The sequence below is a fragment of the Gorilla gorilla genome, chromosome 13 (assembly GCF_029281585.2).
Source record: "Gorilla gorilla gorilla isolate KB3781 chromosome 13, NHGRI_mGorGor1-v2.1_pri, whole genome shotgun sequence".
Taxonomy (NCBI): Eukaryota; Metazoa; Chordata; class Mammalia; order Primates; family Hominidae; genus Gorilla; species Gorilla gorilla.
The window spans coordinates 133007230-133066886 of record NC_073237.2 but is presented as its reverse complement, the minus strand read 5'-3'; the positions used below and the strand labels follow the sequence as shown (position 1 = coordinate 133066886).

Here is a 59657-nt window from a genome sequence, read left to right as displayed (position 1 = left end):
ACGGTGGATTTTACAGGGACCGGCCCCCGCGACGGTGGAGTTTACGGGGACCGGCTCCCGCGACGGTGGAGTTTACACACCGGATCCCGCGACAGTAGAGTTTACGGGGACTGGCCCCCCTGACAGTGGAGTTTACGGGGACTGGCACCCCCGATGGTGGAGTTTACGGGGACCGGCCCCCGTGACGGTGGAGTTTACGGGGACCGGCCCCCGCCACGGTGGAGTTTACGGGGACCGGCTCCCGCGACGGTGGAGTTTACGGGGACCGGCTCCCACGACGGTGGAGTTTAAGGGGACCGGCTCCCGTGACGGTGGAGTTTACACACTGGCCCCCATGACGGTGGAGTTTACGGGGACCGGCTCCCGTGACGGTGGAGTTTACACACTGGCTCCCGCGACGGTGGAGTTTATGGGGACCGGCTCCCACGACGGTGGAGCTTACGGGGACCGGCTCCCGCGACAGTGGAGTTTACGGGGACCGGCTCCCACGACGGTGGAGTTTACCGACACGGGCCCCCGCGACGGTGGAGTTCACGGGGACCGCCCCTGCGACGGTGGAGTTCACGGGGACCGGCCCCCGCGACGGTGGAGTTCACGGGGACCGGACCCCGCGACGGTGGAGTTTACGGGGACCGGCTCCCGCGACGGTGGAGTTTACACACTGGCCCCCGCGACGGTGGAGTTTACGGGGACCGGCCCCCGCGACGGTGGAGTTTACGGGGACCGGCCCCCGCGACGGTGGAGTTTACGGGGACCGGCCCCCGCGACGGTGGAGTTTACGGGGACCGGCTCCCGCGAAGGTGGAGTTTACGGGGACCGGCTCCCGCGACGGTGGAGTTTACACACTGGCCCCCACGACGGTGGAGTTTACGGGGACCGGCTCCAGCGACGGTGGAGTATACCGACACTGGCCCCCGTGACGGTGGAGTTTACGGGGACCGGCCCCCCCGACGGTGGAGTTTACGGGGACCGGCCCCCGCGACGGTGGAGTTTACGGGGACCGGCCCCCGCGACGGTGGACTTTACAGGGACCGGCCCCCGCGAAGTTGGAGTTTACGGGGACCGGCTCCCGCGACGGTGGAGTTTACACACTGACCCCCGCGACGGTGGAGTTTACACACTGGCCCCCGCGACGGTGGATTTTACGGGGACCGGTCCCCGCGACGGTGGAGTTTACGGGGACCGGCCCCCGCGACGGTGGAGTTTACGGGGACCGGCCCCCGCGACGGTGGAGTTTACGGGGACCGGCCCCCGCGACGGTGGAGTTTACGGGGACCGGCCCCCGCGACGGTGGACTTTACGGGGACCGGCCCCCCGCGAAGTTGGAGTTTACGGGGACCGGCTCCCGCGACGGTGGAGTTTACACACTGGCCCCCGTGACGGTGGAGTTTACACACTGGCCCCCGCGACGGTGGATTTTACGGGGACCGGTCCCCGCGACGGTGGAGTTTACGGGGACCAGCCCCCGCGACGGTGGAGTTTACGGGGACCGGCCCCTGCGAAGGTGGAGTTTACGGGGACCGGCCCCCACGATGGTGGACTTTACAGGGACCGGCCCCCGCGAAGTTGGAGTTTACGGGGACCGGCCCCCGCGACGGTGGAGTTTACGGGGACCGGCCCCCGCGATGGTGGAGTTTACCGACACAGGCCCCTGCGACGGTGGAGTTTATGGGGACCAGCCCCCGCAACGGTGGAGTTTACGGGGACCGTCCCCGCGACGGTGGAGTTTACGGCGACCGGCCCCCGCGACGGTGGAGTTTACGGGGACCGGCTCCCGTGACGGTGGAGTTTACACACTGGCGCCCGCGACGGTGGAGTTTACGGGGACCAGCGCCCGTGACGGTGGAGTTTACGGGGACCGACCCCCGTGACGGTGGAGTTTACGGGGACCGGCTCCCGCGACGGTGGAGTTTACACACTGGCCCCCGCGACGGTGGAGTTTACGGGGACCGGCCCCCGCGACGGCGGGGTTCACGGGGACCGGCTACCGTGACGGTGGAGTTTACTCACTGGCCCCCGGAACAGTGGAGTTTACAGGGACCAGCTCCCGCGACGGTGGAGTTTACCGACACTGGTCCCCGTGACGGTGGAGTTTACGGGGACCGGCGCCCGTGACGGTGGAGTTTACGGGGACCGGCCCCAGCGACGGTGGAGTTTACGGGGACCGGCTCCCGCGACGGTGGAGTTTACACACGGGCCCCCGCGACGGTGGAGTTTACGGGGACCGGCCCCCACGACGGTGGATTTTACGGGGAGCGGCCCCCGCGACGTTGCAGTTTACGGGGACCGGCTCCCGCGACGGTGGAGTTTACCGACACCGGCCCCCGCGACGGTGGAGTTTACGGGGACCGGCCAACGCGACGGTGGATTTTACGGGGACCGGCCCCCACGACGTTGGAGTTTACGGGGACCGGCTCCCGCGACGGTGGAGTTTATGGGGTCCGGCCCCCGCGACGGTGGAGTTTACGGGGACCGGCCCCCGTGACGGTGGAGTTTACACACCGGCCCCCGCGACGGTTGGGTTTACGGGGACCGGCTCCCGCGACGGTGGAGTTTACCGACACTGGTCCCCGTGACAGTGGAGATTACGGGGACCGGCCCCCGCGACGGTGGAGTTTACACACGGGCCCCCGCGACGGTGGAGTTTACGGGGACCGGCCCCCACGACGGTGGATTTTACGGGGAGCGGCCCCCGCGACGTTGCAGTTTACGGGGACCGGCTCCCGCGACGGTGGAGTTTACACACGGGCCCCCGCGACGGTGGAGTTTACGGGGACCGGCCCCCACGACGGTGGATTTTACGGGGAGCGGCCCCCGCGACGTTGCAGTTTACGGGGACCGGCTCCCGCGACGGTGGAGTTTACCGACACCGGCCCCCGCGACGGTGGAGTTTACGGGGACCGGCCCCCACGACGTTGGAGTTTACGGGGACCGGCTCCCGCGACGGTGGAGTTTATGGGGTCCGGCCCCCGCGACGGTGGAGTTTACGGGGACCGGCCCCCGTGACGGTGGAGTTTACACACCGGCCCCCGCGACGGTTGGGTTTACGGGGACCGGCTCCCGCGACGGTGGAGTTTACCGACACTGGTCCCCGTGACAGTGGAGATTACGGGGACCGGCCCCCGCGACGGTGGAGTTTACGGGGACCGGCCCCCGCGACGGTGGAGTTTACGGGGACCGGCCCCCGCGACGGTGGAGTTTACGGGGACCGGCTCCCGCGACGGTGGACTTTACGGGGACCGGGTCCCGCGACGGTGGAGTTTACACACTGGCCCCCGTGACGGTGGAGTTTACGGGGACCGGCTCCCGCGACGGTGGAGCTTACGGGGACCGGCTCCCACGACAGTGGAGTTTACGGGGACCGGCTCCCGTGACGGTGGAGTTTACCGACACGGGCCCCCGCGACGGTGGAGTTCACGGGGACCGCCCCCGCGACGGTGGAGTTCACGGGTACCGGCCCCCGCGACGGTGGAGTTCACGGGAACCGGACCCCGCGACGGTGGAGTTTACGGGGACCGGCTCCCGCGACGGTGGAGTTTACACACCGGCCCCCGCGACGGTGGATTTTACAGGGACCGGCCCCCGCGACGGTGGAGTTTACGGGGACCGGCCCCCGCGACGGTGGAGTTTACGGGGACCGGCTCCCGCGACGGTGGAGTTTACACACCGGATCCCGCGACAGTAGAGTTTACGGGGACTGGCCCCCCTGACAGTGGAGTTTACGGGGACTGGCACCCCCGATGGTGGAGTTTACGGGGACCGGCCCCCGTGACGGTGGAGTTTACGGGGACCGGCTCACGTGACGGTGGAGTTTACACACTGGCCCCCGTGACGGTGGAGTTTACGGGGACCGGCTCCCGTGACGGTGGGGTTTACACACTGGCTCCCGCGACGGTGGAGTTTACGGGGACCGGCTCCCACGACGGTCGAGCTTATGGGGACCGGCTCCCGCGACAGTGGAGTTTACGGGGACCGGATCCCACGACGGTGGAGTTTATCGACACGGGCCCCCGCGATGGTGGAGTTCACGGGGACCGCCCCCGCGACGGTGGAGTTTACGGGGACCGGCCTCCGCGACGGTGGAGTTTACGGGGACCGGCCCCCGCGACGGTGGAGTTTACGGGGACCGGCCCCCGCGACGGTGGAGTTTACACACTGGCCCCCGCGACGGTGGAGTTTACACACTGGCCCCCGCGACGGTGGATTTTACGGGGACCGGCCCCCGCGACGGTGGAGTTTACGGGGACCGGCCCCCGCGACGGTGGAGTTTACGGGGACCGGCCCCCGCGACGGTGGAGTTTACGGGGACCGGCCCCCGCGACGGTGGAGTTTACGGGGACCGGCCCCCGCGACGGTGGAGTTTACGGGGACCGGCCCCCGCGACGGTGGAGTTTACGGGGACCGGCCCCCGCGACGGTGGAGTTTACACACTGGCCCCCACGACGGTGGATTTTACGGGGACCGGTCCCCGCGACGGTGGAGTTTACGGGGACCGGCCTCCGCGACGGTGGAGTTTACGGGGACCGGCCCCCGCGACGGTGGAGTTTACGGGGACCGGCCCCCACGACGGTGGACTTTACCGGGACCGGCTCCCGCGACGCTGGAGTTTGCACACTCGCCCCCGCAACGGTGGAGTTTACACACTGGCCCCCGCGACGGTGGATTTTACGGGGACCGGTCCCCGCGACGGTGGACTTTACGGGGACCGGCCCCCGCGAAGTTGGAGTTTACGGGGACCGGCCCCCGCGACGGTGGAGTTTACGGGGACCGGCCCCCGCGACGGTGGAGTTTACCGACACAGGCCCCCGCGACGGTGGAGTTTACGGGGACCAGCCCCCGCAACGGTGGAGTTTACGGGGACCGGCCCCCGCGATGGTGGAGTTTACGGCGACAGGCACCCGCGACGGTTGAGTTTACGGGGACCGGCTCCCGCGACGGTGGAGTTTACGGGGACCGGCTCACGCGACGGTGGACTTTACGGGGACCGGCTCCCGCGACGGTGGAGTTTACACAGTGGCCCCCGCGATGGTGGAGTTTACGGGGACCGGCTCCCACGACGGTGGAGTTTACCGACACTGGTCCCCGTGACGGTGGAGTTTACGGGGACCGGCCCCCGCGAAGGTGGATTTTACGGGGAGCGGCCCCCGCGACGTTGGAGTTTACGGGGACCGGCTCCCGTGAAGGTGGAGTTTACGGGGACCGGCTCCCGCGACGGTGGAGTTTACACATTGGCCCCCGCGACAGTGGAGTTTACGGGGACCGGCTCCCGTGAAGGTGGAGTTTACGGGGACCGGCTCCCGCGACGGTGGAGTTTACACACTGGCCCCCGCGACAGTGGAGTTTACGGGGACCGGCTCCCGCGACGGTGGAGTTTACCGACACCGGACCCCGCGACAGTGGAGTTTACGGGGACCGGCCCCCGCGACGGTGGAGTTTACCGACACCGGACCCCGCGACAGTGGAGTTTACGGGGACCGGCCCCCGCGACGGTGGAGTTTACGGGGACTGGCCCCCGCGACGGTGGAGTTTACGGGGACTGGATCCCGCGACGGTGGAGTTTACGGGGACCGGCTCCCGTGACGGTGGAGTTTACACACTGGCGCCCGCGACGGTGGAGTTTACGGGGACCAGCGCCCGTGACGGTGGAGTTTACGGGGACCGACCCCCGTGACGGTGGAGTTTACGGGGACCGGCTCCCGCGACGGTGGAGTTTACACACTGGCCCCCGCGACGGTGGAGTTTACGGGGACCGGCCCCCGCGACGGCGGGGTTCACGGGGACCGGCTACCGTGACGGTGGAGTTTACTCACTGGCCCCCGGAACAGTGGAGTTTACAGGGACCAGCTCCCGCGACGGTGGAGTTTACCGACACTGGTCCCCGTGACGGTGGAGTTTACGGGGACCGGCGCCCGTGACGGTGGAGTTTACGGGGACCGGCCCCAGCGACGGTGGAGTTTACGGGGACCGGCTCCCGCGACGGTGGAGTTTACACACGGGCCCCCGCGACGGTGGAGTTTACGGGGACCGGCCCCCACGACGGTGGATTTTACGGGGAGCGGCCCCCGCGACGTTGCAGTTTACGGGGACCGGCTCCCGCGACGGTGGAGTTTACCGACACTGGTCCCCGTGACAGTGGAGATTACGGGGACCGGCCCCCGCGACGGTGGAGTTTACACACGGGCCCCCGCGACGGTGGAGTTTACGGGGACCGGCCCCCACGACGGTGGATTTTACGGGGAGCGGCCCCCGCGACGTTGCAGTTTACGGGGACCGGCTCCCGGGACGGTGGAGTTTACACACGGGCCCCCGCGACGGTGGAGTTTACGGGGACCGGCCCCCACGACGGTGGATTTTACGGGGAGCGGCCCCCGTGACGTTGCAGTTTACGGGGACCGGCTCCCGCGACGGTGGAGTTTACCGACACCGGCCCCCGCGACGGTGGAGTTTACGGGGACCGGCCAACGCGACGGTGGATTTTACGGGGACCGGCCCCCACGACGTTGGAGTTTACGGGGACCGGCTCCCGCGACGGTGGAGTTTATGGGGTCCGGCCCCCGCGACGGTGGAGTTTACGGGGACCGGCCCCCGTGACGGTGGAGTTTACACACCGGCCCCCGCGACGGTTGGGTTTACGGGGACCGGCTCCCGCGACGGTGGAGTTTACCGACACTGGTCCCCGTGACAGTGGAGATTACGGGGACCGGCCCCCGCGACGGTGGAGTTTACGGGGACCGGCCCCCGCGACGGTGGAGTTTACGGGGACCGGCCCCCGCGACGGTGGAGTTTACGGGGACCGGCTCCCGCGACGGTGGACTTTACGGGGACCGGGTCCCGCGACGGTGGAGTTTACACACTGGCCCCCGTGACGGTGGAGTTTACGGGGACCGGCTCCCGCGACGGTGGAGCTTACGGGGACCGGCTCCCACGACAGTGGAGTTTACGGGGACCGGCTCCCGTGACGGTGGAGTTTACCGACACGGGCCCCCGCGACGGTGGAGTTCACGGGGACTGCCCCCGCGACGGTGGAGTTCACGGGTACCGGCCCCCGCGACGGTGGAGTTCACGGGAACCGGACCCCGCGACGGTGGAGTTTACGGGGACCGGCTCCCGTGACGGTGGAGTTTACACACCGGCCCCCGCGACGGTGGATTTTACAGGGACCGGCCCCCGCGACGGTGGAGTTTACGGGGACCGGCCCCCGCGACGGTGGAGTTTACGGGGACCGGCTCCCGCGACGGTGGAGTTTACACACCGGATCCCGCGACAGTAGAGTTTACGGGGACTGGCCCCCCTGACAGTGGAGTTTACGGGGACTGGCACCCCCGATGGTGGAGTTTACGGGGACCGGCCCCCGTGACGGTGGAGTTTACGGGGACCGGCCCCCGCCACGGTGGAGTTTACGGGGACCGGCTCCCGCGACGGTGGAGTTTACGGGGACCGGCTCCCACGACGGTGGAGTTTAAGGGGACCGGCTCCCGTGACGGTGGAGTTTACACACTGGCCCCCATGACGGTGGAGTTTACGGGGACCGGCTCCCGTGACGGTGGAGTTTACACACTGGCTCCCGCGACGGTGGAGTTTATGGGGACCGGCTCCCACGACGGTGGAGCTTACGGGGACCGGCTCCCGCGACAGTGGAGTTTACGGGGACCGGCTCCCACGATGGTGGAGTTTACCGACACGGGCCCCCGCGACGGTGGAGTTCACGGGGACCGCCCCTGCGACGGTGGAGTTCACGGGGACCGGCCCCCGCGACGGTGGAGTTCACGGGGACCGGACCCCGCGACGGTGGAGTTTACGGGGACCGGCTCCCGCGACGGTGGAGTTTACACACTGGCCCCCGCGACGGTGGAGTTTACGGGGACCGGCCCCCGCGACGGTGGAGTTTACGGGGACCGGCCCCCGCGACGGTGGAGTTTACGGGGACCGGCCCCCGCGACGGTGGAGTTTACGGGGACCGGCTCCCGCGAAGGTGGAGTTTACGGGGACCGGCTCCCGCGACGGTGGAGTTTACACACTGGCCCCCACGACGGTGGAGTTTACGGGGACCGGCTCCAGCGACGGTGGAGTATACCGACACTGGCCCCCGTGACGGTGGAGTTTACGGGGACCGGCCCCCCCGACGGTGGAGTTTACGGGGACCGGCCCCCGCGACGGTGGAGTTTACGGGGACCGGCCCCCGCGACGGTGGACTTTACAGGGACCGGCCCCCGCGAAGTTGGAGTTTACGGGGACCGGCTCCCGCGACGGTGGAGTTTACACACTGACCCCCGCGACGGTGGAGTTTACACACTGGCCCCCGCGACGGTGGATTTTACGGGGACCGGTCCCCGCGACGGTGGAGTTTACGGGGACCGGCCCCCGCGACGGTGGAGTTTACGGGGACCGGCCCCCGCGACGGTGGAGTTTACGGGGACCGGCCCCCGCGACGGTGGAGTTTACGGGGACCGGCCCCCGCGACGGTGGACTTTACGGGGACCGGCCCCCCGCGAAGTTGGAGTTTACGGGGACCGGCTCCCGCGACGGTGGAGTTTACACACTGGCCCCCGTGACGGTGGAGTTTACACACTGGCCCCCGCGACGGTGGATTTTACGGGGACCGGTCCCCGCGACGGTGGAGTTTACGGGGACCAGCCCCCGCGACGGTGGAGTTTACGGGGACCGGCCCCTGCGAAGGTGGAGTTTACGGGGACCGGCCCCCACGATGGTGGACTTTACAGGGACCGGCCCCCGCGAAGTTGGAGTTTACGGGGACCGGCCCCCGCGACGGTGGAGTTTACGGGGACCGGCCCCCGCGATGGTGGAGTTTACCGACACAGGCCCCTGCGACGGTGGAGTTTATGGGGACCAGCCCCCGCAACGGTGGAGTTTACGGGGACCGTCCCCGCGACGGTGGAGTTTACGGCGACCGGCCCCCGCGACGGTTGAGTTTACGGGGACCGGCTCCTGCGACGGTGGAGTTTACGGGGACCGGCTCACGTGACGGTGGAGTTTACACACTGGCCCCCGTGACGGTGGAGTTTACGGGGACCGGCTCCCGTGACGGTGGAGTTTACACACTGGCTCCCGCGACGGTGGAGTTTACGGGGACCGGCTCCCACGACGGTCGAGCTTACGGGGACCGGCTCCCGCGACAGTGGAGTTTACGGGGACCGGCTCCCACGACGGTGGAGTTTATCGACACGGGCCCCCGCGATGGTGGAGTTCACGGGGACCGCCCCCGCGACGGTGGAGTTTACGGGGACCGGCCTCCGCGACGGTGGATTTTACGGGGACCGGTCCCCGCGACGGTGGAGTTTACGGGGACCGGCCCCCGCGACGGTGGAGTTTACGGGGACCGGCCCCCGCGACGGTGGAGTTTACGGGGACCGGCCCCCGCGACGGTGGAGTTTACACACTGGCCCCCGCGACGGTGGATTTTACGGGGACCGGTCCCCGCGACGGTGGAGTTTACGGGGACCGGCCTCCGCGACGGTGGAGTTTACGGGGACCGGCCCCCGCGACGGTGGAGTTTACGGGGACCGGCCCCCACGACGGTGGACTTTACCGGGACCGGCCCCCGCGAAGTTGGAGTTTACGGGGACCGGCTCCCGCGACGCTGGAGTTTGCACACTGGCCCCCGCAACGGTGGAGTTTACACAGTGGCCCCCGCGACGGTGGAGTTTACGGGGACCGGCCCCCCCGATGGTGGAGTTTACGGGGACCGGCCCCCGTGACGGTGGAGTTTACCGGGACCGGCTCCCGCGACGGTGGAGTTTACGGGGACCGGCTCCCGCGATGGTGGAGTTTACGGGGACCGGCTCCCGCGACGGTGGAGTTTACACACTGGCCCCCGTGACGGTGGAGTTTACGGGGACCTGCTCCCACGACGGTCGAGTTTACCGACACCGGCCCCCGCGACGGTGGAGTTTACGGGGACCGGCCCCCACGACGGTGGATTTTACTGGGAGCGGCCCCCGCGACGGTGGATTTTACGGGGAGCGGCCCCCTCGACATTGGAGTCTACGGGGACCGGCTCCCGCGACGGTGGTGTTTACCGACACCGGCCCCCGCGACGGTGGAGTTTACGGGAACCGGCGCCCGCGACGGTGGAATTTACGGGGACCGGCCCCCGCGACTGTGGAGTTTACGGGGACCGGCTCCCGCGACGGTGGAGTTCACGGGGACCGGCTGTCGTGTCGGTGGAGTTTACACACTGGCCCCTGCGACGGTGGAGTTTACGGGGACCGGCCCCCGCGACGGTGGAGTTTACACACTGGCCCCCGCGACGGTGGAATTCACGGGGACCGGCCTCCGCGACGGTGCGGTTCACGGGGACCGGCCCCCGTGACGTTGGGGTTCACGGGGACTGGCTCCCGTGACGGTGGAGTTTACACACTGGCCCCCGCGACGGTGGGGATCACGGGGACCGGCCCCCGCGATGGTGGATTTTACGGGGACCAGCTCCCGCGACGGTGGAATTTACACACTGGCCCCCGCGACGGTGGGGATCACGGGGACCGGCCCCCGCGACGGTGGGGTTCACGGGGACCGGCCCCCGCGACGGTGGGGTTTACGGGGACCGGCCCCCGCGACGGTGGGGTTTACGGGGACCGGCTCCCGTGACGGTGGAGTTTACCGACACCGGCCCCCGCGACGTTGGAGTTTACGGCGACCGGCTCCCGCGACGGTGGACTTTATGGGGACCGGCTCCCGCGACGGTGGAGTTTACACACTGGCCCCCGCGACGGTAGAGTTTACCGACACCGGTCCCCGCGACAGTGGAGTTTACGGGGACCGGACCCCGCGACGGTGGAGTTTACCGGGACCGGCTCCCGCGACGGTGGACTTTACGGGGACCGGGTCCCGCGACGGTGGAGTTTACCGACACTGGTCCCCGTGACGGTGGAGTTTACGGCGACCGGCCCCCGCGACGGTGGAGTTTACGGGGACTGGCCCCCGCGATGGTAGAGTTTACCGACACTGGTCCCCGCGACGGTGGAGTTTACGGGGACCGGACCCCGCGACGGTGGAGTTTACGGGGACCGGCTGCGACGGTGGACTTTACGGGGACCGGGTCCCGCAACGGTGGAGTTTACACACTGGCCCCTGCGACGGTGGAGTTTACGGGGACCGGCTCCCGCGACGGTGGAGTTTACTGACACTGTTCCCCGTGACGGTGGAGTTTACGGGGACCGGCCCCCGCGACGGTGGATTTTACGGGGACCGACCCCCGCGACGTTGGAGTTGACGGGGACCGGCCCCCGCGACGGTGGAGTTTACCGACACTGGCCCCCGTGACGGTGGAGTTTACAGGGACCGGCTGCCGTGACGGTGGAGTTTACACACTGGCCCCCGCGACGGTGGAGTTTACGGGGACCGGCGCCCGCGACGGTGGAATTTACGGTGACCGACCCCCGCGATGGTGGAGTTTACGGGGACCGGCTCCCGCGACGGTGGAGTTTACACACTGGCCCCCGCGACGGTGGAGTTTACGGGGACCGGCCCCCGCGACGGCGGGGTTCACGGAGACCAGCTCCCGAGACGGCGGAGTTTACACACTGGCTCCCGCAACAGTGGAGTTTACGGGGACCGGTCCCAGTGACGGTGGAGTTTACCGACACTGGTCCCCGTGACGGTGGAGTTTATGGGGACCGGCCCCCACGACGGTGGATTTTACCGGGAGCGGCCCCCGCGACGTTGGAGTTTACGGGGACCGGCTCCCGCGACGGTGGAGTTTACTGACACTGGTCCCCGCGACGGTGGAGTTTACGGGGACCGGCTCCCGCAAAGGTGGAGTTTACCGACACAGGCCCCGTGACGGTGGAGTTTACGGGGACTGGCTCCCGCAACGGTGGAGTTTACTCACTGGCCCCCGCAACGGTGGAGTTTATAGGGACCGGCCCCCGCGACGGTGGATTTTACGGGGAGCGGCCCCCGCGACGTTGGAGTCTACGGGGACCGGCTCCCGCGACGGTGGTGTTTACCGACACCGGCCCCCGCGACGGTGGAGTTTACGGGAACCGGCCCCCGCGACGGTGGAGTTTACGGGGACCGGCCCCCGCGAGGGTGGAGTTTACGGGTACGGCCCCCGCGACGGTGGAGTTTACGGGGACCGGACCCCGCGACGGTGGAGTTTACGGGGACCGGCTCCCGTGACGGTGGAATTTACAGGGACCGCCTGCCGTGACGGTGGAGTTTACACACTGGCCCCTGCGACGGTGGAGTTTACGGGGACCGGCGCCCGCGACGGTGGAATTTATGGGGACCGACCCCCGCGACGGTGGAGTTTACGGGGACCAGCTCCCGCGACGGTGGAGTTTACACACTGGCCCCCGCGACGGTGGAGTTTACGGGGACCGGCCCCCGCGACGGTGGAGTTTACACACTGGCCCCCGCGACGGTGGAATTCACGGGGACCGGCCTCCGTGACGGTGCGGTTCACGGGGACCGGCCCCCGTGACGCTGGGGTTCACGGGGACCGGCCCCCGCGACGGTGGAGTTTACGGGCACCGGCCCCCGCGAAGGTGGAATTTACGGGGACCGCCTCCCGCGACGGTGGAGTTTACACACCGGCCCCCGCGACGGTGGGGTTTACGGGGACCGGCTCCCGCGACGGTGGAGTTTACGGGGACCGGCCCCCGCGACGGTGGAGTTTACGGGGACCAGCTCCCGCGACGGTGGAGTTTACACACTGGCCCCCGCGACGGTGGAGTTTACGGGGACCGGCCCCCGCGACGGTGGAGTTTACACACTGGCCCCCGCGACGGTGGAGTTTACGGGGACCGGCCCCCGCGACGGTGGAGTTTACACACTGGCCCCTGCGACGGTGGAGTTTACGGGGACCGGCGCCCGCGACGGTGGAATTTACGGGGACCGACCCCCGCGACGGTGGAGTTTACGGGGACCAGCTCCCACGACGGTGGAGTTTACACACTGGCCCCCGCGACGGTGGAGTTTACGGGGACCGGCCCCCGCGACGGTGGAGTTTACACACTGGCCCCCGCGACGGTGGAATTCACGGGGACCGGCCTCCGCGACGGTGCGGTTCACGGGGACCGGCCCCCGTGACGTTGGGGTTCACGGGGACCGGCCCCCGCGACGGTGGAGTTTACGGGCACCGGCTCCCGCGAAGGTGGAATTTACGGGGACCGCCTCCCGCGACGGTGGAGTTTACACACCGGCCCCCGCGACGGTGGGGTTTACAGGGACCGGCTCCCGCGACGATGGAGTTTACCGACACTGGTCCCCGTGACGGTGGAGTTTACGGGGGCCGGTCCCCGCGACGGTGGAGTTTACGGGGACCGGCTCCCGCGACGGTGGAGTTTACCGACACTGGCCCCCGCGACGTTGGAGTTTACGGGGATCGGCTCCCGCGACGGTGGAGTTTACGGGTACCGGCTCCCGCGACGGTGGAGTTTACGGGGACCGGATCCCGTGACGGTGGAGTTTACACAGTGGCCCCCGCGACGGTGGAGTTTACGGGGACAGGCGCCCGCGACGGTGGAGTTTACGGGGACCGGCCCCCGCGACGGTGGAGTTTACGGGGACCGGCTCCCCGCGACGGTGGAGTTTACGGGGACTGGCTCCCCGCGACGGTGGAGTTTACAGGGACCGGCTCTCCGCGACGGTGGAGTTTATGCGGGCCGGCCCCCGTGACGGGGGAGACCCACGAGTCCCAGGGTCTGCAGCAGAGTCACTGGATTGCATGAGGTCAGCTAGTGTGTCCACTGCAGACCCTGCGGAGCCAGCATCCAAAACCACATTGAGAATATTTCCATTACTCAAGGAAAAGCTTCTCCGTCCAGCTGAGGCGAGATGTCATAGACTTACCCTCCTACCCGAAACAGCCAAAAAGCAAAACAAAACCAGACAAAACGCAGACACATGGCTTCCAAGACACGGGACACCAGGCATTAGAGGACAGTAACCCTGAGTGACGGGAACAGCCGTGCCCTAGTCACCCGTGCTCACTGCCCTGGGAGGCAGTCCAGGCTGTGGGTGGGAAGGGGGAACCCACGCAGGTCCCATTGGAACCCCGAGGCTGGACAGACCGAGGCGGCTCGAGTTCATGGACGCAGTACCAGAGTGGAGAGGGTCGCACAGAGAGGGACCCTGAAGACCTGGATGGGACCCCTGGAGTATCTGGAAGAGCATGGCCCTGCGGATCCCCATAAGGAAACTCCCCAGGGTGGGTAAAAAGGCACCCGGAAGGATGAGAGGGAACAGGGCCCGACTCCTGCAGGGCTGAGGACAGTGTCTCTCCCCATCAGCCAAGCAGGAAATCTCGTAACTCACGGGGCCTTGGGTGAAGCCCTTGGGAAGAGCTTGCCTCGGCGGGGGACAATCAGCCTGAGCCGGAGCTGTGCTCTGAGCCCTCCTACCAAGCCATAAAAGCAAGACTAGAAAGGAGCAAACTGCCTCCAGATCACTCAACTGCATGTCCAGGACAAAGCTGAAGATTTCCAGGAAGACAAAAATCCCCGGCACCCAGCCAGGTGAAAATCACAAGGACTGGCGTCCAAAGGAAGAGGACCTGCCAGGCAATGGGAAAAACAGGAGAACGGGACCCATGATGAGAAAAATGATGTAATCGAAACCATCCCAGGGCTGGGTGCGGTGGCTCACGCCTGTCATCCTAGCACTTTGGGAAGCCGAGGTGGAGGATCACTTGAGGCCAAGAGTTCAAGACCAGATGGGGCAACATAGTAAGACCCCATCTCTATGATTTAAAAAAAAAAAAAAAAAAGGTAAAACCATCCCAAAGTTGACACAGATGTGAGAATGAGCAGGGGGGGCATTGAAGCAGTCGTTTTTGCTGTATTCTCTCTGTTCAGAGGTTAAGTAGAACCACAACTCGATGTCCCCTCAGGCTCATTAGGATGGTTACTATTCAAAAAAAGAAAGTGGCCAGGTGCGGTGGCTCACGCCTGTAATCCCAGCACTTTGGGAGGCCAAGGTGGGGGGGGGGTGGATCACAAGGTCAGGAGTTCGAGACCAGCCTGACCAATATGATGAAACCCCATCTCTACTAAAAATACAAAAATTAGCTGGGTGTGGTGGCAGGCGCCTGTAATCCCAGCTACTCAGGAGGCTGAGACAGGAGAATTGCCTAAACCCGGGAGGTGGAGGTTGCAGTGAACCGAGATCGCGCCATTGTACTCCAGCCTGGGCAACAAGAGCGAAACTCCATCTCAAAAAAAAAAAAAAAAAAAAAAAGTAACAAGTGTTGTTCAGGGTGTGGAGATATGGGAGCCCTTGTGTGATGTTGTGGAATGTAAAATGATGTAGCCACTGTGGGAAGCAATATAGCAGTTCCTCAAACAATAAATAAATGGCCCAGGCGGGCGGCTCACGCCTGCAATCCCAGCGCTTTGGGAGGCTGAGGCGGGCGGATCACCTGAGGTCAGGAGTTCAAGACCAGCCTGGCCAACATGGTGAAACCCCGTCTCTACTAAAAATACAAAAAATTAGCTGGGAGTGATGGTGGCCACCCGTAATCCTACCTACTCGAGGGTCTGAGGCAGAGAATTGCTTGAACCCAGACATGGAGGTTGCAGTGAGCCAAGATCATGCCACTGCACTCCAGCCTGGGTGACAGAGCGAGACTCCGCCTCAAAAAAAAGAAATATATATATATATATATATATATATATATAAAAATATAAATATAAATGTAAGTATAAATATAAATATATAAATATATATATAAATATATATATATATATATAATAAATAAATAAATAAGCCCAGTGCAGTGGCTCACACCTGTAATCCCAGTGCTTTGGGAGGCTGAGGCAGGCAGATCACCTGAGGTCAGGAGTTCGAGACCAGCCTGGCCAACATGGTGAAACCCCGTCTCTACTAAAGATACAAAAAATTAGCCAGGTGTGGTGGCAGGCCCCTGTAATCCCAGCTATTTGGGAGGCTGAGGCAGGAGAATTGCTTGAACCCGGGAGGTGGAGGTTGCAGTGAGCCGAGATCGTGCCATTGCACTCCAGCCTGGGCGACAGAGCGAGATTTCATCTCAATAAATGAATGAATCAATCAATCAATAAAAATTTAAAAAATAAAACAGATGGAAAATTCTGTCCTGAGCACTTGGGGAAGGCAGGGCCAGGCCTTGCACTGCCGCACTCCCGGCTGGTGTTTTGACACCTGTGCTTTCAGCTCCCAGGAGCAGAGCTGGGCTTCACTCATCTTCCCCCTTCTCTGGCTTCCCCCCATGTGACTGCAGGCTACGTTTTAAAGATTTTTACATCAACTTTTAATTTCAGAATAGATTTAGACTTACATAAAGGTTTCTCTTCTTTTTTTTTTTTTCTGAGATGGAGTCTCGCTCTGTTGCCCAGGCTGGAGTACAATGGCGCGATCTCAGCTCACTGCAACCTCCGTCTCCTGGGTTCAAGTGATTCTCCTGCCTCAGCCTCCTGAGTAGCTGGCATTACAAGCATGTGCCACTGTGCCCGGCCTCCAGTTTTTGTATTTTTAGTAGAGACGGGGTTTCACCATGTTGGTCAGGCTAGTCTCAAACTCCTGACATCATGATCCACCTGCCTCAGCCTCCCAAAGTGCTGGGATTACAGGCATGAGCCACCGTGCCTGGCCAAGACTTACATAAAGGTTTCAAAATGAACCCGAGAGTCCTGTTAAGTTTTCACCGAGGAGGCCTGGGGCATGAGTCCATACAGCAAACTGCAGCCTGGCATGGCCTGAAGGCCGCAGAAGGCTGGCCTCTTGTCACAGGGACTGGGTCCAGGTCACCGCAGCTGCCAGCTGTCAGTTGCCAGTGGCCGCTGATTTCAAGGCAAAGTGCCCAGCGGCCACCACCAAAACTGCCTCTGCGCATCACTTCCGTTTCCATGAACGTTGTGCAGCTCCAGGTTTGAATTTGTCCTGGTTCTAAGCCAATTTCAGAATTGTGAATGAAAGCCAATTAAGATTTTTAAGCTGCATTTGTTGCAATGTTGTCTCGTGACAGTTCCATACAGCCCGCACACAGTTTCTCTGATTATTTAACGTCTTACATTCGTGAGATGTGTTTGCTACCATTGATGAACTGGTATGTACCGGCAACTCACTGTAATTTTTCTTTTTTTTTTTTTTTTTTGAGATGGAGTCTTGCTCTTTTGCCAGGCTGGAGTGCAGTCACGCGATCTCGGCTCACTGCAACCTCCACCTCCTGGGTTCAAGCGATTCTCCTGCTTCAGCCTCCCTAGTAGCTGGGACTACAAGCACGCGCCACTACACCCGGCTAATTTTTGTATTTTTAGAGATGGGTTTCACCATGTTGGCCAGGATGGTGTCGATCTCTTGACCTCATGATCCACCTGCTTCGGCCTCCCACTGCGCCCGGCTGCATCTCACTGTAATTTTAATTTGCATTTCTCTGGTTCTACAGATGTTGAGCACTTTTCTGTGTTTTTTTATTTTTATTTTTTATTTATTTAGTTTTGAGTTGGAGTCTCACTCTGTCACCAGGCTGGAGTGCAGTGGCAAGATCTTGGCTCACTGCAACTTCTGCCTCCCTGGTTCAAGTGATTCTCCTGCCTCAGTCTCCCAAGTAGCTGGGATTACAGGTATGCACCACCACATCCAGCTAATTTTTGTATTTTCAGTAGAGACAGGGTTTTACCATGTTGGCCAGGCTGGTCTCGAACTCCTGACCTCAGGTGATCAGCCTTCCTCAGCCTCCCAAAGTGCTGGGATTACAGGTGTGAGCCACCGCACCTGACCCCCACCTTTCTATGTTTATTGGCCATTTGTGTAATATCTTTTTTTTTTTTTTTTGAGGCAGGGTTTCACTCTGTTGCTGAGGCTGAAGTGCAGTGGCATGATTTTGGCTCACTGCAACCTCCATCTCCCGGGTTCAAGCGATTCTCCTGCCTCAGCCTCCTAAGTAGCTGGGATTAGAGGGCCCACGACCACACCAAGCTAATTTTTGTATTTTCAGTAGAGACGAGGTTTCACCATGTTGGCCAGGCTGGTCTCAAACTCCTGAGCCCAGGGATCCACCCACTTCGGCCTCCGAAGCTCCTGGGATCACAGTTGTGAGCCACTGCACCCAGCCATGAATGCAAATCTTTTGTCAGAGATATCTACAATGAATATTTTCCCCAGTCTCTGGATTGCCTATTCATTTTCTTCATGGTATCTTTTGATCAGCAAAAAAAAATTGATTTTGATAAAAATCTACTTTGCTATCAATTTCTTTTCTTGTATGTCTGGTGTTTCTGTGACCTGAAAGAAGTCTTTGCCTACCCCAAATTGTGACGATTGTCTCTCGTCTTCTTCCAGAAGGTCTTGGATTGTATGTTTAAGTCTATGCGACTCATCTTGATTTCATTTTTCTGCAGAGTGAAATAAAGTTAAGGTTCAATTTTTTTCTTTCTTTCTTTCTTTCTTTCTTTCTTTTTTTTTGAGACAGCCTGTTGCCCAGGCTGGAGTGCAGTGGCACAATCTCGGCTCGCTGCAGCCTTCACCTCCCAGGTTCATGTGATCCTCCCACCTCAGCCTTCCGCTCCCGAGTAACAAGGGATTACAGGCATGTGCCGCCATGCCTGGCTAATTTTTGTATTTTTAGTAGAGACAGGATTTCGCCATGTTGGCCAGGCTGGTCTCAACCTCTCAGGCTCAAGAAATCCTCCTGTCTCAGCCTCCTGAGTAGCTGGGACTATAGGTGCGTGCCACCATGCCCAGCTAATTTTCAAAAATTTTTTAATAGAGACAGGGTCTTGCTGTGTTGCCCAGGCTGGTCTCCAAATCCTGGGCTCAAGCGACCCTCCCACCTTGGCCTCCCAAAGTGCTGGGATTACGTGAGCCACGACGCCCGGCCTTAAAAGGATTTTCTACATGTCGGATCATGTATGTCTTCCTTTCCTTTTCCTGCCCTATTGCCCCGGGACTTCCTGCATGGTGCAGAGGGAGGTGGCGAGAGAAGCCCCCAGCCCTGTTCCCCACCTCGGCCGGGGCCTTCTGTGTTTCACCATCAGCCATGGCTTCAGCGATGGGTTTGGATAGATGGTCTTGTCGGTGTAGTTGGCTCCCTTCCATTGCTGGTTTGCTGAGAGTTTGCACCACGAACGATGACGCATTTTGTCATGATTTTGCCCGAGGGGATTACATGGATTTTTTTCTTATTCTGTTAACATGAATGTGAAAGTTGTCAGAATAAATATAAGGTCACTGGTGTTAAAACAACAACAGGCTGGGCACGGTGGCTCACGCCTGTAATCCCAGCACTTTGGGAGGCTGAGGCAGGAGGATCACCAGAGGTCAGGAGTTCCAGACCAGCCTGACCGGCATGGTGAAACCCCGTCTCTACTAAAAATACAAAAATTAGCCTGGTGTGGTGGCATGTGCCTGTAATTCCAGCTACTCGGGAGGCCGAGGCAGGAGAACCGCTTGAACCTGGGAGGCAGAGGCTGCAGTGAGCTGAGATCGCACCACTGCACTCCAGACTGGGCAACGAGAGCAAAATGGCATCTCAAAAACCAACAAAACAACACCACCACCACCAAACCGTGACAAACAGAGCTGGGCGAGGTCATGAAGAGATGTCTCACGCCTGTGCCTGAGGAAAAAGACTATGGGCACCACGGCCCTGCACGAAGGCCTTGAGACCCAAACAATGCTTCTCCAAGGACGTCTGCTCAGCCACCGCCTGTCCAACCTCTGACTGGCCTCACCGCAGCTGTTGGTATTTGTAGCCAAGGATAATTTTCAAAACAACATGATTCTCCCCATTTTCCCTTAGAAACCCTCGTCTTCCTTTCCCTACAGGAATATGCACATAGTTTACAGAGGCCAAGCATTCCCTTTGCAGCTTGCTAGTCCCAAATAAACAGCTCTTCTTTTAGGGAGTCCCTCTCTGTCTGTTAGTTAGCTGGACACGGTAAATTATGCCGATTGACTTTAGAAAGCTGAATCCTGGCCGGGTACAGTGGCTCATGCCTGTAATCCCAGCACTTTGGGAGGCCGAGGTGGGTGGATCACGAGGTCAGGGGTTTGAGACCAGCTTGGCCAATATGGCGAAACCCTGTCTCTACTAAAAATACAAAAATTAGCCGAGCGTGGTGGCGCGCGCCTGTGATCCCAGCTACTTGGCAGGCTGAGGCGGGAGAATCACTTGAACCTGGGAGGCGGAGGCTGCAGTGTTGCAGTGAGCCAGAATCGCACCGCTGTACTCCAGCCTGGGTGACAGAGCAAGATTCCATCTCAAAAAAAAAAAAAGGGGGGCCAGGCGTAGTGGCTCACACCTGTAATCTCAGCACTTTGGGAGGCCGAGGTAGGCGGACACAAAGTCAGGAGGTTGAGACCATCCTGGCTAACACGGTGAAACCCTGTTTCTACTAAAAATACAAAAAAATTAGCTGGGTGTGGTGGTTGGTGCCTGTAGTCCCAGCTACTCAAGACGCTGAGACAGGAGAATGGTGTGAACCTGGGAGGCCGAGCTTGCAGTGAGCCGAGATCCTGCCACTGCACTCCAGCCTGGGCGACAGAGCGAGACTCCATCTCAAAAAAAAAAAAAAAAAAAGAAAAAAGAAAGCTGGATCCCTTGCCTTCCTGGGATAAACTCCCCTTGGTCTTGATGTATTATCCTCTTTATATATTGCACAATTCGATTTACTTTGCATTTATTTCATTACAACTTTTGTGTCTATGTGTTTTAAAAAAAATTATTCTATTTGCTTTTTTTTTTTTTTTTGAGACGAAGTCTCACTTTATTGCCTGGGCTGGAGTGCAATGGCACGATCTCGGATCACTGCAACCTCCGCCTCCCGGGTTCAAGTGACTCTCTTGTCTCAGCCTCCCAAGTAGCTGGGATTACAGGTGCACGCCACCACCCGACTAATTTTTGTATTTTTAGTAGAGATGGGTTTCCACCATGCTGACCAAGATGGTCTCAAACTCCTGACCTCAAGAAATCCGCCCTCCTTGGCCTCCCAAAGTGCTGGGATTACGGGCGTGGGCCACCGCGCCCGGCCTCTATTTGCTTTTCAGGCAAATGTTCTAGAAACTATTTTGTTTCCATGTCTATGAGGAAAGTTGGCCTGTAATTTCCTTTTCCCATAATATCTCTTCTGGTTTTGAGCTTGTGGTAATGGTGGCCTCGTAAACTTGTATTTCTGGGAAGAGTCTGTGTAGAATGGATATTATTTGTTCCCTAAATGTTTGGTTGCATCCACCAGGGAAGACATCTGGGCCAGGAATTGTCTTTGTGGGAAGGTTTTAGTTGTATATGGAATTTCTTTACTAGATCTAGGGCCATTTTGGTGATGAAACTTCTGCCAGATCCAACAATTGGTGTCTTTCAAGGAATTTTTCTGTCATCTAAGTTGGGAAATTTGTGGTCATAAAGCTGTTAATAAACCTGACACGTTCACTGTCTCGCTGTCTGTGGGAGGTGAGATGACGCCTCCTCTCCTTCCTGACACATTCACTCCGTCGGTGTCTGTGGGAGGTGAGATGGCGCCTCCTCTCCTTCCTGACACGTTCACTCTCTCGGTGTCTGTGGGAGGTGAGATGGCGCCTCCTGTCCTTCCTGACACGTTCACTCTCTCGGTGTCTGTGGGAGGTGAGATGGCGCCTCCTGTCCTTCCTGACACGTTCACTCTGTCGGTGTCTGTGGGAGGTGAGATGGCGCCTCCTGTCCTTCCTGACACGTTCACTGTCTCGGTGTCTGTGGGAGGTGAGATGGCGCCTCCTGTCCTTCCTGACACGTTCACTCCGTCGGTGTCTGTGGGAGGTGAGATGGCGCCTCCTGTCCTTCCTGACACGTTCACTCTCTGGGTGTCTGTGGGAGGTGAGATGGCGCCTCCTCTCCTTCCTGACACGTTCACTCCGTCGGTGTCTGTGGGAGGTGAGATGGCGCCTCCTCTCCTTCCTGACACGTTCACTCTCTCAGTGTCTGTGGGAGGTGAGATGGCGCCTCCTCTCCTTCCTGACACGTTCACTCTCTCGGTGTCTGTGGGAGGTGAGATGGCGCCTCCTCTCCTTCCTGACACGTTCACTCCGTCGGTGTCTGTGGGAGGTGAGATGGCGCCTCCTCTCCTTCCTGACACGTTCACTGTCTCGGTGTCTGTGGGAGGTGAGATGGCGCCTCCTCTCCTTCCTGACACGTTCACTCCGTCGGTGTCTGTGGGAGGTGAGATGGCGCCTCCTGTCCTTCCTGACACGTTCACTCCGTCGGTGTCTGTGGGAGGTGAGATGGCGCCTCCTCTCCTTCCTGACACGTTCACTCCGTCGGTGTCTGTGGGAGGTGAGATGGCGCCTCCTGTCCTTCCTGACACGTTCACTCTCTCGGTGTCTGTGGGAGGTGAGATGGCGCCTCCTCTCCTTCCTGACAGTGCTGCTTTGTGGTTTCTTCTTTTTGTTTCCTTTGATTCGTCCAGCTGGAAATCTGTGGCTTCTGTGGATCTTTCCAAATCACTCACTCTTGCTTTCCTTGATTTTCTCTGTTGTTTGTCCGCTTTCTACTTCATTTCTGTCCACTCGTGTTTTCATTATTTCTTCTACCTTGTTTGTGTCTAATTTTCTTCCTTTAGTCCTTGATGGGGTCTGGAGCTCCATCCTAAGGGGTCCTGGGTTCCCTGGAGGGGCAGGTTCGTTGGGGAACCCAGGGCTCTGAGTCCTGGCCCAGACTGTGATGGGGACTGAGGGGTGGAGCAAACTGGGGGCTTGGCGGCTTCTGCCCTTACCCAGGCCTTGGTGCTCCCTGGCCCTGGGTGGCTGCGTGCCTCCTCTGCCCCAGGCATCCATGCTGGCCCTCCTGGGGATCCGGCAGCTGAGTGGGCTGGACATGGAGTTGTCAGCAGCCACAGGGGGGCAGCACAGCCCCAGGAACAGTCGTATGTGTGAGCGTGACAGTGTGTGAGAGCATGTATGTGTGTATGTGTGGGAGCATGCGTGTGTGGTGTGTGTGCGAGCATGGGTGCGTGTGTGCGTGTGTGAGCATTCGTGTGTGTGTGTGTGCGAGCATGGGTGTGTATGTGTGCGTGTGTGTGAGCATGTATGTGTGTGCATGTATGTGTGTGTATGTGTGCGTGTGAGCATGTGTGCGTGTGTATGCGTGTGACCATGCCTGAGTGCGTATGTGTGTCAGCATGTGTGCAAGCATGGGTGCATATGTGTGCATGTGTGATCATGCGTGCAGGTGTGTGTGTGTGATCATTTGTGCATGTGTATGTGTGAGCACGTGCGTGTGTGAGCACGTGTGTGAGCATGCGGGAGTCTGAGCATGCGTGCGTGTGTGTGCAAGCATGTGTGTATGTATGTGTGCGAGCATGTGTGTGAGCATGCATGTGTGTGTATATGTGTGAGCATGTGTGCGTGTGTATGTACGTGTGTCTGCCAGTGTGTGCACATACATGGAAGCATGTGTATGTGTATAAACCAAGCTTCTTCAAGGCATGCGTCTAACAGGGCTTCTCTGTTCCTCCCCATCTAGGGCCCCTCCCCTTCTCAGCCCCCTCCTCATCTGAGCACCCCAGGGCATTGAGGGCTACAGCCCTCCCACACGCAGCCTCCACTTGGCCCGGTGGGTGGCGCCAGGTGTCTGGGGAATGGCCGCAGGCCAGTGTGGGTGGGAGGGAGACGCTTTGCTGGAAGACGCTGGAGGCCGATTCACCCCAACCAGTCCCTCTCCAGTCTCTCCTCTGCTCGGGGTTCTTTGACTCCTTCCCCCACTCCCAGAGCCCCTGGCTCAGCTCCAGGAGCTGGTGGGCGGGGGGCACTGCCCAGCCTCTGCCTTGGACAGCTGAACTCAGAAGAGTTGCGTTTTCATTTCCCCTTGGTCATTTGTGAAGCCCTGGCAGGTGCAGGCTGGGAGTGGCTGTGGCCGGCGGGTGGGGGTGCAGGGGTGAGCTGGCGAGTGGTCCTACAGATATGCGGGCAGACATGGGCACAGCGGGACCCAGCCCAGCCTGGGAGGAGTGGGGAAGGGGAGACAGGAGTCTGGGGTCTAGGGGGTGAGAGCTGCTGAGGGGCAGCCTGGGGCTGGGCAGGACAGGTACATGGGAGCCAGGTTGGGGGTCCAGCGTGATTCCCAGCACCAGACCCCAGTCCAGGATGGGTCTTGGGCACCGCAGTAAGGAGACCAGTGGGGGCTGTGAGGAGGAGACGGTGCCTGAGGGAGTGGAGCTGGGGACAGGGTGGTGTCGTCGCCCCCCTCCCCTCACCCCTGCAACAGGCAGGGCTGGGGCCTTCACTGTGACACGCCTCGGTTGGGCAGCTGGGGTGATGGTGACCCAGCTGTGGGGAGCAGCTCAGTTTGAGGGGTTATGGGGTGCAGAGAGGAACTGTGCAGGCTAAGAGGCATTTGTGCTGTGCCAGGGTGGGTGGGGTGGGGCGTGCCCAATGCCCCAGGTCCCCCGCCCAACAAATCAGAGTCGCAGCATATGGCTGGCAGGGCCTTTGTTTGCCAAGAAGGGAGAAGGGGCTGGGAAGCCCTGACCGGGCCCAGCCTCAGAGGCCTTGGGCAGCCACCAGGCCTGGGTGTCCCAGCTGGAAAGCCCTCAGCTGGCCCAGAGCGATGGGTCCTGATGCCACCAGGAAACCAAAGTGCAGAGTGGTGGGCACAGGGCCCAGGCGAGGACCCCAGTCTCCAGGGACCCCCCAGCAAGACAGGCACAGGTGCAGCCGCCCCCACCCTCCCCAGCCCTCTCAAGCCTTGTTCAGTGGCCCCGTGGCTGTTCCCACGATCCATCCCGGGGCCCCACTCCCCAGCTCGACACAGGACAGAGGCGGGGGAATCCCGGACACACAGGTTGCTGGGGAGAGGAGCCGAGGGCCCCAGGGGCAAACCCAGGGCAGGGAGCCTGTGGAGTTCCCGCTTGCTCACCTGTGCCATCCGCTGCAGCTTCTTCCTCGAGGTGCACAGGGCCATGTCCGAAGCCAGGATTCTGAGGGGCTCTCCCAGTGTTCACAGGACAGGCAGGTCCATGAGGCAGGGTTGCTACCATCAGGTCCAGGGGGCCTGCCCCGTGTCCTCGAGGGGCTGCTGGGGGCCAGGGAGGGTGGGCGGGCCATGCCTAGGCTGGGGGTCAAGGGCAGAGGACGTGGGAACCTGCACGGTGACAGGAGCTGCTGGGGCCTGATTGATGGCAGCTTCCCTGAGGGAGCAAGAAGGCAGGGGGAGGCGCTCACCCACAGGTAGGGGGACAGAGGGCTGGCTGGCAGCTGGCCCGGCGTCTGTCCCTGGGCAGGCAGACCCCAGGAGGAGTCCCGGGAGAGAGAGCTGAGCTCTAGCTGGAAGACACAGTGACTGTGGGGCCGGGGGGAGCTGCCTCACCCCATCGCCTTTCTGGAATGCTGGGTGAAGACCCCTCGACCGAGATGACACTCCCCTTTCCGCCAGCACCACAATTTCTTCCTTTGGCTTTTAGGAACCTCTCTGGAGACCCTCTTATCCAACCCTCCCTTGTACAGGTGGGGAAACTGAGGCCTGAGGCTCGGGCCAGCCACTTGATCTCCCCGGCACCCAGCTTGGGCCTCAGCACCCCTGCTCACTGAGTCCCCAGAAAGCTGGACCCAGGCCCCACCGTAGCCGACCCCAGCAGCAGTATTTTCCCCGGGCTCCAGGGTGGAGCCCAGCCCCCACCTTCCAGCGCCCCGCCCGCAGCCCCCACCTTCCACGTGCCCCATCTGCAGCCTCCAGGATGTTGCAGGATCTCGTCCAGCTGCTGCCACCTCCGGCTGCTGTGGCCACAGGCACGGCTGCTGGGACCACCTGGCCTCCACAACCGTCTCTGCGACCCCCCTTTCTTCCTGCCTCTTCTCTCCTGGCCCGATGGCTCTGAGACGCTTTTCTAACCCCTCTCTCGGTCCCCATCTCTGAGCTCTGGCATCCCCTGTGGGCCGACTCTGGCTTTAGGCCTGAACACCAGCACCTGGGAGACTTGCAGGGGCTCATAGAAATATTTTAATTTCTTATAAAATCAGGAGAAAAAAACTGAACTTTTAGGGCCAAGAAAATGCTTTAATACATAATATGAATATATTTGTCTTTATGCCAGCACAGACATAAAATATGATGTTGTTTACTACTTTTATTTTTGTGGAGGGGTGCTCAGGAAGATGCCCCGGCCCCATCCATGTGGCACCGCAGCCCTGGCCCGAGCTGGCCCACCCCCGAGATGGCCACTGTGTTATCACCGCCTTGGCCGGGCCCACCCTGCCTGGCCTTGCAGCCCTGGGGATGGAGCGAGTCTGTGTCTGTGCCGGGCAGATACAGTGATGGCACCTGCCTGTCTGGTGGCCCCGTTGAGGCGCCTCAAGGGCACCAAGCCCGCCCATCATCTCCCTGCCCCATTCTCCAGGTCCTTTGGGCCCAAAGCCTGTGGGGTGGCCCTGTGGCTCCATGAACCTGGGGATCTTCCAGCCAACATCCGTCTCCGGGGGGCAGGGAGGGCTCCCCACGCTGCTGGTGCCGGGAGAGCTTTGAAGCACCCCAGAGGCGCTGTAAACCAGGTAATGAGGGTGATTAAATCTCAATCAACTCAGAAAGGAAAAGGATCTTCTTCGGGGTGCCAGGAGCCGGCACCAGCCTGTGTCCTCCACCAGGTGGGGATGACCGTGAGAAGCACGCTAGAACAGGCAGGGCCTCGGCTTGGAGGCTGTGGAGCAGTGCTGATGCCTGCATTGCAATGAGCTTTGCATCAATCTCTGCCACACCTCAGGACGTAGGAACCATGAGTACCCGTCTTTGCAGCTGGGGAAACAGGCTCCACAGTTCCGCGGCTGCACCAGGTCATGGAACCCTTCAGGTGCCGCCACCACCAGGCAATGCTGCCTTCTAGGGGCAGAGCACGGGGCTCCCTGGATGGGCTCAGACTCGGCACTGGGCCTGCCTCTCCCTGGGGCTTCACTACCCCAGCCCCAGCCAGTCCTGGCAGCAGCAGGGAGCTGGGAACCAGCCTCCAGCCCCTCCCCGTGCTCCAGCTGGGCTTCCTGGGTCCCCCCTGCCCCCAGTCCAGGTGTGGGCTGGGATGGTGGGGGGCGGCGAGGTGGGCAGGGCAGGGGGCTGGACACCACTTCTCTGGTCTTTTCTTGAGAAAGGGCCCCTCCAGCCACGCCCTCCTGGGCCGCTATCAGAAGCCAAACACAGAGCCGGGGAGTGTCAATACCTCAGCCCTCCACCTGGCAGCTGGTGCCCGTGGGCCAGGGGCCAGGCGGGAACACCGCAGACCCCTCTGAGCCCAGAGCTCTGTGCTATTTTTAACACCACTGGGAGAAGTCAGGCAAATAGTGTGGGCCCCTCCCCACAGCCCTATGACATCCACCCCTGTGTTTGCACTCTCACTGGGCAAACAGGCAGGATAAGGCAGAGATTAGAGGATCCCTCAGCTCCCAATAAACAGCTTCTTCTACCCCAGCATGGGATTCCCAGCACCAGACCCCAGGCTGGCAGCTGCAAGGGCTGAGAGTGCAGTTGCCCCTGCCCTGCCCCCACCCCTGCCCCCGCCCTGCCCCCACCCCTGCCCCCGCCCTGCCCCCACCCCTGCCCCACCCTGCCCCGACCCCTGCCCCGACCCGTCGCGGCTCTGGCTTCCCGGTCCGAGGCATCTTCGGCACCTCGGGGCACACCACCAGCCCAGGAGCCCCTGCCACCCCCTCAGTCCCACCCTGCAGGTGGGCATCTGCTGGACGGGGTTGGGGTTTGTCTCCAGCAAGGGCCAACCAGGTTGGGGTTGGATGGACATGGTTGGAGCTCGGCCACCATGCACCTGCTGTCTGCTTTGCCGTCGCTGCCCCATCCAGCCTGGCTCTCCACCTTTTGGTGCTGGCTAGGAAGAGTCGAGGTGGTGGAGGGGACGTGCCGACACACAGCAGGCACTTGGCAAGCCGGTGACCTGGCCTCCCAGCCCCACACTGGCCTGCCTGGCTCCCTCAGCTGCCCCCCGGCCTGCGCCTGGCCTCCCTCCTGCACCCGCTCCAGCTGGCCCGAGTTCCCTTGAAAGTGCAGGGCCAGGAGGGGACATGGCAGCCAGGGAGGCATGATGGGGCCCAGCAGAGTTGACAGTCACTTCCAGAGTGGCGGGAGGCGCTCGCCCTCGGCAAATGCCACTCGGGATGGTCTCAGTCTGGGGTTTGGGCAGAGTTTGAGTTGGAGATCCGCAGAGTTGAGACTAAGGTTGGTTTGGAGCCAGGGTCAGTCTGTGCCTGGGATCAGAAGCCAGGCTCTGATTGAGGTCACAGGTCACCCTGTGGCTGGGATGGGAACTCATTCTGTGCCTGGGTCAGGGCTCAGGCTATGGCTGGGAGCAGAGTTTAGTCTGTAGCTGGGATCAGGGGTCAGTCTATGCTTTTGACCAGGGCTCAGCTTAGTCTGGGATCAAGGGTCAATTTGGGCTGGAGATGGGGGCTCAGTCTGTGACCAGGGTGAGGGGTCGACCTATAGGTGGCCTCAGGGGTTAGTCTGCGGCTGGGGTGAGGACTTGGTGTATGGCTGGGATGAGGGTTCAGTGTGTGACTGGGATCAGAGGCCAGCCTGTAGCTGGGATTAGGGATGAGTCCATAGCTGAAGTAGACACCCAGACTGTGTCTGTCAAGACTTAATCTGTAGCTCGGATCAGGGCTCAGACTGTAGCTGGGATTAAGGATCAGACCAGGCCAGGGGCTGGAGTTCAACCTGGTCTGGACAGTCTCTGCCCCTGCCCCGGCCGCTCATTTTTCCCCAGCTGTCCTGGGTCAAGTTGCTGCAGCTGAACTTTGCTTCCTCTTTGGATCAGAGCGTTCTTGGCCAGCACCCAGCAGCTGATTCCCCGGGGGAGAGGCCCCATTCCCGCCAGCCACATTCCCACGCCGGCCTGGGAGGCTGCCAGAGAGTGGCTGGGTGTCGGGGGCTGCCTCCCAGGGGACCTGCCTCTCACCCTGCCCAGCTCTGAGGACAGCACGAGATTCCTGCAGATGGAGCTCCTAACCTGTGAGCTCCCTTCCCCAGAGCCCAGTGTCCCCGTTCCCGCCTTCCTGCCCCAGGGCGAGGGGCCGGGGAGATGGAGGGCTTTGCAGGCCTGCAGATCAAGGTGGGAGAGGCCGGGCGCTTCCCCCAGGTTCTGTGACTCAGGAAGCCAGCCATGGGTCTGTATCTCCCTGGGCCTCAGTTTCCCCAGGAACAGAGTGGGCAGGGGTGATGGCTGGATGGGAGTCATCCAAGGCCTCTCTGGCCTGTCTCTCATCCCAGTGTGACAAATCTGACTGGCCAAGGATGCAAGGGGGTCTTGGCTGCTCCTGGGGGCTAACAACAGCCTGGGTCCCTACAGACCCATTGAGGCGGGTGGGTCCCAGGAGGAGCCAGTTTGTTCTTAGAACCAGAGGCCCATCCCAGGAGTCTGCGGGTGAGACCTCCAGGTGAGGCATCACCTCCAGCGGGTTCGTGCAGGGGTCGGGGCCTGTGTGGCCAGAGGGGCCCGGCTGGCTCTGAGAGACTGGCTGGCGGCTGGAGCAGGTCTGGGGCAGGTGCGCCGTCTGAGGGTGACTCCGCCCAGCTCCCAGCTCCAGGGGGCTGAGGAGCCCCAGCAGTTCTGGGTGGACAGCTCTGAGGTCAAAGCCTGGGGCTGGGTGAGGCTGAGAGCCAGGGGCCACAGGCCTCCATCCCCAGCCCTCAGACTCAGGGGCCCTTAAGAATTCCTGACTGCACGTCCTGAAGGCACAGCCACCACACAGCTGGGCAAGAGTCCCGAGTGTGCGGCTTCCTCCTGGGAGCCTCCCAGCAGCTGACGTGGCCCCATCATCCCACTCTCCAGAGAGTAGCGCTGAGGCTGAGATGCTGCTGACCATCCCAGGCCCTGACAAGGCGTGGTGTGTGCTGTGCACACAAGATCCCACACGGGTGCTCTGACCAGGATCCCCAAATTCAAAGGGAGAACACGGAGGACCAGGGAGGGACAGGGCCTTGGCCCAGGTCTCTAGGTCCAAATTTTGGGAGCTGCCTCTTTCTGATGCCCCCTGACCTCTCTGGGGACCGAGCGGGCTGGGACATGTGCAGTGGGGGCTGGGCCTCCTGCAGCCCCACGAGATCCTGCAGCTGTTCAGCCGGTGTTGCAACCGGGCTCCCCCACTCCAGACATGTCCCAACCTGCAGCGGCCCCTGCCCCTGGGCCCAGAGGAAAGCCTCACCCGCCTTCCCAGGGCCAGGACAAGCCCCAGCGAGGCCTGGCCCCCGTGCCAGCTCTGAGCGTGAGAAAGTGCTGAGCCGGGGAGGAGGGTGTGGTGTGGCGCCAGGTGAGTGCCCACCTTCTTGAGCCCAGTCCCCAGCTTCTGCCCTTCCTGGCCGCTGCCCCTGGCCCTGTCCTGGAGCTGGGGCAGAGAGTACCCACCTCCAGCCCCTTGGGGGCTGGCCCCTGGCTTCAGCTCCCACGCCTGCCCCTCAGCTCTGCCCCTGAAGCAGTGCGTGGCTGCACACAGCTGGCCTGCAATAGTTGTCTCCATCAGGACAGGAGGCAGAGCTGGGTGTCTGACCATGTGGCCAGCAGGGGTCTGTAGGGGTGGAGGAGGCTCGCCAGAGCAGTTCCTTCCTTGTTGGAGTCACTGATCCGGGCTGTGGTGGGCCCTGGGTCAGGTGTGGGGCCTGGGCCACCCCAGAGATCCCTGCTGTCCTGCTGTCCCAAGAGCCAGACACAGAGCCCAGAGTCTTTGGGCCTCCTTGGCAGCCCTGGGGTTCCCAGGATAGGGAGCCCCACATTCCCAGCATTCACCCAGGGCCCCGAGAGCACCGAGGCCTGGTCTCTGGGTCCCAGGAGTGGCCCCAGGTCCTTCGTGGGCCACTGGAGAGAAGGAAGGAGAAAGGAGGAGGGGCCCAGAGCCAGGAGTGCACGGGGCCTCCCTGAACCCTGACCCTGAGGGGCATGAGCCCACAGTGGGTGTGGGGCAGGCGCCCCGTCCTCTGAGCAGCCAGCTGTGGAGGATGCTGCCCGGGCATGTGCCCGCTCTCCACATCAGGAGCTGCCTGGTGGGAACCGGCCGGGCTGCCCTGAGAGCCCAGCAGCATCAGAGGCGGGTCCCCCATCACGGGGCTCTGGCTGGAGCCTCCTAGGCCCACTGGCTTTAGACATATTGTCTGCTTCACACATGGGGAAACTGAGGCACCCAGCAAGGATGCAGCTGACCTAGGCCACCCAGTCTCTGCACCACAAAGGGGCTTCAAATGGCCCCAGAGCCCACCAGGTCCATGAAGGCCCCTCAGGACTCCCTGTAGGGGGCTCAGCCTTGGCCCCAGCAAGACTGGGGAGACACCAGCTTTGCCCAGGAGCTCCGGGGAGGCTCCCGGGAAGAGGCGTTTCATGCCCCAGGTGGCTGCAGACCGACCGATGTGCCTGAGAGACAGCAGGGGCGGCACCGTGGCTAGGGAGAGTGGTGCCCGGGCAAAGCCCCTGTGCAGAAGAGAAGATCCAGGCTGCTCCCCACGTGTCTGTGTGATGAGGCAGAAGAGGTAGGGCGCAGGCCCTGGGGGCTACAGGACTCAGGAGCCTGGGGCATGGGGCTGGGCCTGGCGTCCCGCCCGTGCCCTCCCTGGTGGGCCACAGGTCTGTCCTCACCTGCCTTGGCCTGTGCTGGGCCCTGACCAGAGGATCCCCTGGGCTTGTCTGCCCCCCAGCCCTCGGCTCACTCAGTACTCTAGTCCTGGACCCCTCACCAGCAAAACCTGGCTTCCACAAACCTCAGTGTGAGGGGCTTCTGTCGGACCCTGGAGATTCCAAAGTGGCTTTATTTAGGCCACTCCAGGCGTGGCAGCACCCAACGACCAGGGGAGGAGATGTCCCAGGGACCACACAGCGATGGCACGTGTGACCGGGCACTGATGGGGACAGCAGGGTGGCTCGCTGGCCTGGCTCTCGGAGGAGTCACTCGGGATGAGGTGGGGGGTTGGGGGACAGGCAGGGGCCAAGGACTCGAGCTTCATCCTTCGGGCAGGGGGTGGGTTTCGCTGGTGCACAAAGACGTCCAATTCACACCTTAGAAAGATGCCCCAGGTCCTGTGAGCAGTGCTCAACCTGCACAACCACACACTACCAGTTTCAGCATGGAGGATGGCAGGGGCCTGGTCCTGGGGTAGAGAGGAGGTTGCCCACCTTCAGGAGCCTCCTGATCCCATGGCCAGCCCCTCCACCACTGAGCCCACCTCGAGCATCCTGCCCCGGCAGCTTCCCCCACAGGGAGGGGCCACCCTTGTTTATGGCCAAGTCACCACGGCTCCTTCACCATCTGCTGCAGAGGAAGGAAGGCCCCCGTTACCTACCCCACCTGCGGCGGCCGGCGCTGGGAACGGGAAGCCGAGGGGACCAGGCCACCTGTTCCCAGCCTAGGAGGAGCAGGGGGAAGGTGAGGCTGGGCTCAGCTAGACATGAGCCTGTGGGCCTCCAGCCAGGTTACCCCCACCCAGCCCCACAAGCCCACCCAGCCCTGCCTCTTCACCCTGGCTCTGATCGTGTCCTGGAGAGGCGTCGTGAGCCCCATACATGCCTGGGCAGAACCCACCATCTCCCCCGACACCCAGGGTCCCTGGGGTGAGGGCAAGACTCCACACCCAAGGGTCCCTCCCCTTCCCCCATGAGCCAAGAGGGGCTGTGCTGGGGAGGTCAGCCTGGGGGGCAACGTGGGCCCTGGGAGACGTGGTTGTTCACAGCCTGCCCTGCCTGTGAGAGGTGGGATGGCTCAGACTCTAGCAGCCGTGGGCCAGGCTGGGGCTGCCACAGCCCACGCATCTGGTGAGGGTCCCGGCCGAGCATCCTGTTCAGAGGCGGGAAAGCCGCAGTACGGGGGCCTTGGTGGACCTGACTGCTGAGGGTCTGTGTACAGAGCACCTTTTCCCAAGGAGCCGTGGCAGGGCAGGACCCCCGCCGCTTCCCAGAACCAGCAGGTCTCCACGGGGTCCTTGTGCCCGGTGCGCCCTCCCCGTGGGAGAGGAGGCTGCGGAGAGGGCGGCCGGCAGGTTGGGGCCTGAGCCGGGAGTCAGATTTCTGCCTCAGCACTCAGGCGGGTGTCGCAAGAGCAGAGAAAGGTTGGCTGCAGGCGCTGGGTGGGCCTTAGGGGGGCCTGAAAGGACTTTTGTGTGGGAAGAGGGGGCTTTCTGGAATCCCAGGACCCCCCACATGGGCGAGGCAGCCGCACCTCTGCCCGGGGGGCCCCAGGTGGCGGTGGGGTGGGCATCTCCTCCCCGTCCCCAGAAATCACACGCTGGGCCCGGCGCGGAGGGAGGCACTGGCTCCTCCCGGCAGAGGCCTGCAGGCTGGGGATGCCGCAGGGGCGGCCCCATGAGCACAGGGGGCTGCGGCCTCCGTCCTGAGGTCCCCTCCCAGGAGGAGAGCCCCTGGAGGCCTGCAGGGGTGCAGCCGCATGCAGAGGCCACTGCTAGGGTCCGGGAAGAGGAGCCCTCTGGGAAGCTGAGCTCAGTGGGGGCCCAAATGCGCCTGTGACCCCAGCAGCTCGCCCCCTTCTCTGGGCCTTGGCGTGCTTCCTCCAGGGGCTGCCCAGGCTGCCAGGCTCTGCCGAGCTGTGTGGAGCCCCCGGGCGTCCCCTCCAGGTGCCCTGGGCAGACATGGAGCGGCTCTCCAGCCCAAGCCGGCCCTGCACTCAGGTCTCAGCGTCCATCTCTGCTGTGGGCGACTATCTCGGGTGGGACCAGGCCACTCCAGATAGCAGGCGCTGGTTGTGGGGGGCTGGAAATGCCCCACACCCCTCTCCAGTCCCCGGCCTGGGCCTGGCAGGGGCCCAATAACTGGCCTGGCTGGGCCTTTGGAGTCTGTGGCCCGAGCTCTGTCAGGGGAGCTGAGACAGACACGGTCCAAGCGGCACCCCCAACCCCAGGTCAGCCTGGCGGAGGCCCGGGAGTCCTGAAGGAGGGTCTGCAGCCCCCTCCCCACTTCCTCTCCCCTGCACTCTCCAGGCTGTCCTCTGCAAGGCCGTCACTCCAGGAGACACGGGCCTCCTGCCTCTCTTCTTCCCTCACCATGCAGGGGCAGAGACTGGGGAGGCTCCTGCGGGGCCAGGAGAGATGTTTAGTTTTCACTGTTCTTGTACTGCGACCCCAGCTGGGTGGGTTCGACCTGGTGGGACTGGCCCAGGCCACCCTGGCTCTTGGGCAGCCTCCTGGGTGGCCCCTCGGCCTGCCCCTTGCGTGTGGCCATGGGCAGCCAGCCTTCCGGGCCCCAGTTCATTGCACAAGTTCCTGGGTCAACACAAACAACCGCGGTGCACCACAGAGTTCCCGGCCCGGCTTCCTCTCCACTCTGTGCGCGACCTCTGGACGGTGAGCGCCGCTGGCCCAGGCCCCGGTCAGGTGCCGGCCTCTGACTGCTCTGTGGTCACAAGTCACTGAAGCAGCCGGGCTCTGTGGGTCGGGGCCAAGCACCGCAGCCTCCTCTGGGGGTGCCAGCAGTGCAAGGCGGCTCCCTGTGCCTGCCAGGGCTCGGTCCCCAGACCACCGGCCTCACCAGTGAACACAGGGACATGACGCTTACACCCAACTGGAAAGTGAGGAAATGCACACGGGGGCTCCAGTGCTTCCTGGCCATAAGCTCATCTGTTTCTGGTGAAAAGAACCCAACCAAACCCACGTGGCAGGACTGCCGTCTTCTCCCTAGCTCAGAGAAACTGAGATCCAGAGACATGCCTAGCCTCCAAGGGTCCCTAAAGCTCCTCCCCCTCTTCCTCCTCCTCCTTCAGGAAGTCCTCCTGGACTGCCTCACCCAGAAGGGGTCTCGGCCTCCCTGGGCAATGGGGCACCCCCTACTGATGCCCTCTTCTGGCTATTTGAGGACAGTTGGTGCATCCAGTTCTTCCCTGTCTCCCCCCACTGGATTTGGCATACATTAGGCGCTCCATAAATGTTTGCCCATTGCTTGGCCCAACTCACATGCCTCTCTAGGTGGAAGGTGTGCTCATCTCCACCCAGACAGCGTATGTGTGCCAGCACGGGCTCTGGTCTCCTGGCCTCCCCACCTTTGCTCCCAACGTGCCGTCAGCCAGAAAGCCAGGAAGCTGTTCCCGCAGGAAAGTGGCAGCTGGGAGAGCAGGGGCAGGCCAAGGACCTCAGGCACGCCAGGCCTCCGCATCCTCTCCTGGGACCCGCCTCCCTCACACTCCCTCCTTGGCCCCAGGGGACATCTGAGGTGGGGGCTGCAGTGTCCTGGCGCCCGGGCTGAGTCTCCACGGCCCAGACTGCCCCGTGCTCCTGCGTCCAGAGCCGGCATGTCCTGGCCTGGCTGCGGCTGTTGGGCTGTGGCTCAGAGCCTGGCCTCGGGGCCGGTGTGACTTGGGTGGGGTTCTGCCACTTGCTGGTGGTGTGACCCAGCCAGCAGCCTCGGCTTCTTCACCACTTCCCTCACAGGATAAGGAAGTGAAAGATGGCAGATGCTTACGGAGCAGTGGGCGCCCACGGAGACTGGCCATGGCCACGCAGGGGTGCAGGGGGATGGCCAGGGTCCCGTCCACGTGGGACTTAGGTCTCACTTAGTTCCAAGGAGAGCTGTGGCCCGGGAACCGGCCTCCATGCTGCCTGCACCACCAGCTCCTGCGCCTCGAGGGGCCGCACCCGGCAGAAGTGCCTGGTGTGGGGCCTTCATCGAGGCAGGTCTTGGCTGGCAGCACCTGCCACAGGCCTGCGCTGGGCTCGGCACGTGCTTCACAAAACAGCAAGTAATGCCTGCACTACAGAGGAAAATTGGCCAGTGCGGAGATGGGAGGAGAGGAAAAAACAGGGCTGGGCTGGCTGGAGATCCCCGCTCGGGCTGGCGGCTCCCCAGGCCTCCCCCAGGTGGTTCTCACACAGGCAGAGCGGCCGGGCAGGACTTCCCAGCACCTGTGCCTTTCCCCCAGGTGACAGCAGGCCAGACACCACGTGCTGACAGTGACTCTGAGTTTGTGTCGCCTTTTCCTTTAAAAGAATGACCTCTCCTTTAGCCCAAACCCTCTTCCATACACCTCGGCAAGCCCACCTCTTCCCTAGCTTCTCCCAGGCTGGCTGTGGCTGGTGTGGGTGCCTGGCTGACAGCCCCACCTAGGGCCCTCTCATGTCCTTCTGGTTTTGGCTGCTGGGGACTTTACTGCCCTGAAAGGCAGTTTCTACACTAGCTCTCTGCCAGCCGCTCTCTGCACCTGCCTGGGAGGCCTCCAGGCACGCCCGTGCCCAGCCTCTTCATGTGGGAGTCCCAGGGGCAGCAGCCGCCGGGGCCAGGCCTTCTGGCCAGGCTCAGATGCCTGCTCTTTCCAGAGCCTCCCGATTGCCCCAAGTAGAGGAGCCTACAGAGCTGCCCCCAGCAAGGAGCCTCTTCTCACCCACAGTCTCTTTCACTTTGCCACAGCTCAGGGTGCCGCCATTCTCTCCAACTCACAGGGGAGAGGACAGGACAGAGACACTCACCGGAGGGCACCTGGTCTGGAGGGGCCGCCTCCTTCAGCTCCAACCAGCCCCAGGCCCTGCAAAGCCCCTGAGGGCCAGGCCCACCCGATGCTGCTCGACTTGGTAGCCTGGCCCAGTGTGGCGGCACAGCTTGCAGGAGGCACGAACCTGTTCCCAGCACACGGGCCCCACCACTTCCCGCCATACCGTTTGGGGCTCGCGTCTCCTGTGTGGGTGCTGGTCCCAGACCCGGGGCCTGCCAGTCCCCAAACCAGTGCCATCCAACTCCAAGGGCCCTGTCCTCCCCACTCTGCCACACCCTGTGGGCGGCCCACATCTCCTGCAAGGCTCTCAGCCCCTCCCCCTGCAGTCCTGAGGGTCTCCCCATAATGGCCCTCTTTGGCACTTCCTAAACCCAAAGAGGCAACAGATCAGAGACAGGCAGGGCTGGCCGAGGCTCCTGCAGGGAAGTGGGCAAGGCCCTCCCTCAGGCCTGTGCCCCCAGCCCCCAATCCCACACCCCCATCACCCCCAGGTCGCCCTGCAGGCGCTGTGTGTTTGGACAGCTGGAAGCAGAGCTCGGCCTGTGACCTGCCTGGTCCAGCAATTGGACCTTCTGGAGGTGAGCCTGGGAGTGACCGAGCAGAGGAAATCACCCCCATGGGGAGGTAGGGGAGGGGTGAGGCCCCCCCACCAGGCTCTGGAATGTTCCGTGGGCTGGATCCTGGAGAACCCACTTCTCTGGGCTCCAGAAAGGCAAGGGCAATGTTTCTTTGACCTGAGAAAGCAAAGCAGCCCCCTGACATCCTTCCACACACTCATCCCCTCTGGTGGGGAGCCGGGGGGATACATATGAGATGGACAGGGTGGGGGCCCACACCCCAGGTTACTCGGACAGCAGGGGTGAATCCCGATGGGCTGGAGAAACCTCAGGCCCCAAGTGCACCAATGGCCCAGATGGCTGGAGACCTCTTGCTTTGTCTCCTCTGTCTGCAAGATCCAGGAGCCCAGGCTCAGCCTGCGAACCACCTGGCCCTGGCCCTGGAGGGGGATGGGGAGGGTCTGTGACCATCCTGGGGGGTATCTGCGCCCCCTTCTTCTACCTGGGGACAAGGGCGCGAAGTCCCATGCAGCCCCCATGCAGCCTCATGTGCCTGACGATGGGAGCCAGGCCAGCCCCTCACACGGGTGCTCCTGGGCAGCCTCTCTGGTGGCCTGGACGAGTCACCCCAGGGGCACATGCTCCAGGCAGCCCCCTCGCCTCAGGAGGCATGGGAGGCGCTGGGGGTCTTCAGCTGGTGATGGGGTGACTGACGAGGATCAGCCCCAACCCCGGGGTCCTCTGACCGCTGGGAACCGGAGCACTCCCCCAGTTGGAGCTGAACCATGACTCCAGTCCTTCCCAAGAGACGGTGGGGAATCGTCACCACGGCTGGAGTCCCGCAGACTGGGCAGGCCAGACAGGCCCTTGGAGGAGGCTGGTGGGATCCGAGTGGGCAGAGGGGAGACGGAGGAGGGAAAGGCAGCCCCAGCCTGCGGTGCTGCTTGTCCTGGGCAGGAGGGGCCCTGCTGTCACTGACGTGGGAACCACCGAGTCACCGGAGGGGCAGGGGCAGAGGGGTCTCGGTGGAAAGAGGGTCCCCAGAGGCCTTGGGAGGCGGGGGAGGTGCCTAGGGCTCTCTGGCCTTGGTCTCTACCAGCTCAATGAGGGCTTTGTTCCAGGGGTCCCTGGGTCCCTCTGCCTCCAACAATCTGGGCTGCGTTTTCTGAGCACCTACTGTGTCCTGGGTGTGGGCGTCCGGGCAGGCACTGACTAAGCCCTGTCCCTCCCCAGAGTCACAGCGAGACACACAGCCGCATCCTGTAAATGAAGACCTCGTGGCTCAGAGAGGTCAGGTAACTTCCCCAAAGCCTGTCTGGCCTCCCAGCACCATCCCCAGTCCCAGAGGGGAGGTGGAATGAAGGCAGGGCTAAGGCCAGGCTGCACGGAGGCAGAGGCGCCTGCGGCCTGCAGGACCAAAGGTTCTATTGGAGGCAGTGCCTGGGCAGACAAAGGCCCTCAGATTCACAAGCTGAAGCCCTAGCACCCAGGGCCCCAGTGTGCCACTGTGTTTGGAGACAGGTAAAGGTTGTCAAGGTAAGACAGGGTGGCCCTGATCCAATATGACTGGCGTCCTTGTAAGAAGAGGAGGTTGGGACAGACACGCCCGGAGGGATGGCCATGTGAGAGCACCTCAGGAAGACGGTGTGCAAGAGCGGGAAGTGGGGCCTCGGAAGAGCCAGCACTCAGATCTCGGGCTTCCAGGAGAATCAGTTCCTGCAGTTGAAGCTACCGGGGTCTGTGCAACTTTGTCACAGCTGCCCGAGCTGACAAATTCACCTGACTTGAGCCCCCTGCCCCACCCGACCACAGTGTCACCCAGATGCTTGGCAGGTGCTGTGGCAGGGGCTGGGTCCCTGCTCGACCTTCGGGTGCCGGGGTGTCCCGTATAAGAGCAGCACAGCCACCGCCACGGCCACTTGCAGTTCCAGGCTCCGGGCAGCATCTGGGACCCCAGTTCCTGTTGTGAGAGGCTCCCCACTGCCATCCCACCCCCTGCAAGGTGCCTCGGAGAGCAGCTGGAGGCTGACGGGTCGAGGCCTGGGTTTTACAGTCCTGCCTGGGTTTCTGTGTGGCCTGGGGCTGCCCACCATCTTTCCCTCTCTGGTCCCCTCTACTCTCATATCCCAGGCTGGGTGACTGGGGCCCAGGAGCGGCCCCCCCTCCTCTGGGCTTCCTGGTGGCACCCCTGGCCTGACAGCCCCTTGGAAGGCCTCCCCTCTCCATCTCGGGGCCCAGCCCGGCCCCTCCTGCTGAGCTGCAGCCTCCAAGGCCTCCTTCGCACGCGTGTCAACTCTGACCTCAGGGCTCCCCACGCGTGTTCCCCTCTAGGAAGGCCCCCCAGGGGCTCCCCAAAATCCTCTCCTCCCTGAAGCACCTGTTCTTCGTGCTCCTCCATGAGGGCCCGCACGGGGCCGCTGACTGCAGTCTCAGTCGCAGCCTGGGAGTGCCTGGAGGTTGGGGGGCAGCAGGCGCTCAGTCAGTCCTCGGGTCACCATGGATGGCCTTGCTGTGTGATCCACACTGAGGCCCAGTGGTCAGCTGGGGGGCTGGACAGGAGGCAGCCACTTCCTGGGCTGGCTGGTGACTCACAGGCCCATTTCTGGGAAAACTCCCACCCACCCCCACTCAATCCGGATGGCGCAGAGCTCGCTGTGGGGACCAGCTGTGGGAAGTGCATTGTGATTAGGGGCCGGGTCTGGGGGTGGGGAAGGCGGGAGCCGGGGCGGAGGGTGGGGTGGGGTGTGGGACGTCTCCACCAGAGGCCTGCCTGGGCTGCTGAGCTGTGCATCCCGTATGCCCTGACGCTCCACACGCTCCCTCACCGGGCAAGGGTCGGGGGCCCCGAATATCATCACAGGGAGACCACACGAGGCTCCTGCCTGAGCCCCTCCTCAGGTCCCTCACACTCAGGGGTGCCTGGCCCAGCCTCGCCTTGCCCAGCCTTGCCAAGGCCAGCACAGCCCAGGAGGTGCACCCCCTGGGGTCCCACAGCTCCGAGGGGCAGCGGGTGGCCGAGAATGAATCCGCAGGGCTCTGGCTGGACGCTGGAGGAAACAGGCTGCTTCCAAACGGGGCTGGGACGTGGGGACTGTCCCCCCAGGCTTCCCCGGCCAGAATCCAAATGCCATTTGCCCAGCTGGGCCCTGGAAAAACATCCTCTGGGAAGACTCTGGGGAGGGGAGGAGGCCTCTGGCCGGGTGGGGAGCAGGGCCCAGGCCTGCTGAATAAACACCCAGGGACCCTGCAGAGTGAAAACAGAGCCACAGCCGGCCAGCCCCTCCCAAGCCCATTTGGCTTCTGCAGCCCTGACCCTGCTCAGGGAGTCTGGGCAAGTCTTTTTTGTCTTAACAGCTTTATTGAGATACACAACTGGCCCTTGATCAATGGGGGACTCGGGCGCCAACCCCACACAAAGTTGAAAATCCTTCTATTTATATATATTATAAGGTCTCAAACTCTTGACCTCAAAAAAATATATACATATATTTTTAGACAGAGTCTTGCTCTGTTGCCCGGGCTGGAGTGCAGTGGTGCAATCTCTGCTCACTGCAAGCTCCGCCTCCTGGTTTCAAGTGATTCTCCTGCCTCAGCCTCCCAAGTAGCTGGGATTACAGGTGCACGCCACCACGCCCGGCTAATTTTTGTATTTTTAGTAGAGATGGGGTTTCACCATGTGGCCAGGCTGGTCTCGAACTCCTGGGACTTCAGGTGATCCACCTGCCTTGGCCTCCCAAAGTGCTGGGGTTTCTATATTTATTTATTTATTTTTTTTTTGAGATGGAGTCTCACTCTGTTGCCCAGGCTGGAGTGCAGTGGTGGGATCTCAGCTCACTGCAAGCTCCGCCTCCTGGGTTCACATCATTCTCCTGCCTCAGTCTCCTGAGTAGCTGGGACTACAGGCGCCCGCCACCATGCCCGGCTAATTTTTTGTATTTTTAGTAGAGACGGGGTTTCACCGTGTTAGCCAGGATGGTCTCGATCTCCTGACCTCGTGATCCGCCCGCCTCGGCCTCCCAAAGTGCTGGGATTACAGGCGTGAGCCACCGCGCCAGACCCAAGTATAACTCTTGATTGCCCCGAAACTTAACTACTCATAGGCTACTATTGACCAGAAGCTTTACCAATAACATAAACAGTGGACGCACGTTTTTGTATCGTGAATGTGTGATATAGTGTGTTCTTACAATACAGTAAGCCAGAGAAAAGAAAATGCCATTCGGAAAATCCTAAGGAAGAGAGGATGCATTTCCTCGTCTCCACGTGGAAGCGGATCACCCTAAAGGTCTTCATCCTGGTCTTTTTCACGCTGAGGAGGCTGAGGAGGAGAAGGAAGAGGCGGGGCTGGTCTTGCTGACCCAGGAGTGGCAGAGGCAGGAGAAAATCCACGTGCAGGTGACCCTGAAGTTCAAACCCGCGTTTTTCCGGGGTCGGCCGTAATTCACGCTCCATGAATTTCTCCACCGACAGTGGCGATTCCACCGTCTCCAGTACGTTCAGCTACGTGCGGCCGTCACCACCGTCCATTCAGGACGTTTTCTTTTTTCTTTTTGAGACGGAGTCTCGTTCTGTCGCCCAGGCTGGAGTGCAGTGGCGCGATCTCGGTTCAGTGCAATCTCTGCCTCCCGGGTTCAAGCAATTCTCCTGCCTCGGCCTCCCGAGTAGCTGGGATTACAGGCACGTGCTACCACCACGCCCAGCTAATTTTTGTATTTCTAGTAGAGATGGGGTTTCACCATGTTGGCCAGGCTGATCTTGAACTTCTGACCTCAGGTGATCCGCCCGCCTTGGCCTCCCAAAGTGCTGGGATCACTTTGTTGTGAGCCACCACAAAGCCTGGCCCAGAACATTTTCATCAAAAATAAACGTCATCACCCCAGCCCCAGCCCCCCAGCCATAAAGACCCACTCAGCCACCTTCTGTTCCCAGGGGCTGGCCAGCGCTGGGCTTCTCGGGAATGGAATCACACACGGACTGTGGCGTACACATCACAACTTGAAACCCTGTCCGTACTGAAGCCTGCGTCCGAATTTCTTCTGTTTATGTGGCGGAAGGATAAATATTCCATTGTACAGACGGTCTACCCGGTTCATCCGTCACCCACCCATAGGCACCCGGGCCGTTTCCATCCTTAGTGAAGGAAGCCGCATGGGTGTTTGTGCGGACAGGAGCTTCCGTTTCTCTTGGGCGCACACCTAGGGGTGGAGTTGCTGGGTCTCGTGGTGACTGGTTGTTTCGGGAGCTGCCGGCAGGTGACCCAGCAGCTGGGCCGGTTCACATTCCCTCCAGCAGCGTGCGAGTCTCTGATCTCGGCGCCCACACCCCTGGCTGGCTCTCTCCTCCCTCTGACTTCGCAGCCACACTGGAGGCAGGTGGGAATATGAGTGGGGACCGGGCACGCGCAGGAGCTGACTGCACTCCTCGCAGGGCTGGTCTGCAGAACTGCCTGGGAGGCAGGAACATCACGCCCCCATTTCAGAAGAGGATGCTGGGCTCAGAGAGGCCCACCAGTAAGTTGGGCCCTCACTGGCCACTTCCTCCATTCTCTGGACTCGGCAGGAGCTCAAGGTGTGCGGTCCCTCCCTCGGCGCCCAAGCCCCACACTGGGCCTGCCCTGGGCATGAGTTGGTCATTGGACCTGAGGCTGGAGAACCTGCCTGGGACAGAACAAAATTCAAGTGTGAAGTTCTGGAAGGTTCTGGAGGCTTCCAGAGGCCTCCTGGAGCTCCCTGGGTCCCCTGGACTCCACATGAGTGGCCACCCAGCCTGTGGTCCACGGCTGCCTAGGTTCACCCCCTTGGTTCCCCAGACACATACAGGGCAGCCCTTGTGTTCCTGGGGCCGCTGGTCCTGCAGCGTGAGCCGCCCCCTGTAGGGATCCCTCCCTGCCTGGCCGCACTTGCCCCCCATGGCCGCCCCCCATGCCTGGCCGCACCTGCCCCCCCATGGCCGCCCCCCCGCCTGGCCGCACCTGCCCCTCATGGCCGCCCCCCTGCCTGGCCGCACCTGCCCCCTCATGGCCGCCCCCCCTGCCTGGCCGCACCTGCCCCCCATGGCCGCCCCCCCTGCCTGGCCGCACCTGCCCCCCATGGCCGCCCTCCCTGCCTGGCTGCACCTGCCCCCCGTGGCCGCCTCCCCTGCCTGGTCGCACCTGCCCCCCATGGCCGACTTCCCAGCTCAGGCTACAGGGAGAGGCCAGAACCTTTTCTGCTCCCGGAACCCACCGTCCACTGCTGAGCGCTGAGTTCCCAGCTCTGCAGCTCTGACCTGACCTCCCCCTCATGCCCATATCTACTGCTGAGCGCTGAGCCTCGGGCCACACAGCCTGGGGCAGAGGTCAATGGCTCAGTGCCTCATGGAGCAGCTCATTGGCAGGGGCCACACCCCGAGGCCTCCTACCAGCAGGGTGGACATGGGGGTGCAGGCTTGGAGACCAGGGAGCCTGGTCCCGAGGGTGGGTGCCCTCCAGCGAGTCCCGTCACAGGGCTCCTGACTGGCCTGAGGGTCAGCTCCCCTCCAGCGCCCCTGGGGTGGGCTGCCATCTCCATTTACAGAGGAAACAGGCCTGGGGGCTGTGGCCACTAGAATAATGCTGGAAAACACCGAAGTCGCCCTCCCCCCCACCCCCCCACCCCCCTCCCCCGCCCCCCCATCCCCCTCCCCCGCCCCATGCAAGTCCTGGGCCTTGTTGCTGTGAAGCCGACACCTGGCCCCGGGAGCCCCAGAGGACGGTAGGTTCTGAAGCGCAGGACGGCGGGCTGTGCAGGGGCTCTCCAGTGCTGCAGTCACATCGCCTCCCCAGGCCTGGCTGAGCTGCAGCCCCACTCCACACAGCAGCCCTCGGTAACCCTTTGGGCAGGACCACCCTGCCAGCTGGCTTCCTAGAAACTGCTGCCCTTCCCTGCAGGTGCCTTAGGGAGGTGGCAGCTGGCCAAACCTGCCCAACTCCCTGGTCCCTCTGTCCCCTGAAGCCCATGAGGGCTGGGGAGCCTTCTGATAGCTCTGCCCTCCACTGCCCGGCCCGGTGTGAGGGGCAATTCCACTGGCAAGCACTTCTGGCGGGGAGGCAGCATCGCAGGGAGGGGGGGGGGAGATTGGATACCCCAATGCCACCCGCTCATTCCAAGGCACATGCCAGGGCCATCTAGGACCCCAGGGCGCAGGGGTGGCAGCCTTCCAGGCAGTGCAGACCTCTGGGTCACCCTCCAAGCCCCAGGCCCGAGCGCTTGCAGGCCTGTGGCTGCTGCCACCACCCCACAGATGGGCTCTGGGGGACAGAGAGTGCCCAGTCTCCTCCGCACCTCAACTGACTTGCTCCAGGCCTGGCAGAGCAGGTGCTCGGAAAAGATTTGCCGAGGGAAAGGCAGAGAAGCCGCGGTCCTCTGGCCCGGCTACAGCGGTGCTTCCCAAGGAGCTGCTCACCCTCAGAGCCACTGTTCCTCCAGGGGCCTCCCCTCCGAGCCTGACCTGCCCCCAGCCCGACCTGTCCCCAGCGGTGATGGTGGAAAGTGGGTCCCCAAAAAGTGCAGGGGGTTGGAGAGGGGGCTCAGGAAAAGGCTGGGGCCCGGGGCCAGTCAGTGGGTGCTGGGAGGGTTATCTCCCAAGAAATGTGACCTTAGGGCAGCTGGCTGGGGGTGCAGCAGGCACTGGGAATGTCCTGTGGACACCCTGGAGGGGCAGCTGCAGGGAGGGGCCGCGCAACACTGACCGGGAGTTGCCTGGAGCCCGGAGCCCGGAGCCCGGAGCCCAGCCGGGCTGGAGTCTCTATTTGGCCATGGCCGCCCACCCGCCTGGCCCTGCTGTGGGGGCCTCAGGTTCCCGAGATAGGGGTCTGGGCCATATTCGAGGGGAGAAGACCCCCACTCTCCCTGGGATGCCCTCCTCAGAGCAGGGGCGTGCCATGCCTTCCCTTCCCCCAGCCGCCGTGCACCCCGCCTGCCCGCAACAGACCCGGGGGAAACACACTCAGTAACTCTTTACAGCCTCTCCAGGAAGAGCCCCGCAGAGGGCAGGGGCGGGGAAGGCCCCATCGTCAGGGCCATTTGCTGGAGCTTTGGGCCAGTTTTCCAGGGCCCCTGAGCAGACGGCCCCGGCCCGTTTGGCATTTGTCCCTCAACAAGGAGACCCCGCAGCTCCTGTTTTCCCAGGAAGTGGGGCCAGTGCCCAGAGGACAAAGAGACAGAAAGAGACAGACAGTGAGACAGAGAGACAGTGGGAGACTGACTGAAGGAAAGAGACCCAGTCAGGAGAGAGTCACAGAAGCATCCAGAGAAGATGGGGAGGAGAGATACAGACCCGGCCGAGAGCGATGCGGAGGGGCTTCTGCAGGAGGACCAGGGAGGCCAGGCCGGGCCCCACCCGGCGCCCTGGGCACAGGGACAGGGGAGGCACAGGCTGGATCAAAGATCTTTGAAATTGGGATCAAATGCTCAGGTTTTATTGGTGCACTCACTGTGTAACTGTGTAATTGGGGCAGGGACAGTGAGGCTGTCCCCCTGGGAGCCACTTCAAAGGCTGAAGGATTCCTGAGCTCTTTTCTCCCTCCTTCCCTCCTTCCCTCTCCCCTCCTTCCCTCCCTCCCTCCTCCTTCCCTCCTTCCTTCCCTCCCTCCTCCCTCCCTCTCACCTCCTTACCTCTCTCCCTCTTTCCCTCTCCCTCCTTCCCTCCCTCTCACCTCCTTACCTCTCTCCCTCTTTCCCTCTCCCTCCTTCCCTCCCTTCCTCCTCTCTCCCTCCTTCCCTCTCCCCTCCTTCCCTCCCTCCCTCTTTCCCTCTCCCTCCTTCCCTCCCTTCCTCCTCTCTCCCTCCTTCCCTCTCCCCTCCTTCCCTCCCTCCCTCTTTCCCTCTCCCTCCTTCCCTCCCTTCCTCCTCTCTCCCTCCTTCCCTCTCCCCTCCTTCCCTCTCCCCTCCTTCCCTCCCTCCCTCCCTCCCCCTTCCTCCCTCCCTTCCTCTCCCCTCCTTCCCCCTTCTCCTCTCCTTCCTTTCCCCTTCCCTCTCTCCCTCCCCCGCTCGCTCCCTCCCCTCCCTCCCTCCTCTCCTCCTTTACTCTTCCCTCCCTCTCCCCTCCCTCCCCCTTCTCCCCTCCTTCCTCTCTCTCTCCCCTCTCCCTCTCCCTCCCCTCCCTCCCTCCTCCCCTCCTTTACTCTTCCCTCCCTCTCCCCTCTCTCCCCTTTCTCCCCTCCTTCCCTCCTCCCTCCCTCTGTCCCTCTCCCTTCCCTCTCTCCCTCCCTCTTCCCTTCTTCCCTCTCTCCCTCTTTCCCTCCCTCCTCCTTCTCTCCTTCCCTCCCTCCTCCCTCCCTCCTTCCCTCTCTCCTTCCCTTCCTCCTCCCTTTCTCCCTTTCCAGTCCCTCTCTCCCTCCTCTTCCTCCCTCCCTCCTCCCCTCCTTTATTCTTCCCTCCCTTCTTTGAGGACAAGGCCATGAGGGAGGGAATATGTTTCCACCAAGCTGATGCTGACTGTGTACCTCCTCTAGGTGTCCTCAGGCTGGGCTGAGGACGCAGAAGGGAACTGCCAGTCCCTGGGTGGCACCAGGCTAGCTGGGGGGCGGCAGCTCTAAGAGGACCATGTGGGCAGAAAGGTGTTGGGAGCAGCAACTCGGCAGTTAGGGGTGAGGGAGGCCTCCTGGGCCAGTGAGTTGGCCTTGGACTGTTGAGGAGAGAGAAAATCACCTCCCTCCTCCTGGACATTGGGCCTCTGCTAACGTCACCAGCAGGCTCCACACCCTGGTCTCCTCACGCAGGTGGCTCTGTTTGGTGTCTCAGCCCACGTGCTGTGACCCGGCCTTCATTCCTTCCTGGCCTTGTGGGAACCATCCAGCCGCTGGATCTGTGCGGAGCTGTCCAGCTGCTGGGGGCCAAGGCAGGGCGGGGCGACTCCATGCTACAGCCGTGGGGGCGTCACTGTCCGGGCCCTCCCCGCACAGCCTCCCTGGTGCATGTTGGCTCCATCTGGAATTAGCCACGGGGCCCACCCCCTTGGGTCCCCGGCCTGGGAACCCTCTGCTCCGCCTCCCCAAACACCTGTCCAGACCAGCTGCCCCGGGCATCCGCCGGCCACCCTGCCCGTCAGCTCCCCTCCTGCCCCAGCTCTGGTCTTTGGGAGCCCACCCCTGTGCAGGGTAGACTGTGGTCTTCGGATGTGGTTCTGTGTGTCTCTGGCTGGGACCCCCTGAGGACAGGACCAGGGCCGAGGTTGCAGCTCAGGGCAGCCAGTTGGCAAACTCAGGATGGACCCAACTTAAAAGGGCCACGAGCAGGTGGGGGCATCACAGGCCAGTGCACTGCCCACACTGCCAGCTGGCAGCCCCACCGCACCCCAGGCCCGGGAGAAAGGGCCCGGCTGCCACCTCAGCCTGGATGGAGCCCACGCTTCTGCCTCAAGGAGGCAGGGTACTCAGAGGCACCCAGAAACTTTCCCTCCCTGCCAGGGGCCAGAGGCCTTTGAAGTTGCAAGGGCTGGGGGCGGATGAGAAGGTCCAGGGGTGTAATTAGAGGAGGCGGCTTCACTCTCACACGTACAGTAAAGGTGGCTGCTGACTCCCAGGGCGGGGCCGGCCTTGCCTGCAGGACAGGTCCCTGTGCAGGGCCTCTCAGCTTCACGGCCACGTGGCTTCTCCCTCAAGAGGGCGGCTGGCTGGACGGGCTCCCCCCGAGGGCCATCCACTCCTCATGACTCCACGCAGAGGGAGGCCAGGCAGAAGGGGGATTCCCAGAGGCCGTCCCTTCCCACTGCCTGGGCCTCCTGGGGGCCTTCAGGGTAACATCAGGGCTTGTGGGTGCCCCCGTCTCCCAGCAGCCTGACACAGGTGTCCAGCTCCCGTTTAGAGAGCAAAGTGGGGCGTGGGACCCCAGCAGTGCCGGCCTTGTTGGGAAGGTTTGGGGGTTACATCTCAGCTGGACCTAAAGAGAGACAGACACTCGCTGGGTGATCCAGGGCAGGGGTGGGGGGCACTCCAGGCAGAGGGAAAGCCTGGACAGAGGCCCAGCAGCCTCATGAGTTTGGGGGCCTTCAGGCAGCTCAGTGTGAGGGCCTGGATCTGGGACGAGGCTGCAGAGCTGGGCGTCTGCAGGGCGGAGGGAGCTAGAGGCCTGCTGCAGGCTCCCCTGGCCCACAGAGCACGGCTGCACCCCTGAGGCTGGAGCAAAGCTCTGTCCCTGTGCCTGGCTCTTGAAAGTGCCTCTGTAGCCACCCAGGCAGCTGGCGTCACCCAGGTCTCTCAGGCAAACAGCCGGCCCCGGGGCCTTGCCTCTGGTGGGTTGGAAATAGCCTCAGGTCCTGCCTGGGGCGCAGCCAAGAGCTGCCGTCCAGGGGAGGGGCTTGGAACGGAATGCCCCCTCTACATCCCATGTGGCCCGGATCTTATGGTGCCAGCCACACTGGTGTCCAGACAGACCTCAAACCCCCAGAACACGCCTCCTGGGTTTCCTTCTGCCCAGCGCTGGCTCTCTGCCCTCCTCCCGGCCTGGGCACAGGCCTTGCCTGCCGCCCCAGCACTGAACCCACTGCTGTCTCCACCGATCCCGGTTGGCTCGTTTGGTTGGAGGATCAGAGCCTGCACACACTAGGGGCCTGGTAAAGACTTGTTAAATGGGCCAGGTGCGGTGGCTCATGCCTGGAATCCCAGCACTTTGGGAGGTCTGGGGGGGGAAGATCACTTGAGTCCAGGAGTTCGAGACCAGCCTGAACAATATAGGGAGACCTCATCTCTACAAAAAAAAAATTAAAAATTAGCTACAGGTGGCACGCACCTGTAGTCCCAGCTACTCGGGAGGCTGAGGCAGGAGGATCTCTTGAGCCTGGGAGGTCGAGACTGCAGTGAGCCAATATTGTGCCACTTATGAAATGAATGAGTTACTGTAGAACTAAACGTGGAGATGATGAGAACGTGGATTTGAGCAGTTGCAGCTCAGGCGGCCTGGACTCCTTTCCTCTCACATGGAGCAGACGGGCGGCCTGGGCAAGCCCTCAGGGGTGCTGAGAATTGTGGCCACAGCTATGAGGCACAGGGTGCCTCCAGGCCCAAGAATCTGCTGGCCGTAGCCCTGCTGACCCTCGGCTGCCCAGCACTGAGTGGCCTCTCCTGACCCGGGCCCCGGTGCCCCTGTGAGCCCCAAGAACAGGAAGTCGGGCTCATGTTCCCCGTGACCCCAGGAGGCCGAGTTCACTTTCGCCGTGATCTCAGGAGGGCCACAGGCTCTTAGAACAACCCGGGAGGCAGGAGGGCCCTGAGCTCACCTAGCTTCCCCGTGGGAACCCAGCACCCAGTCCTGGGGTGCCATGGCCTCTGGTTCCCACCTTCAGGCACCCTTGGCCAGCGGAGCAGTGAGTACATGGAGAGCCTCCAGCCTCCTGCCGCCCTGGCCCTGCCCCAGCGCTGCCTGCTGTCCCCTGCAGCCTGGATGTGCAGTGTGCTGGCAGCGCCTGAAGAGGCAGGGCCCTGGGCCTGGGCAGGCCCCCAGGCGGGCGGTGGGAGGGGAAGGAGCTGATAAGCCAGTCAGCATGGCCCTAACAGCTTGGGCAGGCGGAAGCCCGGAGATGGAACCTCGGGCACCCTCGCAGAAAGGGTGGCCTGGGTGGGGCTGGGGGAGGGCAGGGGATTCTGGGCTGAAATTCGCAGACAGTGGTGGAGGCCCAGGCCCCCGGTCCGATGCTTCTCTGAGCCTGTGTGGGGCAGCCCCAAGGCGTGGGGCTCAGCCTATGGCGGCTTCCAGCTTCCCCACTGACTTGCTGGGAGACCCCAGGAAACCCCCTCCTCTTGAAAATGGGGGTGATGTGCCTGGCCATGGCCATCCCTCAGAGAAGCAAGTGGAGCCCAGCAGGTGGGCTATCACGGCAGGCTTCCTGGAGGAGGGGGCTTCCCCCGGCCCTTTATGGATGGTGTGCCAGCTGAGGCGATGGGGAAGGCAGTTCTAGATGTGGAGCTGGGAGGTTCTGCTTGTGTTCAGGGTGCAGTGGAGGGACACCTCGTGCTCATAGGCAGAGGGGTTTGGGATGAAGCTGGACTTCGGGGAGCCCAGATTTGGGGGCTGACTTTCAGGCAGGGGAGATTGGATCTTGGCACGGGGGCGCCATAGAGGGCTCCTGATGGGAGGGCCTGGAGTCCCAGGCGATAAACCTTCCCCGCCCTGCGGGCAGTGCTCTCCCTTCCTTCCTCCCTTCCCAGGCCCCGCCTAAGCGCTGATTTGGGGGATGGGAGAGTGCAAGCGGTGGGACCGGGGATATCCTGTCCAGGAGCCACCCCGCCGAGGGCCAGGACGTTGCCCACCCCGGCCTCCAGCCAGCCGCTTGGACACACAGTCCGTCAGGAAGTCCCAGCCCTGCCTGGGGCGTCTCTGAGCTCAGCGAGGTGGCAGCTCCTGCTGGAGCCGTCCCATCCAGCACCTCCACCCACCATGGCCCTCGGCCCCAGCCACGAGTCACCCCCTCCACCTGCCGGCCCCCATGGCCCTGCATCTCCCAGCACCCAGACCTCCCTCCTCCTCTCCTCATCCCCGGCCAGCACCTGCCCCATCCTCCACACCTCCAACCCCGACTTCTCCAGCTACTTCCTCATCTCTTCAATGGCCATTTGGGTTTCTTTTGGGGACAGCAGACACCTTAGCTGTGACACACAGCATGGGCCCTCTCCCTGGAAAAACGCACAACATTTCACACCCAATTTTCAGAGTCTCAAGGAGTTCCAGACCCAGGAGGCTCACCTGTGGGCCACCTTGAGAGGAGTCCCTGGGCCTCAGGCTAAGCTCTCACTGGAAAGGAGGTGTCTCTGCCTTCTGACTGGTGGGGAAACTGAGGCCTAGGGGAATGGAGAATGCAGGGTGTCACAGGGTCACCCAGAGTAGCCTGGAGGTACCTGGGCCAGAGGAGAGCCCCACACTGGCTGGTCTTCCCACAAGCACCAGCGCCTCCCAGCCCCAGCCAGGCCCTGGACCCCACCAGGACCCCTGGCATGTGGGCTCAAATCCCAGCCACACCCTCATTGGTTGTGGAGCCTGGGAGCATATTTGGTTCCCGGTGGCCTGTTTCCCCAACTCACAACTCGCAGCCCCAAGTACCTGACAGAGCCCGAAGTCCAGGGCCCTTTTATTGGGGACAATAAAAGCCATGACTAGAAGTGCAGACGTTAGAGGCAGGCACACCCAGGCGCAAGCCCCACCTCCACCCTCCCTCTGCCTCCCAGGTGGAGGCCTGGCAGCTAGCTTAGCCTCGCCAGGCCTCAGTTTCCTCTGGTGTAAGACGGGGAGAAAATGCAGGCCCCAAAATGTTGCATGAATATCGTAGGATTCGCTGTAGAGTCTACAGTATGCACAAAGTGGCCAGTAAGTCCCTGGCACAGGGTCCAGGCCCTCCAGGGAGGGGTGCCATCCCCACGCTCTCCAGGGCCTGTGGCTCTGAGACAGAAAAGCCAAGGCTTGGTGGGGGTGGAGGTCACAGTAGGGAGGAGTCACAGATGATAAGTGGTTCTGGGCACTTTGCCAGCGCCAGGCATTTAGAAGGGGTCTGAGGAGGCCCCTGGCAGAGGATGGAAGCAAACCGTTCTTGCTGGAGTGTGAGTGACTGCTACGTACACTTCATAAGCTCGGAGGCACTGGCTGAACCAAAGCAACAGAACCTTGGTGTAGGAATGGTGGGACGCTGGGGAAAAGGCCGGGTCGGGCCCTGGGGCCACCAGGGTCTCTGAAGAGGCTGGGTCCATGGCTCCTGCCCTTTTCCCAGGGCAGAAATTGGGTGGCGGGTGGTCAGCTGAGAATGCCTAAGCCAGTGCCCGAACCGGGGTTGGGGGGCCTGCAGGGGGTCAGCTGAAGCCCACCTGGGAGCCTGGGAGACCCGACCCCACACGTTCCTCCCTCCCCCGACCAACCACGGGGTGGGGGTCGCTTCCTCCTCTATGCTCTGCACGTTCAGAAACGCTTCTCCAGTAGTGAACTGTAGAAACGATCCCTCAAAGTACAGTCTCGCTTCCCCTTCCTGGATCCCAGATGTTTGTGGTGCCCCAGGCCGAGCGCTGGCTGCTCCACGTTCCCAGGCAGATGTCCCTTCCACCTGCACCCGCCTCCTGTCCGCCTTCCCCCTGTCCCCGCCCCAGCTGCAAAACTCACTGCCGACAGACACTGGAACCACGAGATGAGGCAGGCCAGGTCCCATCCTCGCTGGCCCCGCAGCCACCTGCCAGCACTGGGGCGGGTGGACCCGGGATGAGGACAAGGTACTCTGCAGCTAGGGAGGCTGTGCCCCTGGCCGCAGGAGTCCCGTGGCCCTTCGAGCTCCCTCCTCTGGGAGCCCGACCAACCCCGCCCAACCCCGCCCACCCACCTGCCCCCTCGGCCGCTGACTCCATTCGACCCCGGCTTTGGGGGCTTCTCTTTCTAGTCTCTTACCCACTCCCGCTCTGAGGGGTGGGCTCCATCCAGATTCCCTCAGTACCCAACTCAGGGTTGTCCCTAGGGCATCACCGAAGTGCCCTGAGGCCCCCAGCCTGGCAAACTTGGGCAGGAGTCCTCTCTACCTTTCGCCTACCCTGGCCCTCGGCTGGGGGGCTGCCCACAGCTTCTAGGAGTCCAGGGAGGGGGGTGCTGGCCCTCCCCCCACCCAGTACCAGTAGAGCTCAGCGTCCAGACATGACCTGCATCCCCAAGGGGCCACGGCCCCGGCGGAGAGGGGAAGGAACCTGCCCGGGCAGCACACCACGCACGCCGGGGATGCCAAGATGCTGTCAACTGCTGGCAGGATGCAGGCACACATGCGGACGTGCAGGCGGGCGTCTGCGCTAAGGCACACAGGGTCCTGCGGCATGCGTGTGCACACACTTCGCAGTGCATGCACGCCTCAGTGCACACACTCCTCCTTAGTGCACACACTCCTCAGTGCACACACTCCTCAGTGCACACATTCTTCGGTGCACACACGCCTCCTCAGTGCACACACTCCTCAGTGCACGCACTCTTCAGTGCACCCACTTCTCCTTAGTGCACACACTCCTCGGTGCACACACTCCTCGGTGCACACACTCCTTAGTGCACACACTCCTGAGTGCACATTCCTTGGTGCACACGCTCCTCAGTGCATACACCTCAGTGCACACACTCCTTGGTGCACACACTCCTCCTCAGTGCACAACTCAGTGCACGCACTCTGCACACACTTCTCAGTGCACACATTCCTCAGTGCACACATTTCTCCTTAGTGCACACACTTCTCAGTGCACACACTCCTCAGTGCACACACTCCTCGGTGCAGACACGCCTCCTCAGTGCACACACGCCTCCTCAGTGCACACACTCCTCAGTGCACACACTCCTCCTTAGTGCACACACTCCTCGGTGCAGACACTCCTCCTTAGTGCACACACTCCTCAGTGCACACACTCCTCCTCGGTGCACACACGCCTCCTCAGTGTACACACTCCTCAGTGCACACACTCCTCAGTGCACACACTCCTCCTTAGTGCACACACTCCTCCTCAGTGCACACACTTCTCCTTAGTGCACACACTCCTCAGCGCACACACTCCTCGGTGCACACATGCCTCCTCGGTGCACACACTCCTCAGTGCACACACTTCTCCTTAGTGCACACACTCCTCGGTGCACACACTCCTCGGTGCACACACTCCTTAGTGCACGCACTCTTCAGTGCACCCACTTCTCCTTAGTGCACACACTCCTCGGTGCACACACTCCTCGGTGCACACACTCCTTAGTGCACACACTCCTGAGTGCACATTCCTCGGTGCATACACTCCTCAGTGCACACACTCCTTGGTGCACACACTCCTCCTCGATGCACACACTCCTCAGTGCAGACACTCCTCCTTAGTGCACACACTCCTCAGCGCACACACTCCTCGGTGCACACATGCCTCCTCGGTGCACACACTCCTCAGTGCACACACTTCTCCTTAGTGCACACACTCCTCCTTAGTGCACACACTCCTCGGTGCACACACTCCTCGGTGCACACACTCAGTGCACGCACTCTTCAGTGCACCCACTTCTCCTTAGTGCACACACTCCTCGGTGCACACACTCCTCGGTGCACACACTCCTTAGTGCACACACTCCTGAGTGCACATTCCTCGGTGCATACACTCCTCAGTGCACACACTCCTTGGTGCACACACTCCTCCTCAGTGCACACATTCCTCAGTGCACACACTCCTCAGTGCAGACACTCCTCCTTAGTGCACACACTCCTCAGTGCACACACTCCTTGGTGCACACACTCCTCCTCGATGCACACACTCCTCAGTGCAGACACTCCTCCTTAGTGCACACACTCCTCAGTGCACACACTCCTCCTTAGTGCACACACTCCTCGGTGCACACAGTTCTCCTTAGTGCACACACTCCTCCTCAGTGCACACACTCCTCCTTAGTGCAGACACTCCTCGGTGCAGACACTCCTCGGTGCAGACACTCCTCCTTAGTGCACACACTCCTCAGTGCACACACGCCTCCTCAGTGCACGCACTCTTCAGTGCACCCACTTCTCCTTAGTGCACACACTCCTCGGTGCAGACACTCCTCCTTAGTGCACACACTCCTCAGTGCACACACTCCTCGGTGCACACACTCCTCCTTAGTGCACACACTCCTTGGTGCAGACACTCCTCCTCAGTGCACACACTCCTCAGTGCACACATTCCTTGGTGCACACACTCCTTAGTGCACACACTCCTGAGTGCACATTCCTTGGTGCGCACGCTCCTCGGTGCATACACTCCTTGGTGCACACACTCCTCCTCAGTGCACAACTCCTCAGTGCACTCACTCAGTGCACACATTCCTCAGTGCACACACTCCTCAGTGCAGACACTCCTCCTTAGTGCAGACACTCCTCGCTGCAGACACTCCTCCTTAGTGCACACACTCCTCAGTGCACACACTCCTCGGTGCAGACACTCCTCCTTAGTGCACACACTCCTCAGTGCACACACTCCTCGGTGCACACACGCCTCCTCAGTGCACACACTCCTCAGTGCACACATTCCTTGGTGCACACACTCCTTAGTGCACACACTCCTCAGTGCACATTCCTTGGTGCACACACTCCTCCTCAGTGCACACACTTCTCAGTGCACACACTCCTCAGTGCACATTCCTTGGTGCACACACTCCTCAGTGCATACACTCCTCAGTGGACACACTCCTCAGTGCATACACTCCTCAGTGCACACACTCCTCCTCAGTGCACAACTCCTCAGTGCACGCACTCAGTGCACACACTTCTCCTCAGTGCACACACTCCTCAGTGCACACACTCCTCCTCAGTGCACATTCCTTGGTGCACACACTCCTCAGTGCATACACTCCTCAGTGGACACACTCCTCAGTGCGTACAGTCCTCAGTGCACACACTCCTCCTCAGTGCACAACTCCTCAGTGCACGCACTCAGTGCACACACTCCTCCTCAGTGCACACACTCCTTAGTGCACACACTCCTCAGTGCACGCATGCGTGTGCTGATGCCCTCTCTCGCACATGCAGACACACCAAGGTGTGATGCCTACCCACCGACACGGGTTGCTGCTCCATTTTACACACACAGCCCCACCTGGCTGGGTGCTCCAGGTCCGGACCCGGCAGGGCCCCATGGCTGTTCCCTCCACCACCACCTGAGCCCGCAGCCAGCCCGAGGCCCTGAGAAAGCTTTTTCCTTCCCTGGCAGAAGCACAGGCCACACACGACACACGCCCCTGTGTGAGCAGAGAACAGGGAGCTGGAATTAGTGGCAGGATGAGAGCCCCCGGCCCTGCCTGCCCCCAGCCAGAGGCCCCTGTGCTCTGCGGCTCTGAGGCTTCCTGTTCGCCCTCGGGGGGCTTTGTGGGCTCTCAGAGCAGACAGAGGCCGGGAGGCTGGGAGACCCCGAGCTGCCTCAATGGCACAGCCCTGTGCGGCTGGCCCGGAGTCCTGCTCTGCACATGGATGGGAGGCCCTGGGGACCGGCTGCCGGGACAAAGTTTTCTTTGTGTTACTGCGGCTGGCCCCCCTGCCAGAGAAAAGGCGGCTGAATGGGGCCCTGGGAGGCAGCCCCCACCCTCTGCACACCAAGGAGCAGGGCCTGAGACAACAGCCGATAGCACAGCCCCTGTTCCCGGGCCCGCCAGTTGGTGGTTGGCAAGAGGGGGGCGGCGGATGCTGAGCCCCAGAGCCCCTCCCCACTACCCACTCCCCTCCGGCTTCCCAGGCCTTGGGCACCCGCCTGCCTTCCAGGGCCACCTGGCTCTCCCTCCCCACCTCCTGCTCTGGGGGCCAGACCCCACTGTCTGCTGAATCCCTCCCTGCCCAGCCGTGGGTCTCAGGAGGCTAAGTGCCAGAGGAGGGGTCACGTGGGGGCATGGCCATGACCCCAGGCCACCTCTGCCTCCTGCCCCCCTCTTGGGGCTTCCCACAGGATCCTGGTACAGGAGCAGAGTTGGGGTGGGGGCTCCTTCAAGCACAATTCCACTCCCACCAACATTGATGGTGACACTGGGAGCCTACCCCTTCAGCCCAGCAGACCCCACGGGAGACAAGGGGACGAGGGGAAGGGAGAGGCCACAAGGGAGGGCACGGGAACGGCCCCTCATGCCTGGGAGGCCCTGCACCCCCGTCAGCATGTCCCGAGGCCACCCGGTGAGTCTCTGGGGTCCCCTGGGCTGGACCTGGGGCTCTGGGAAGCCTGAGGTCCTAGGAGAGCCCCTTCTCCTGGGACCTCCCCTGTGGGTCTCCCAGGGCTCCTGCTGGCATCAGCGTGAAGGGGAGGCAGGGAGGGGGCTTGAAAGGAGGCGATGAAGACGGGGTGGTGCTGAGGAGCTCCGCGGGTACTGCAACCACAGGGAGAGAGGATCCTACCACACCCTGGGCTCAGGCACACGTCCTACCTGGTGCAGGCGGGGACAGAGACTGGGCTCTTCCTCTCAGCCGGGCGACTCCAGCGGGCTTCCAGGAATGCTGCCCTGCGGCCTGGCTGGCCGCTAAGCCTTGTGAGCCCCACCCCAACATGACGGCAGGCCCGGGACACTCCTGGGGGTCTTGTGAGGAGGGCTGGGGGCCTCTGGCTGGGATGGGAAGGGGTGGTGGCCCCCGCTCTTTATCAGGCACTCCTGCCAGGAGGCTGGGCCCAGATTGCCAGCGGCCACGCAAATCTACAGTGGCCAAAGGCAGTGAGGGCCTGGGGACTGGGAGGGGGCTGAGCAGCCCAACAGGCCCAGGGATGGCCCCAGCTGCCCCGCTGCCCACACTGCCCCAGGCGCTCCTGCCCACACTGCCCTGCTGCCCTCCTGCCCACACTGCCCCAGGCACTCCTGCCCACACTGCCCTGCTGCCCTCCTGCCCACACTGCCCTGCTGCCCTCCTGCCCACACTGCCCCAGGCACTCCTGCCCACACTGCCCTGCTGCCCTCCTGCCCACACTGCCCTGCTGCCCTCCTGCCCACACTGCCCTGCTGCCCTCCTGCCCACACTGCCCTGCTGCCCTCCTGCTGCCCTCCTGCCCACACTCCCCCAGGCACTCCTGGTATTCCCCTGGGCACCCATGTGTCCCACACGCTCATGGCCTTCACATCACCTGCTGGGCCGTCTCTGCCCTGGGCCCCCAGCGCAATGGCGGGCCCATTGCTGGCCCATGTGGGGGTGTGAGCCCTACTCCGGGCTCTGCAGGCAGCAGCCTGGACTGGCTCGAGGGCCAGGCCATGCACTGCCTGGTGGTCACTGAAGTGTCAGAGACAGGCCTGTGTCCATTTTTTTAGCAGCAGGAAGCTGGGTGGAGAGGGAGGGAGGTTTCTGGGGCCTTCTCCTCCACTGTGCTAGCTGCTGGGTTCAGACTGGAGGTGGCCAATGGGAGCCGCCTTTGCTCCTGCCCATCCCCCCCACCCCACCCAGCCTTGACTTTCCCCTGTCAATGGGGCAGCAGCTGGACCCTGCACTCAGGGGCTTCCCCAGCTCCCACGGCTGCAGTTCTGCTGTGGAGTTTCTGGGCCTGGAGGTGAGGCTAGTGGGTGGGTAACGTAGGACAGAGGAGGTGCCAGGTGACCCAAGGAAGCCCCGGTGGGTGCAGCCCAGCCCTGCCCCCCACATCTGGGGCATTTTGGACCCCAATCTCCTGCCACCTGGGCCCTCCACCCTTCCCTCCCCCTGGGACAGCCTTGACCTCTGAGCCCCACCCTCCTTGGCTCTAGGCCCCACCCTCCCTGTCTCCTCCGTCTTGTAAAGACGCAGATGACCTCAGTTTCCCAGTGCAGGACCCTCCACAGAGTGGCCAGAGGTTCCTCCACAGGCAGACCTTGCTCTTGATCCCACGTGGGCTGCGGAGGCCCCACTGGCACCAGCCTGGAGACTCGAGGGTGGCCCTGACCTGTCCAGACTCGCCCTGCTCCTAGTGACTCCAGTGCCCCAGCCCCGCAAGGCCTGCCCCACCCAGTGGGGCCCAGCCAGGCACCCCTTCCTCAGGAGTGGGAGGGGCTTTCTCAGGAGCGATGATGGGGGCAGGGGCTGGGGTTTGCTGGCAGAGGGAGGAGCCCCCAGCCTTGGACACAGTGAAGACTGAAACCAGGAGTTTCGGGTGCCAGGCTGGGCTGGGGCCAGGTGGGCAGGTGAGAGCAGCAGGCTGGATTTTCAGCCCCGCTGGGGGTTAATACTCAAACACATTGACATCCCCTGATGCCAGGCTGGGTGGCCAGAGCCCCTCCCGCTGATAACATCCCTCTCCCAAGGCAGGGAGGGCCTGTCTTGCCCAGGGATGCCAGATCGAGCCTTCTGCAGAGGCCCGGGCAGTTGCCTGCCTGCCTCCACTTCCTCATCTGTAACTTGGGGCAATGGCATCCTATCGCCAGGGCTGTGCCCAGTGTGCCCCTGTGCCGAGCGGTGCCCTGTCCACTCCAGTCCCCTCCTCCACCCCAGCTGCTGCCGCCTCCTCCTGGGGGCCCACTGGGACCTGGGGCAGGAGAGGGCACCAGGATGGGCGGCCCCAGAGAGGGGTCTCCCCTCAGCCGCATGGAAATGAGCCAGCCTGGGCTTGGAAGCCCGCTTAATCTTTTGCTGAAAAGATAATTTCTCTCTGTGCCATTGTCGGGCGCTGGGGGTGAACAAAGGGGCTTTTGTGCAAGCCCGGCTGGTCCCACCCAGCAAGGCCTGGCATTTTCTCTGCGAACGTAAAATGCTGTAACGGGGAGTGTTTCTCATAACCTTCTCCTTTCCTCAAGTACACAATCACTTTTGTTACCGAGGGCCCGCACATGGCAGCCGGGAGGACCTTTCTTTTTCCTTCTCATCCCTTGCAAAATGCCGGGTGCCGAGGGTAGGGTGTGGAAGGAGGGGAGGGACATGGCCTGCGCTGGGCCTTGCCACCTGTGCCCACTGGGGCCTCCGGTGCCCAGCGTCCTTTGGGTTAAGAATTTCCCTGTTCCCATCCAGCCTTGCAGAAGGGCCAGGGAGCAGGGCGTGTGAATCCTGCACCTACACCCACCTCGACAAGGGCTATTAAACATTCACCAATGGTGAGCTTTTATGTGAATGCAAAAGTCCCACACATTCCCTGCAGCACTTTGGAAATGAAAAAAAAAAAAAAACCCAAACAAACAAAAAACACAAAAGCAAAATAGAATGTCACACAAAAAGGACGATAAAAAATCGCCAGTAATTCCAGCCTGTTGGTATCGGGGGGCGCATCTCCCCAGTGTGTTTTTTCATCTTGTTCACAAAACTGGGGCCAGTCTTCATTGATTCATTCATTCATCCGCTTCATTCAGCCCCCCAAGCAAGTAT

General features: G+C 62.3%; 1 long non-coding RNA gene across 1 annotated transcript; it reads right to left on the bottom strand.

The window, feature by feature from the left end:
• Positions 1-40648: 40648 nt before the first annotated feature.
• LOC129524520 (uncharacterized) lies at positions 40649-57699 on the bottom strand. The gene is made up of 4 exons (XR_008668298.1): positions 57463-57699; positions 56777-56953; positions 50615-50709; positions 40649-42574 (listed from the first exon to the last, which is right to left on the bottom strand). It is a non-coding gene; the product is annotated as an uncharacterized lncRNA (long non-coding RNA).
• Between the last annotated feature and the right edge of the window lie 1958 nt (positions 57700-59657).